Consider the following 71,889-nt stretch of genomic DNA (forward strand, 5'->3'; position numbering starts at 1 on the left):
CTTATCTGTATAAAAGACACCTGGGAGCCAGAAATCTTTCTGATTGAGAGGGGGTCAAATACTTATTTCCCTCATTAAAATGCATATCAATTTATAAAATGTTTCACATGCATTTTTCTGGATTATTTTGTTGTTATTCTGTCTCTCATTGTCCAAATAAACTGACTGATCATTTCTTTGTCAGTGGGCAAACACACAAAATCAGCAGGGGATCAAATACTTTTTTCCCTCACTGTATCTATTCAAATATCTTGCATATCTTAATTTCCATAATGAACAATTAATATGCGTAATAAAGTTGGCAGTTCATGCAACGGATTATTACCTAAAACCCGGATTGCCATTGCATTACATTTTTGTCAAGTGATAAAGAAATGTGTGAGTAAGATATGACTAAAATGTCACACCCTCAGTTAAAGTAATAATGTAGACTAGAGCTTAGAGAGTTAATCATATGTGCTTATATAAGATGCATATTTGCCCAGCAACAGAATATTTGTGTCTTGTAATTAGGCAAGCAGAAGTGCAAACGTTGAAACCAATAACAGGAGACCGGTTTCAAAATGTCACGCCCTGGCTCTGGGGACGCTTGTATGTTGAGCCAGGGTGTGAGTGTTCTTTTGTTGTTCTAGTTTTGTGTTTCTAGGGTGTTCTAGTTATTGTGTTTCTATGTTGGCCAGAGTGGTTCTCAATCAGAGGCAACGAGTGTCAGCTGTTGCTGGTTGTCTCTGATTGGGAACCATATTTAAACAGTCTGTTTTTCCACAGTATTTGTGGGATCTTGTTCCTGTGTAGGTTTGTGTTTTGCACCTTTGGACGGCACGTATCGATTTTGTTATTTTGTTAGTGTAATCATAAATAAAAGCATGTTCGCAAATAACGCTGCGCATTGGTCCTCTGTTCCCGACGATCGTGACAGAAGATCCCACCAAAACTGGACCAAGCAGCGTGTCCAGGAGCCATCGCCAGGGGAATCTCTAGCGGATCTCCGTTGCAACCTCGACTGGGTCAAGCCAAGTGAAGAGCAGAGAGGTTGGACTTTGAAGCAGTGGAGTGAGTGTCTGGCTAGAGACATGGAGGCCTGGTCCAAGAGGAGAGCCGCCCAGAAATTTTTTAGGGGGGGGCTCACGCCGTGGACGACGGGGCAGCAGGAGGCCGCAATAGAGCGGTCCAGCGGGTTGGCAGAGGAGGCCGCCAGGTTACGGGGGCCGCTGGTCACAAAGGGGAAGGAAAGTGTAGAGGCACGGCGAGAGGTATTGGGTGTGTTACCAGTCCGGTCCGGCCCGTTCCTGATCCCCGCGTAGGGCCAGTGGTGTGTGTCCCCAGTACGGTCCGGCCTGTTCCTGTCCCTCGCACCGAGCCTGTGGTGCGCGTCGCCAACCCAGTCCGGCCTGTTCCTGCTCCCCGCACCAAGCCTATGGTGCGCGTCGCCAGCCCGGCCCGTTCTGCTCCCCGCACCAAGCCAATGGTGCGCGTCGCCAGCCCGGCCCGGCCTGTTCCTGCTCCCCGCACCAAGCCAATGGTGCGCGTCGCCAGCCCGGCCTGTTCCTGCTCCCCGCACCAAGCCAATGGTGCGCGTCGCCAGCCAGGCCCGGCCTGTTCCTGCTCCCCGCACCAAGCCAATGGTGCGCGTCGCCAGCCCGGCCCGGTCCATTACTGCTCTCCGCACCAAGCCAATGGTGCGCGTCGCCAGCCCGGCTCGGCCTGTTCCTGCTCCCCACACCAAGCCAGTGGTGTGCGTCGTCAGTCCGGCACAGCTTGTGCCTGTTCCACCGGTGCCTGGTCCGGCACCGGTCAGCTGCTCCACGCCGGAGCTAGAGCAATCTGCTCCACCAGTGTTCAGTCCAGCTCCGGCCAGCAGGGCCAGACCGGACCAGGGGTACGGTGGGGGGTTAGAGAGGGAGTGGGGATCATGCCCGGAGCCGGATCCGCCGCCAAGGCGGAGTGCCCACCCGGTCCCTCCCCTGTGGTGTTCTGGTGGCGCGGTCGGAGTCCGCGCCTTTGGGGGGGGGTTACTGTCACGCCCTGGCTCTGGGGACGCTTGTATGTTGAGCCAGGGTGTGAGTGTTCTTTTGTTGTTCTAGTTCTGTGTTTCTAGGGTGTTCTAGTTATTGTGTTTCTATGTTGGCCAGAGTGGTTCTCAATCAGAGGCAACGAGTGTCAGCTGTTGCTGGTTGTCTCTGATTGGGAACCATATTTAAACAGTCTGTTTTTCCACAGTATTTGTGGGATCTTGTTCCTGTGTAGGTTTGTGTTTTGCACCTTTGGACGTCACGTATCGATTTTGTTATTTTCGTGTAATCATAAATAAAAGCATGTTCGCAAATAATGCTGCGCATTGGTCCTCTGTTCCCGACGATCGTGACACAAAAACAGATGTCCCCACACAGGGAGGGGGATTGAGAGGCTTGCAGAATATTGTGAGAACAGCGATAACTATGTATGGGAATAGAGAAAAAATGCAGCATGCCTGAGCAAGGAGTAGGCTATGATAACAACGTGCGTGTGTGTGTATGTGTGTGTATAAAAAGACTGAATGTTTCTATCTTCACTATGTTGATTGAGTACTTTTGTGTTCTAATTAGTTATATTTGAAGATGTATTATTTCGCTAGTTATCCTTTCTTGTAATGCCATATTATCCCTTTAATAAATACTATAAATAATATAAATGTGTTTTATTATTACAATCCCTAGCATGCCTAGTATTGGGTGTTCCATTATTCGACTCCTCTATTAGAACTTTCAGAATAGCCATGGAGTAGTCTTTGTGTTGCGGAACATTTGGTTGTCAATATACAGTTTATCGACTACAAGAGCAACACACTTTCCTTTTAATCTATTTTCCTTGAAGATTGCGTAGAGAACTTTGCGGCGTTCTGCAATCTCCCTCGGGAACTGATCATTCATGCCTATTTTCGTGCCAGCAAGTCTGTTACCTAGGCTTTTAACCATTACTTTATCCTTAAAGAAAGCAAATTTGGCAACGATTGGAGCTCATATCTCTGTCCTCTTTGTCCGAAACGGTGTACACGTTTGAGCTGGATTTTATCGACAGCATCGAGTGGGATTTGAAGCGCTGTAAGGAAGAAGTCCTTCACAATTTTTTCGGTAACCTCTCCTTCTTTTTCTTGGATACCTGTAAGATCTAGTCAGTATGTCTAGTAAGGCTTCTCAGAAAGTTGTTCTCCTTTTTAAGTTCAATAACGTCCGTTTCTATCTTAGTGATTGTCCCTTTTAGCTTTTTTGTATCTTTCTCCATTATCGCATCTTTTTCGTCACTCATTTCAAGGCTCGCCTTCAACTCCTTACATCCTTACTGACTTATTCTAGTATGCCCTGTTTGTCATTTATCGACTTCAACAGATCGCTTTCCACACTTACCAGTCCGTCGTGAAAAGCATAAATCATCTGTATCTGTCGAGGAGTCGCATTTTTGCTTCGAGGCAAGCAACACTGAACCATGCATGAGAGTACCAGCTGTTCTGGGCGACTGTGTGATCTCGCTCTCCGTAGCCGAGACACTTTAAACCCTACCTCTTTAAGGAATACCTGGAATAGTATAACAGTAATCCTTCTAACCCCCCCCATAAAAATAAATAAAAAAAGGCGGTGGTTGTCCCACTGGCTATCCTAAGTTGAATGCACCAATTTGTAAGTCTCTCTGGATAAGAGCGTCTGCTAAATGACTTAAATGTAAATGAGTAAAACCTTTAAACAGGTTAACATTTGGAAGGCTACGGGGCCAGACGGAATACCAGGACACGTACTCAGAGCATGAGCTGACCAGCTGGCAAGTGTCTTCACTGAAATTTTCAACCTATCCCTGACCCAGTCTGTAATACCAACCTGTTTCAAGCAGACCACCATAGTCTCCATGCCCAAGAACGCCAAGGTAACCTGCCTAAATGACTATTGCCCCGTAGCGCTCACATCTATAGCTATGAAATGCTTTGAGGCTGGTCATGGCTCACATCAACACCATCATCCCAGACACCCTGGACCCTCTCCAATTCTTATACCACCATCATCAAGTTTGCTGATGACACAATGGTGATAGGACTGATCAACAACGACAATGAGGCAGCCTATAGGGAGGAGCTCAGAGACCTGGCAATGTTGTGCCAGGACAACAACCTCTCCCTCAACATCAGCAAGACAAAGGAGCTGATCGTGGACTACAGGAAATGATGGGGCTGTAGTGGAGGCTGTGGTGGAGCAGGTCAAGAGCTTCAAGTTCCTCTGTTTCCACATCACTAAGGAATTAACATGGTCCACACACACCCACACAGTTGTGAAGAGGGCACAACAGTGCCTCTTCCCCCTCAGGAGGCTGAAAAGATTTGCATGGACCCTCAGATCCTCAAAAAATTATACAACTCCACCATTGAGAGAATCACTGCTTGGTACGGCAACTGCAAGGCACCCGACTGCAAGGCCCTACAGAGGGTGGTGAGTGCAGCCAGGGTTGCCATGTCTGTGCTTTTCCCGCAAATTGGGCTACTTTGAAAACGCTGTCGCGGTTGAAAATGTATTGGTCGCTGGTTGCCGGTTTTTGGGCTATTTCTAATTTGCAGCGCGGCTGCCATGGCATTGCTCTTAAAAATATATATATTTCACTGTGACCTGCTGCTGACTGTCAGGCAGTGAGGCAGGCTGTTACTGAGTGAGTGAGTGGTTGGGAGGGCCGGCGGGGTGTGTGAGTATTGAGAGAGCACTACAGCTATTGGCTGAGTCACGTGAGGGAGAGGAGAGAGAGAGCAGCACGTGCACACGTCATGACATTTATTTGCCAGTTATAGGTAGGCTATTTATATTGTCATTATGGAGACACCTATTTCCAACCCTTTTTCCATAAAACATATTAACACGCTAGAACTGATGCACATCAAGTAATAATGGAGACGAAGCACTGGAAAACGACTTTGGGCGCACATTACATACATTCGCTCAGAGGTGGTTTAAAATGCATTATGATGTTGACTTTGCTTACAGAAACGGTATCAATCGAAGTATTTTATGCATGCTCAGTTCTTGGGTCTTGGCAGCTGCCCGAGTGGAAATTTGAAATGGAAGTTCTGGAACTCCCTCGCATGGTTCTTTTTATGAGGGAAAAGTCCTCAATGAAACTGACATTAAATGTGGAGAATAATAGATTTGCCTCTGTTGGCCAACAATGTAGCCTATTAATTTATATGCTGTTGTAGGCGACTGTAGGCTACCATTTGATACAATAAATGTGTTGAAATGACGACATCACTGGAGTCATTGCAAATCAATGTGCCACTTGTGTAGCCTACCTGGAGCTGGCAAACCAATTTAATAAATAGCATATAACTTCAGTTTATTGTTGTTGTAGCCTTGTGTTATTATGCAATTATTAATGGACATGTTTAGTTAATTAAATTGGAAGTTATCAAAGCTCTATCGCAATTGTTGATCAGTTGTTAGAACGCATTAGATTGACGATAACAGTAGTCAGATTAGGCTACAAGATAATAAATAAAAAAAACACTGGTTGTTGACAAGCATATTCAGTTCATATACATATTATTAATATTTAATTCAGTGATTGAAATTATGACCCCATCCTCAGTAACCTATTCCAGCAGGCTATTGGGAAATACAAGCAGTCTTACCTCCAAATCGCCTCGCTATTCATGCTGAATAAATGTGTCTGTTAATTTGAACTAAGCAAGCTGCTAAATCATTCAGTTTACTGTAGACTATCTGAAATTAGATCTAAGCCTATCAGGGGCTATAGGCTACCTGTCTTTATCCAAGCAAACCGTTGCAAAGTTGAATTACAATCATAAATACAGATTTTAGTCTGTAGTCTATGTGAGGCTATTGAAATGACAAGTCAATCTCGCAAATGGGCCATTTATAACGGTTTGTAGTGTTAACATCTGGCACAATTGCCAGAAAATAGCCTAACATTCGTTTTTTAACCTCTACGGGATCGGTGTCCCGTATACGGGACGGTTGAGCTAACGTGCGCTAATGTGATTAGTATGACTGTTGTATGTAACAGCAAACTTTCCAGGACATAGACATGTCTTATATGGGCAGAAAGCTTACATTCTTGTTAATCTAACTGCACTGTCCAATTTACAGTAGCTATTACAGTGAAAAAACACCATGCTATTGTTTGAGGTGAGTGCACAAAAAAAAAACTTAGCACGGCAAATGGTTTGATACATTCCCCTCTGAAGGTAAATAATGTACTTACATTCAGTAATCTTGCTCTGATTTGTCATCCTGAGGGTCCCAGAGATAGAATATAGCATAGTTTTGTTTGATAAAATCAATTTTGTTATTCAAATGTAGGAACTGGATTCTACAATTTGAACCCTTGCTGTCTCTGGCTCCACACCCACCCCGCACGGCCATCTAGATGTGTGGAAGTTAGTGTATAAGCTAATGATTCATCATGTATGACATTCCTGGGAGTGTGTAAACTTACATTTTGTATTACCACATCATTTTTGTATGTTCTTTATAGTTATGTATCAAATGTATCAATTGACCAATTCGGCACATTTGGGCAGACTTGATACAAAATAGTCCAGTATTGCAATGCTTCACTGGATCAATCTGAAACTTTGCACACATACTGCTGCCATCTAGTGGCCAAAATCTAAATTGCGCCTAAACTGCAATATTATATTGTGACCTTTCTCTTGCATTTCAAAGATGGACTCAACTCTCCTGTCGGATTTATCTATAGTTATGCACATGTGCAAAAGGGATTTATTTACAATTATAAAACTGGTTCGATCCCTCAATGCTGATTGGCTGATGGCCGTGGTATATCAGACCATATACTTTATAATAGCAATAAGGCACCCCGGGGGTTTGTGGTATATGGCCAATATACCACGGCTAACGGCTGTATCCAGGCCCTCCGCGTTGCGTCAAGCTTAAGAACAGCCCTTAGCCGTGGTATATTGGCCATATACCATACCCCATTGTGCATTATTGCTTAATCATAGCAGTCAAACGAGTTTAACAACATCCATTGATGGAAAACTTATATTTTCTCTTGCGACATATTCAAATTCCTTTATTATGTCATGTCATAGCTCAAAATAATTATTATTTTGAGGAAAACCGAATTTTGCTTACAAGTTACTACACTATTCCTTCTTAACTGGCTCAATAACATTATGGAAAAAGGGTTTATTGTATAAATATGGCAACTCCTCTTGCTGTGTAAAAACATGTTGGGCTAGTTTTCAGGCCTTTTGGGCAGGTTTTGAGTTGTCATTGGGCAGGAAATCTTAGCTTCATCTGGCAACCCTGAGTACTGCCCAGTACATCACTGGGGCCGAGCTCCCTGCCCTCCAGGACCTCTATACCAGGCGGTGTCAGAGGAAGACCCAAAAAATTGTCAAAGACTCCAGCCACCCAAGCCATAGACCGTTCTCTCTACTACCGCATGGCAATTGGTACCAATCTAGAACCAACAGGACCCTGAACAGCTTTTACCCCAAAGCCATAAGACTGCTAAACACGACTGCTTAATAGCTAATCAGCTTAGTAGCTTCTCCAGCTATATCTCGCTACTCCACTGACTTTGAATCATATGAAAGGGGCTTATGGTAGAGGAGAGGAAGAGAGGAAAAAAGACTGACTGAGTTTTTATAAGCTGGACGGTTCAAGCCCTGAATGCTGATTGGCTGACAGCCGTGGTATATCAGGGGTATGACTAAACATATAATTTTACTACTCTAATTAAGTTGGTAACCAGTTTATAATAGCAATATGGCACCTCGGGGGGTTTGTGGTATATGGCCAATATACCACGGCTAAGGGCTGTATCCAGGCACTCCGTGTTGTGTCGTGCTTTAGAACAGCCATTAGCCGTGGTATATTGGCCATATAACACACCCCCTCGGGCCTTATTGCTTAAATATATTGTATCTATAGTGCCAGGTTCGCTGCTGAAACGTCAGGTTCGAGAGCTATGAATGGAACCAGTTTCTAGTGATAGCAAGACTAGGAGATAGAATAAATAAATGAAAAACCTCTTTCAGCCACTGATGATGCAATAGCATATGGGTCGTTCCACCAATTACAGTGCCTTCAGAAAGTATTCATACCCCTTGATTTATTCCACATTTTGTTGTGTTACAGCCTGAATTTAAAATTGATTAAATTGAGATTTTTGTCACTGGCCTACACACAATACCCCATAATGTCAAAGTGGAATTCTGTTTTTCGCAAAACGACACCGGATTCAAAAATTTGAATCTTTCAATTTAAATTATTATATAAAATTCTTGCTACCAATAGAATGTTATTTATATGGGGGATACAATCTTCCCAGCTCTGCAGATTTTGCTGTGAAGAGACAGAATCATTAGATCATTTGTTTTGGTTCTGTCCATTTGTAGCTTGTTTTTGGACACAGGTCCAGGAATGGCTAAAGGATTGCAATATTTACCTGGAGCTAACCTTGCAGATAGCATTACTGGGTGATCTGAAAAGTCATAGTCAATCAATCAATAATATAATAATACTTTTAGCAAAAATGTTTATTTTTAATTCACAATCTGTAGAAGCAATGAGAATAGAAAGGTTCAGAACTTTTGTAAAACATCACAGTATGGTTGAAATATACAGTGAGGGAAAAAAGTATTTGATCCCCTGCTGATTTTGTACATTTGCCCACTGACAAAGACATGATCAGTCTATCATTTTAATGGTAGGTTTATTTGAACAGTAAGAGACAGAATAACAACAAAATTATCCAGAAAAACGCATGTCAAAAATGTTATAAATTGATTTGCATTTTAATGAGGGAAATAAGTATTTGACCCCTCTGCAAAACATGACTTAGTACTTGGTTGCAAAACCCTTGTTAGCAATCACAGAGGTCAGACGTTTCTTGTAGTTGGCCACCAGGTTTGCACACATCTCAGGAGGGATTTTGTCCCACTCCTCTTTGCAGATCTTCTCCAAGTCATTAAGGTTTCGAGGCTGACGTTTGGCAACTCGAACCTTCAGCTCCCTCCACAGATTTTTTATGGGATTAAGGTCTGGAGACTGGCTAGGCCACTCCAGGACCTTAATGTGCTTCTTCTTGAGCCACTCCTTTGTTGCCTTGGCTGTGTGTTTTGGGTCATTGTCATGCTGGAATACCCATCCACGGCCCATTTTCAATGCCCTGGCTGAGGGAAGGAGGTTCTCACCCAAGATTTGATGGTACATGGCCCCGTCCATCGTCCCTTTGATGCGGTGAAGTTGTCCTGTCCCCTTAGCAGAAAAACACCCCCAAAGCATAATGTTTCCACCTCCATGTTTGATGGTGGGGATGGTGTTCTTGGGGTCATAGGCAGCATTCCTCCTCCTCCAAACACGGCGAGTTGAGTTGATGCCAAAGAGCTCCATTTTGGTCTCATCTGACCACAACACTTTCACCCAGTTCTCCTCTGAATCATTCAGATGTTCATTGGCAAACCTAAGACGGCCCTGTATATGTGCTTTCTTGAGCAGGGGGACCTTGCGGGCGCTGCAGGATTTCAGTCCTTCACGGCGTAGTGTGTTACCAATTGTTTTCTTGGTGACTATGGTCCCAGCTGCCTTGAGATCATTGACAAGATCCTCCCGTGTAGTTCTGGGCTGATTCCTCACCATTCTCATGATCTTTGCAACTCCACGAGGTGAGATCTTACATGGAGCCCCAGGCTGAGGGAGATTGACAGTTCTTTTGTGTTTCTTCCATTTGCGAATAATCGCGCCAACTGTTGTCACCTTCTCACCAAGCTGCTTGGCGATGGTCTTGTAGCCCATTCCAGCCTTGTGTAGGTCTACAATCTTGTCCCTGACATCCTTGGAGAGCTCTTTGGTCTTGGCCATGGTGGAGAGTTTGGAATATGATTGATTGATTGCTTCTGTGGACAGTTGTCTTTTATACAGTTAAAAAGCTAAGATTAGGAGCACTCCCTTTAAGAGTGTGCTCCTAATCTCAGCTCGTTAGCTGTATAAAAGACACCTGGGAGCCAGAAATCTTTCTGATTGAGAGGAGGTCAAATACTTATTTCCCTCATTAAAATGCAAATCAATTTATAACATTTTTGACATGCGTTTTTCTAGATTTTTTTGTTGTTATTCTGTCTCTCACTGTTCAAATAAACCTACCATTAAAATTATAGACTGATCATTTCTTTGTCAGTGGGCAAACGTACAAAATCAGCAGGGGATCAAATACTTTTAAGCCTACAGGATTTTCAGGGGACCTTCCAAATATTATTACAAAAAAGTGCAAGTTAACTCATCAGTTGATAATGAAAGCCTTTGATCTCCCACAGTTAACTCCATCTGATTTGCAACAGGGATGAGATTCCCAAAACAAAAAGGTTTCAAAAACATTCACAGATAGTTAGTTGACTCCAGCTGGCTCTGTACACTGTCACCTAACCAGATGTGCAACATTGTAACCATACTGTAACATAATGTAGCATCAGAAGAAGTGATAGTAGTTTCAAGATCATCCTTAAATCCTTACTCAACCTTAACTCACTCCAAGGTTTCCTTCTTACCAGTGCAAGAAAACTTTTGTTGTTGATAGTTTATTGCATTTTCTTTTGTCTCACTTAGATATTGTGGCACTTTGTTTTTAGGCACAGTACGTCCAGTATAGTTTCACTGGACATTATAATTCTTCCATTAGTTTATCCCCCCTCCCAAATATACTCTTCTCCCTCTCCATAAACATACACTTTTACAATGAAGGATGGAAGGGGAGTGACCTACCCTCTGGAGAAGCAGAGTCAAATCAACTCTCAACTATTTCACAACCTCTCAATAACCTTCTTACGACTTGTTGTTAAACATCACATCCTCAAACTTGACTATCCTCCCTCCTTCAGTCTCCACCTCTGTTTGCTCCCAAGTCTCCACTTCACCATTCCTTTGCTCATAGCGGCGGATTCGCACCTTGCCCGTTGTGGGGAGTGGGCATGGGAGACCCTTCGACGCCTCTTTGTAGAGAAGCTGTTTCATGACATCTTGACTGGGTTGAGCCATGCCTGATGGAACCAGTGCATTACCCTGGTCTACCTTTGGATGGGGAGACGGTGAGTTCTTGACTTCAGGCTTTGGAGAGGCTGCCCGCTGTACAGGTTGTGGTTGCAGTGTCGTCTTGACCTCAGTCTTGACCTCAGTCTTTGGCAAGGTTGCACGCTCCCATCTTGACGGGGAAGGTGAACGCTGTACGGGTTGTGGTTGCAGTGTTGTCTTGACCTCAGTCTTGACTTCAGTCTTTGGCAAGGCTGCACGCTCCCATCTTGACGGGGAAGGTGAACGCTGTACGGGTTGTGGTTGCAGTGTTGTCTTGACCTCAGTCTTGACCTCAGTCTTTGGCAAGGCTGCACGCTCCCATCTTGATGGAGAAGGCGCTCGCACAGGAGCTCGCACTAGCGTCTTGACATCAGGCCTTGGTGAGGCTGTGCACTCAGCTCTTGATAGAGGGGGTGAACGCTGTACAGGAGCTTGAGGACGTGGCGATGTGTCTTTTACCTCAGTGTGAGGAAAGGGTGTCGGAAGATGTCCTCTTTGTTGCTCCCCGGTGTTGCCACCTCCCCCTGCCCTTCGTATCTCTGGCATGATCCCGGCCATGGTGGCTCGCACTGTGGGGTCGCTCTGCACCATCCTACAGACAGCATTACAGTACTGCTGGCCTTGGAGACTGAGGATCTCATGGATCTTAGCCGGACAGACGCTGGGGGTGTGCAGCCTGACTCTGGCACAGAGTTCAGCGATGATTTTACCCATAGCCCACACGTCCGAACGCTGGTCTCGGTGGCCCCTCCTCTGCAGGACCTCAGGTGGAGAGTAGGCCTCGTTGCCCATATCCACGGCAGAATTTAGGCCATTGCGGAAGAATTTGGCCAGTCCCATATCAATGATCACAGCTCGGTGAGTGTCATGCTCTACCTGGAAGAGATAATTTGAGAGGGGTGGAAAAGTATTGTTTTATATCTAATCTAAGCATTTAGCGTGATAATGTCCTTTATTCTCATTAATGAAGAACATTAAAACAACAAAAACTATTTTAATGCCTGTCTCACCATGATGTTCTCAGGCTTGAGGTCCTGATGGACGATATCTTTGCTGTGTAGGTGAAGTAGTCCTTCACACATGCCTGTGATGATGGTGGCCTTTATAGATGGAGTTAACTGTGGGAGATCAAAGGCTTTCATTATCAACTGATGAGTTAACTTGCACTTTTTTGTAATAATGTTTGGAAGGTCCCCTGAAAATCCTGTAGGCTTAAATACTTATTTATCAAATATATTTAGATATATAACAGTTTTTCTATGTGAACTTTCGTCAACACTGTCGCATGCATGTTTGGTGGCAGCAGTGGGATCCATAGACCTACCTGTATTTTAGATTTTTGTGATTTGAAGATGGTTGTCTCCAGTTCCTCTCCAAATATGAACTCCATGGGGATGATCCACTTAGAGTCCTTGAGTGTTGGATTACCCAGAAGCTTCACTATGTTAGGGTGAATTGCCTTACTGGAGTCCCAAGTCACAGAGAGAGTGTGAAAGAAAATGGAGAGAAAGGGTTATGAGGGCATTGGAGTCTACCGACAGCACAACTAAGCACTTCTGTAGTGACCTTCTTCATCAGCACCTTCATCAACACCATATCTCCTATATCAAAGCAAAATCCAAGAAGATACCATATTTTTCCCCTTTGTTTCTCCTAGACACAAATGAGCTCTCTTTAAACACCAAAATGAGACTAAGAGCATTTTCTCATATTTCTACATTTCTACTTAAGAGAAACAACCACATACACTATATATACAAAAGTATATTGGCAGTAGAATGGTTTTACTGACGAGCTCAGTGACTTTCAACGTGACACCGTCATAGGATGCCACCTTTCCAACAAGTCAGTTGGTCAGATTTCTGCCCTGCTAGAGCTGCCCTGGTCAACTGTAAGTGCTGTTATTGTGAAGTGGAAATAACAACGGCTCAAATCAAATCAAATCAAATTGTATTTGCCACATGCGCCGAATACAACAGGTGTAGACATTACAGTGAAATGCTTACTTACAAGCCCATAACCAACAATGCAGTTTAAGAAAAAAAATAGCAAATAATTAAAGAGCAGCAAAAATAAAATAACAGTAGGGAGGTACCGGTACAGAGTCAATGTGCGGGGGAACCGGTTAGTCGAGGTAATCGAGGTAATATGTACATGTGGGTAGAGTTAAAGTGACTATGCATACAGTGGGGAAAAAAAGTATTTAGTCAGCCACCAATTGTGCAAGTTCTCCCACTTAAAAAGATGAGAGAGGCCTGTCAACTATGACAGACAAAATGAGGAAAAAAAATCCTGAAAATCACATTGTAGGATTTTTAATGAATTTATTTGCAAATTATGGTGGAAAATAAGTATTTGGTCACCTACAAACAAGCAAGATTTCTGGCTCTCACAGACCTGTAACTTCTTCTTTAAGAGGCTCTTCTGTCCTCCACTCGTTACCTGTATTAATGGCACCTGTTTGAACTTGTTATCAGTATAAAAGACACCTGTCCACAACCTCAAACAGTCACACTCCAAACTCCACTATGGCCAAGACCAAAGAGCTGTCAAAGGACACCAGAAACAAAATTGTAGACCTGCACCAGGCTGGGAAGACTGAATCTGCAATAGGTAAGCAGCTTGGTTTGAAGAAATCAACTGTGGGAGCAATTATTAGGAAATGGAAGACATACAAGACCACTGATAATCTCCCTCGATCTGGGGCTCCACGCAAGATCTCACCCCGCGGGGTCAAAATGATCACAAGAACGGTGAGCAAAAATCCCAGAACCACACGGGGGGACCTAGTGAATGACCTGCAGAGAGCTGGGACCAATGTAATAAAGCCTACCATCAGTAATACACTACGCTGCCAGGGACTAAAATCCTGCAGTGCCAGACGTGTCCCCCTGCTTAAGCCAGTACATGTCCAGGCCCGTCTGAAGTTTGCTAGAGTGCATTTGGATGATCCAGAAGAGGATTGGGAGAATGTCATATCGTCAGATGAAACCAAAATATAACTTTTTGGTAAAAACTCAACTCGTCGTGTTTGGAGGACAAAGAATGCTGAGTTGCATCCAAAGAACACCATACCTACTGTGAAGCATGGGGGTGGAAACATCATACTTTGGGGCTGTTTTTCTGCAAAGGGACCAGGACGACTGATCCGTGTAAAGGAAAGAATGAATGGGGCCATGTATCGTGAGATTTTGAGTGAAAACCTCCTTCCATCAGCAAGGGCATTGAAGATGAAACGTGGCTGGGTCTTTCAGCATGACAATGATCCCAAACACACCGCCCGGGCAACGAAGGAGTGGCTTCGTAAAAAGCATTTCAAGGTCCTGGAGTGGCCTAGCCAGTCTCCAGATCTCAACCCCATAGAAAATCTTTGGAGGGAGTTGTAAGTCCGTATTGCCCAGCGACAGCCCCAAAACATCACTGCTCTAGAGGAGATCTGCATGGAGGAATGGGCCAAAATACCAGCAACAGTGTGTGAAAACCTTGTGAAGACTTACAGAAAACATTTGACCTGTGTCATTGCCAACAAAGGGTATATAACAAAGTATTGAGAAACGTTTGTTATTGACCAAATACTTATTTTCCACCATAATTTGCAAATAAATTCATTAAAAATCCTACAATGTGATTTTCAGGATTTTTTTTTCTCATTTTGTCTGTCATAGTTGACGTGTACCTATGATGAAAATTACAGGCCTCTCTCATATTTTTAAGGCTACAGGGAGGAGGTGAGTGCTCTGGGAGTGTGGTGCCAGGAAAATAACCTCTCAGTAATAAACAGAGTAGCAGCAGCGTGCTGAAGCGTTTAGTGCGTAAAAATCGTCTGTCCTCGGTTGCAACACTCACTACCGAGTTCCAAACTGCCTCTGGAAGCAATGGAAGCAACGTCAGCACAGGAACTGTTAGTCGGGAGCTTAATGAAATGGGTTTCCATGGTCGAGCAGCCGCACAAAAGCCTAAGATCACCATGCGCATTGCCAAGCATTGGCTGGAGTGGTTGGACTCGCCGCCATTGGACTCTGGAGCATTGGAAACGTGTTCTCTGGAGTGATGAATCACACTTCACCATCTGGCAGTCTGATGGACGAATCTGGGTTTGGCGGATGCCAAAAGAACACTACTTGCCTCAATGCATAGTGCCAACTGTAAAATTTGGTTGAAGAGGAATAATGGTCTGGGGCTGTTTTTCATGGTTCGGGCTAGGCCCTTTAGTTCCAGTGAAGGGAAATCTTAATGCTACAGCATACAATGACATTCTAAACGATTCTGTTCTTCCAACTTTGTGGTAACAGTTTGGGGAAGGCCTTTTCCTGTTTCAGCATGACAATGCCCCCGTGCACAAAGAGAGGTCCATACAGAAATGGTTTGTCGAGATCGGTGTGGAAGAACTTGACTGGCCTGAACAGAGCCCTGACCTCAACTCCATCGAACACATTTGAGATGAATTTCAGTGCCAGTTAGCTAGCTAGCCAGAGATTCACTCACTGCGGTCTTTTCAAATGTTAAGCCTCTACGCAATATTAGCTGTGATTTCAACAAGACTTTCAACAAAGTAGACTACAAAATGACTTAGAAAGAACTGAGGAATGGGAACAATTTACACAACATGTCTAATGTTAGTGTTTGAACATAAAATGTTTGCTGTACATTTTTATTTTTTTTAGCTAGCTAGCTAGCAAACATCAGCTGTATTTTGGATAACTTTAGCTAGCTACACATGCTAACATAGTTTTTTAGATATAGCTAGTTAGCTAGTCAAGGTGAGCCGAAGAATCTGCCTAGCTAACTTTACAGTTTGTTAATGTAGCTAGCTAGTTAATTATCTAAATCATAACTAGAGGGTTGAAAATATAGTTATACTAACGTTAGCCAGCTAGCTAAATAAAGCTAACGTTAGCAATTTGCCAATCGTACAGTGTGTTACAAATTTGAAAAACGTATGATATGTTACGAATTTAAATGATATGGATAACATTAGCTTGGTGGCTAATGCTAATGTTAGCTAGGTGACCAGAGTTAGCTAGGCTAGGGGTTAAGGTTAAAGGGTTAAAGTTAGGGGAAGGGTTATCTAGAGTAGCAGCAGCGTGCTGAAGCGTTAGGTTAAAATGCTAAAGTCTTCCGTGATGAGATTGGGTTATTAGATGTTCGCGTTATACTCCTACCCATCCACCCCGACCAACCACTCTAATTTTGTTTTTGCCTGAAGTAACCTTCTGTCTTATGTAACCATACCAAACGTAACATATCATACTAAATTGAGTGGCCCGGATTTACGTTTACTATGTTACGTCTAGTCTATGAAACCAGGCTGATAGACTGTGCATTGTTACCTCCCAAATTGTGAAATGTATAGCTAGCTAGTTAACAAGTGTCTATTTAGTGTTGATAATTTTAACTGCCAGTGCCAATATGCGTTTAGGCTATTTCTTATGATAAACGTGTACAATGCATCAGCAGCCAAACTAGTAAGACTAAGGGGACTGCGGGAAAGTTGGGTAGCTAGAAACTAGAGAGGAGGAGCAGGTCGGCCTTTTTTACACGATTCATATTGAAGCATAGAGTTGTTTTATAGAGACATAAAACATTATTGTACTCAATATCTTTGTACTGGAAGTCATTTTTGATAAATATGACAACCTTTCTTATAGATTGTGTTTGTTTGTGTGTGTGTGTATATATATGTGAGTGTGTGTGTATCTACAGGCCAGCAGAGGCAGAAGTATTATGACCTGATGAATGGTTCCTACATGGACCAGACTGTGCCCACAGGAGGCCCTGACCGAGTGATTTCAAAGCCCAGCTTCCACACAATCCGACACGGTACCCTCACCAAGGGCTCATCACAACCATCCAACTGTCATTTTCATGTAATATTTATGATTTACCTTTATGGTTCCTCATGCTTGAGACTCATTGCCTGCTTTTGTGTAATGTATCTATCTAATCCTCTCTTCTCATTGTTTCTGTGCAGTCTTCAGATATCAGGCGGAAGTTTTCCTCTGAGATAGCTGGCTTGGCTGCAGGGATGCTGGCACTCACCCCCGGGAGCACCAGCTCCTGCTCTGTGGACACGAGCTTCAGAAAGCAGCGTCTAGACACACCCCCCTCCTCCATGGGGGGAACCCTAAACCCCAGGCTCCTCTGCTTCCTCCCTGGGAGGAGGAACGCACTATACCCCTCGCTCCTGGACTCCGTTCTCACAGGACTCGGGCTACTCTGTTCCCTCTCAGGAAATAAAAGTTTTTTGAATTGAAACACCCTGTTGGGGTGACATTTTTGGGGTCTTTGGAAGATAATAATATTACAAATAAAAAAGAACATGCATAACAGTAGTCTTGAAAACCCGACCCTGGGCAAGTGACTAGGGTCTGATTTGAATGACGGACTATTTTGGCAACTTTGATAAGGGAAAGAAAATTGTTCCGGGTGGGTCCTCTTCAGACAGACAACTTTCCCAACAAATCATGGCAACAAATCACGAGGCAAACCAAAGTTTGCAGGCAAAAAGTTTGCAGTGGTTTTACTAAAGATAGTTGATGCAAACTAGCCACTTGCGAAATGCACTGGTTAAAAATAACTTTGCTAGCTACTTTTTTTGTATTTTATTCAAGCGGGTAAGTTAGTGATATAGGCAGTGACGTAGTTCCTCTATGCCAAACTTATGTTCAATTACATACAGACGCTGTTAAGTCAGAGCATTTGAAAATTGTGGTAGGCTACAGAGACTAGCAATACAGCTCAGTTAAAGTTGAGCAATTATCTACATGTTTTGTTATTATAAAAAAGTATATATATTTTTCTATTCATTATGATCACAATATTAAATGTGGCAACTTTTGCTTAATCTAAACCCTCTTTCTGTCATTGTGTTTCTGTCAGACATTCTGGACACAGCGCTGGGTCATTGACTGGCTGTGGCTACCCTGCCCAGGACATGTTGACCTCGTCCTCCTCTGCTGTCTCCTCCTCAGTCTGGGCATACAAAGCTCCCCGTTATCTGGAGGACCCTCATGCACCTTCTCAAGACCCCTATTACAGGGGTCGCCCCACGTACCCCCCTACTGCCCCATTCCGTCCTAACAAGCCCCCGCTCTACCCCACATATCCTAACGCTGGAGGGGCTAGACAGCACATTTCACAAAACCCTGCAATGCCTCCCCCGCCCCTTGCACCTCAGGCCGACAGGGACAGAGAGAGAGACAGATACAGAGAGCGGGACAGGGACAGGTGGGATTGTCTCTAGAAGGTCACCTTACTAGAAGGCCAACTCTTCCTCAAAGTATTCCCACCACTCGCACCACTCAGAGCGAGAGAGAGGGGAGAGGGTCTAAAGACGAGACAGGCTGGGCTCCAGAGACCACGGCAGACACCGTAACCACCACTCATACAATCACAGCAGGTACCACAAGCATATTCAGTTTGTGAATAGCGAAAGATAAAATTCAGTGTTATATTGATACAAGATGTGAGTATCAGTGACAAAAAGGTTTTGCAGTGGTATCATGATACTTTGACATGTCATTGTTTTGTGGGTAATATTTTGGCATCGGGACAACCCTAATAGTGATGGGGCAAAAAATATATACAGTTACATATCGGAATATTATTTTTGACACTATATTGTATCGTTTTGACAATGTCGCAATATTATTTTTGCGCTAGTTGGCTGTACCTGCACCAAAACTCAAGTATTATAGCTTGTTCTCCATTTTCTTTTTAAAAAGGGAGCCAATTTGTTTTCAGCACTTAATTCCATGACTGATCAAAACTTGTTTTTTTCATGGCTCTCTCGTTTCTCTGAAGCAGACATACACTACCGGTCAAAAGTTTTAGAACACCTACTCATTCAAGGGTTTTTCTTTATTTTTACTATTTTCTACATTGTAGAATAATAGTGAAGACATCAAAACTATGAAATAATACATATGGAATCATGTAGTAACCAAAAAGTGTTAAACAAATCAAAATATATTATTCAAATAGCCACCCTTTGCCTTGATGATAGCTTTGCACACTCTGTCTTTGTGAGACGCGATGTGGGTGAACGGATGATCTCCGCATGTGTTTTTCCCACCGTAAAGCATGGAGGAGGCGATGTTGTGGTGTGGGGGTGCTTTGCTGGTGACACTGTCTGTGATTTATTTAGAATTCAAGGCATTGTGGCGCCGGTAGTATGGGCGATGGACACGGATATAGAGCAGGCATTACGCACAGATCCATCTCCACCGCAGCTGCGGTACATACCTGCTCTTATCCGTGATCGTCTGATCTTCTGGGCACACACGTCACCCTCCTCTGGTCACCCAGGTATCGGCCGTACAGTGCGCTGCTTGAGCGGAAAGTACTGGTGGCCTACCTTGGCTAAGGACGTGAGAGGGTACGTCTCCTCCTCCTGTAAGCTACAACCATTACCAGTTCCACAACGACCATGGTCTCATCTTAGTATTGCTTTTCTGACTGATCTTCCCCTCTCCCAAGGTAACACCACCATCATGGTCGTTGTGGACCGCTTCTCCAAGTCCTGCCGCCTCCTTCCTCTGCCCGGTCTCCCCACGGCCCTGCAGACTGCGGAGGCCCTGTTTACTCACGTCTTCCGGCACTACGGGGTGCCAGAGGATATAGTGTCCGACCGAGGTCCCCAGTTCACGTCCAAGGTTTGGAAGAAGTTCATGGAACGTCTGGGGGTCTCGGTCAGCCTGACCTCTGGGTTCCACCCAGAGTCAAATGGGCAGGTGGAACGAGTAAATCAGGATGTGGGTAGGTTCTTGCAGTCCTACTGCCAGGACCGGCCCGGGGGAGTGGTCGGTGTTCTTGCCATGGGCTGAATATGCCCAGAACTCTCTCCGCCACTCCTCTACTAACCTAACACCATTCCAATGTGTTTTAGATTACCAACCGGTTCTGGCACCATGGCACCAGAGCCAGACCGAGGCTCCTGCGGTGGATGACTGGTTTCGGTGCGCGGAGGAGACATGGGACGCTGCCCACATTCACCTCCAGCGCGCCGTGCGTCGTCAGAAGGCCAACGCTGACCGTCACCGCAGTGAGGCCCCGTACTGGGGGATCGGGTCTGGCTCTCGACCCGGAATCTGCCTCTCCACCTGCCCTGCCGGAAGCTGAGCCCGTGGTTTGTGGGGCCGTTCAGTCCTGAGGAGAATCAACGAGGTTACGTATAGGTTGTTACTCCCCCCGATTACCGTATTAACCCCTCGTTTCATGTGTCTCTCCTCAGGCCGGTGGTGGTTGGTCTGCTCCAGGAGTCTGAGGTGCGGGAGGTTCCTCCACCTCCTCTGGACATCGAGGGGGCCCCGGCATACTCTGTCCGTGCCATCCTGGATTCGAGGCGTCGGGTGGGGGGCCTTCAGTACCTGGTGGAGTGGGAGGGGTACGGTCCGGAGGAACGGTGCTGGGTCCCGGTGAGGGATATCCTCGATCCCTCCCTGTTGCGGGATTTCCACAATCGCCATCCGGCTCGACCTGCTCCGCGTCCTCTTGGCTGTCCCCAAGGCCAGGTCGGCGCGCTGCTGGAGCTGCGCGTCGGGGGGGTACTGTCACGACTTCGGCCGAGGCTGCGTCTCCTCCTTGTTCACGCAGGCTTCGGCGTTCTAACCACTGCCGCCCCAATCATCATCACAATTGTCTTGTCAATCACACACATCTGGTTCTAATCCCCTAATTAGTCCATGTATAAGTGTTCCCTCTGGCCCCTTGTCCTTGTGGGTGATTGTTTGTTTGTGGAGGTTAGTGAAGCTCGGTGGAGCTCGTGTATTTTGTATCGATGGGAATTTTCCCGTGTGCCTTGTATTTTCCAGTGAGCCTGTTTTGTGCCCTGGAGTGTGTTTGAAGCATTTATGCGTAAACCTGTATTTTTACGGATTAAAGCCTGTTATTCTGTGATTTACCCTCCTGCGCCTGACTCCTTCAACACCACCTCATCACAGGTAGTGTATGGTGGGTGAGCAATATGTTTGTTACATCGAATTCCAAACAAATCTCGGTATGGCATCGCAATACATATTGAATAGTGAGAATCGCAAAACATATCGTATCGTCACCAAAGTATCACGATAATATCCCTGGCAATTCCCAGCCCTAAACCCTAATAAAGTATGTAATTTCACATGGGTTAAGCCGCATTTCAGGTGAACTCCAGGTCCATTTTGACATGTGTAAGATGTTTGCAATCATCTGTTCGAGTGTTCATGAGTTAGTGACGGCACTTTCAATTTCAGACAAGGTTGTTTGCAATAACTGATTTCAGTGTTCATACAGAGTTTCACTAGGTCACAGTTTGTACCAGTTATGAGCTGGTATGTGCTGACTGACAGCTTTTTAGACAGCTCCTCCAGGCATTTTGCAGGGAGTTTTCCACTTTGGCTCTGTCTAAATGGGGTGGTGCAACGTTGGTGGTTTACCCAATAAATTACTGGGAGGCTGTATATAGAGTGTTCGACTCTCTTTATTAAATTTTAATAGCAAACAGTTTACTCGCCATTAGTCAGCACCTCTACCAACATTTTTTGGGTGGGCGCCAGCTGATGCTGTTTTTTTCAGTGGGGTTAATGACAGCACTTTCAATTTCACACCAATTTTAGAGAAGGCCATATTTGGACTATTTTGTTATTTTACAAGTGATACTATTTTGTATTAAAAGCAATCTAACCTCTTCCCAGTCACTTTTTTAGTATGTGTGACAAAGTTGTATATATAAAAAACATTAAACATTAAAAGTTGTTAACATTTAAATAATCTGTTGTCGTGATACTTGAATATGAATGTGTATATACAGTTGTAGTCGGAAGTTTACATACACTTAGGTTGGAGTCATTAAAACTCGTTTTTCAACCACTCCACACATTTCTTGTTAACAAACTATAGTTTTGACAAGTCAGTTAGGACATCTACTTTGTGCATGACACAAGTAATTTTTCCAACAATTGTTTACAGACAGATTATTTCACTTATAATTCACTGTATCACAATTCCAGTGGGTCAGAAGATTACATACACTAAGTTGACTGTGCCTTTAAACAGCTTGGAAAATTCCAGAAAATGATGTCATGGCTTTAGAAGCTTCTGATAGGCTAATTGACATTATTTGAGTCAATTGGAGGTGTACCTGTGGATGTATTTCAAGGCCTACCTTCAAACTCAGTGCCTCTTTGCTTGACATCATGGGAAAATCTAAAGAAATCAGCCAAGACCTCAGAAATAAATTTGTAGACCTCCACAAGTCTGGTTCATCCTTGGGAGCAATTTCCAAACGCCTGAAGGTACCACGTTCATCTGTACAAACAGTAATACGCAAGTATAAACACCATGGGACCACGCAGCCGTCATACCACTCAGGAAGGAGACGCGTTCTGTCGCTGGAGGAAACAGGTACAAAAGTATCTATATCCACAGTAAAACGAGTCCTTTATCGACATAACCTGAAAGGCCGCTCAACAAGGAAGAAGCCACTGCTCCAAAACCGCCATAAAAAAAGCAGACTATGGTTTGCAACTGCACATGGGGAAAAATATCGTACTTTTTGGAGTAATGTCCTCTGGTCTGATTAAACAAAAAAATAACTCTTTGGCCATAATGACCATTGTTATGTTTGGAGGAAAAAGGGGGTCCCTTGCAAGCCGAAGAACACCATCCCAACCGTGAAGCACAGGGGTGGCAGCATCATGCTGTGGGGGTGCTTTGCTGCAGGATGGACTGGTGCACTTCACAAAATATATGGCATCATGAGGAAGGACATTATGTGGATATATTGAAGCACCATCTCAAGACATCAGTCAGGAAGTTAAAGCTTGGTCGCAAATAGGTCTTCCAAATGGACAATGACCCCAAGCATACATCCAAAGTTGTGGCAAAATGGCTTAAGGACAACAAAGTCAAGGTATTGGAGTGGCCATCACAAAGCCCTGACCTCAATCCTATAGAAAATCTGTGGGCAGAACTGAAAAGGCTTGTGCGAGCAAGGAGGCCTACAAACCTGACTCAGTTACACCAGCTCTGTCAGGAGGAATGGGCCAAAATTCACCCAACTTATTGTGGGAAGCTTGTGGAAGGCTACCCAAAACGTTTGACCCAAGTTAAACAATTTAAAGGCAATGCTACCAAATACTAATTGAGTGTATGTAAACTTCTGACCCACTGGGAATGTGATGAAATAAATAAAAGCTGAAATAAATCATTCTACTATTATTCTGACATTTCACATTATTAAAATAAAGTGGTGATCCTAACTGACCTAAGACAGGGAATTTTTACTAGGATTAAATGTCAGGAATTGTGAAAAACTGAGTTTAAATGTATTTGGCTAAGGTGTATGTAAACTTCCGACTTCAACTGTATCTCCTTGATGCTCAAAAAGGCTTTTCTGGCGCAATAAATGAGACATTAATGAGCTCATGAGGAGACAATGATAAGACCTCATCTATTTCTCATACTTCTCAAATGTAAGTCTCAATCCAAGCTCATTTGTCTCATGAAAGTTTCAAGAATACATTCTCTTAGGAGAAACAGTTCAGATATAAGTGATCACTAAATTATAGAAAATTGAGATCTCCCATATTTCTTCAGAGATTAAAAAAAGACCACTGAGCAAAATACTTTCCCTCTTGGCTGATATCACCATTTAGCAACATACCATCATAGCAAATTGTCTGTCATACTCACTTGTATACTTGACACTCTCTCTCCAGGTCTCTCCGATTGATTAAGTGTTGTGGCACCTTCTTGATTGCAGCCCAGGTGTCATTGTACTTCTCCCTGTATATCTTCCCAAAGCAGCCAGCAGCAAGAGTTTTGGTGGAATACTCCATCTAGGGGGTTTGGTGGGGAGTGGGCAGTGGGGTCAAGATCCGAAAGAAATGTGAAAAATTGTGACCAGAAACGACTAAAGCATTCACCTCTGCATAGCATTTGTTATAGTACTATTGTTAAGATAAGTACCGGTATGTACACCCTACAGAGTCAATTCTCTCAATGTTACAAAGACAAAGAGAGAATTCCAAAGAAGATGATAATGAGGTGGGTGAGAAGGGTGTGTCTGTTGGCAAACAGTGTTTCAACTGTAGAACAGAGAAATTCTACAGGCAGCGGTCATGTCCGAAAAGCCTACCCATATTTACGTCCTAAATAGTAGATTGTTTGGGTATGTGAAAAAAATAAAGTTTAATAGTATGCAACATTATGAAAACCAAGTGTACTTTAAATGCCCTGATCAATTAGATATTGGATATTGGCATGGTATTGGCATGGTGGAAAAAGTACCCAATTGTCATACTTGAGTAAAGGTAAAGATACCTTAATAGAAAATGACTCAAGTAAAAGTGAAAATCACCCAGTAAAATACTACTTGAGTAAAAGTCTAAAGGTATTTGGTTTTAAATTAACTTAAGTATCAAAAGTAAATATAATTGCTAAAATATACTTAAGTATCAAAAGTAAAAGTATAAATCATTTCAAATTCCTTAAATTAAACAAACCAGACAGTACAATTTTCTTGTTTTTTAAATTTTCGTATAGCCAGGGGCACACTCCAACACTCAGACATAATTTACAAACATACAGTGGGGAGAACAAGTATTTGATACACTGCCGATTTTGCAGGTTTTCCTACTAGAGGTCTGTAATTTTTATCATAGGTACACTTCAACTGTGAGAGACGGAATCTAAAACAAAAATCCAGAAAATCACATTGTATGATTTTTAAGTAATTAATTTGCATTTTATTGCATGACATTAGTATTTGATACATCAGAAAAGCAGAACTTAATATTTGGTACAGAAACCTTTGTTTGCAATTACAGAGATCATACGTTTCCTGTAGGTCTTGACCAGGTTTGCACACACTGCAGCAGGGATTTTGGCCCACTCCTCCACACAGACCTTCTCCAGATCCTTCAGATTTCGGGGCTGTCGCTGGGCAATACAGACTTTCAGCTCCCTCCAAAGATTTTCTATTGGGTTCAGGTCTGGAGACTGGCTAGGCCACTCCAGGACCTTGAGATGCTTCTTACGGAGCCACTCCTTAGTTGCCCTGGCTGTGTGTTTCGGGTCGTTGTCATGCTGGAAGACCCAGCCACGACCCATCTTCAATGCTCTTACTGAGGGAATGAGGTTGTTGGCCAAGATCTCGCGATACATGGCCCCATCCATCCTCCCCTCAATACGGTGCAGTCGTCCTGTCCCCTTTGCAGAAAAGCATCCCCAAAGAATGATGTTTCCACCTCCATGCTTCACGGTTGGGATGGTGTTCTTAGGGTTGTATTCATCCTTCTTCTTCCTCCAAACACAGCGAGTGGAGTTTAGACCAAAAAGCTCTATTTTTGTCTCATCAGACCACATGACCTTCTCCCAATCCTCCTCTGGATCATCCAGATGGTCATTGGCAAACTTCAGAGGGCCTGGACATGCGCTAGCTTGAGCAGGGGGACCTTGCGTGCGCTACAGTATTTTAATCCATGACGGCGTAGTGTGTTACTAATGGTTTTCTTTGAGACTGTGGTCCCAGCTCTCTTCAGGTCATTGACCAGGTCCTGCCGTGTAGTTCTGGGCTGATCCCTCACCTTCCTCATGATCATTGATGCCCCACGAGGTGAGATCTTGCATGGAGCCCCAGACCGAGGGTGATTGACCGTCATCTTAAACTTCTTCCATTTTCTAATAATTGCGCTAACAGTTGTTGCCTTCTCACCAAGCTGCTTGCCTATTGTCATGTAGCTCATCCCAGCCTTGTGCAGGTCTACAATTTTATCCCTGATGTCCTTACACAGCTCTCTGGTCTTGGCCATTGTGGAGAGGTTGGAGTCTGTTTGATTGAGTGTGTGGACAGGTGTCTTTTATACAGGTAACGAGTTCAAACAGGTGCAGTTAATACAGGTAATGAGTGGAGAACAGGAGGGCTTCTTAAAGAAAAACTAACAGGTCTGTGAGAGCCGGAATTCTTACTGGTTGGTAGGTAATCAAATACTTATGTCATGCAATAAAATGCAAATTAATTACTTAAAAATCATACAATGTGATTTTCTGGATTTTTGTTTTAGATTCCGTCTCTCACAGTTTAAGTGTACCTATGATAAAAATTACAGACCTCTACATGCTTTGTAAGTAGGAAAACCTGCAAAATCGGCAGTGTATCAAATACTTGTTCTCCCCACTGTAGCATTTGTGTTTAGTGAGTCCGCCAGATCAGAGGCAGTAGAGATGACCAGGATGTTCTGTTCCTTTGGGTGTCAGGGAAAATGCATGGAGTAAAAAGTACATTATGTTCTTCAGGAATGTAGTGAAGTAATAGTTGTCAAAAATATAAACAGTAAAGTAAAGTAAAAATGCTGCATATAACTACTTAAGTAGTACTTTAAAGTATTTTTACTTAAGTAGGCTACTTTACACCACTGTATATGGGGATGCCCTAGTGAAATCAACGAATAGCGGGAAACAACGCAATCGCGCATGACGCATTGTCAGTATGAGAAAATATAATGTTTTAATATGTTAATTTTTGAAAATTGAGTATGGTTTAAATTCGATGCACACTTTTCCACAATACATTGGAAGTGGTGGGCTGCGAGTGATAGGCCCTAGTTCTCTTCAAGTAGCCAAACAACAAAACTAGGCTACTTAATTGTGAAGATGCCGAATAGCAAAGCTTCTGTGGTAGTGTTCAAATGTAGGCTAAGTAGTTTTTGTTCTCCTTAAAATGACCATCTTTCAAAACAGAAGGTTCATTTTTTATTTGATTTAAATCCAAAGTGGATTTCGGTTTTCTCATTGAAAAGGTTTTCTTGTTCTCTTGGCCTTCCTCAGAGCTTTTAAATTAAATAGGCCTACTAAATGGTCTTATGATTTCTGAATGTGTCGGCACCGGGGACTTGGGATGTGGCTGTGTTATTGATGTCATTGTTAATCAAGCCTTTTGATTTGAACATATGGATTGTTTTAGTTTTGTAGGCTACCTATTTATTTACTTCATGGATCAAGCCTTAGCAGTCATTCTGATCTCGTTCCCAATTATCAATGCTTTAGTTTATTATGTTTCTGTCCAGCGGTTCTGAATTTGCAATGATACCCGACTGTCCACGTTTTTCTGTGCAATAGCCTTTCGATTTGAACATTTTAAATGTTTTGCTGTGTGTACTAGGCTATTTGGTTTCACTAATAAATATGTTGAAATGGAACCAAATTATATTTTTCTGTGTACAGTCCTTTTTAAATAGGATATATGCGGTGGTGTAAAGTACTTAAGTAAAAATACTTTAAATTATTACTTTTTTGGTGGTATCTGTACTTTACTTTACTATTTATGTTTTTGACAACTTTTACTTCATGACATTCCTGTCACGCCCTGACCTTAGATATCCCTTTTATTCTCTATTTGGTTAGGTCAGGGTGTGATTTGGGTGGGCATTCTAGTTTTTCTATTTCTTTGTTGGCTGGGTATGGTTCCCAATCAGAGGCAGCTGTCTATCGTTGTCTCTGATTGGGGATCATACTTAGGCAGCCTTTTTCCCACCTTAGTTTGTGGGATCCTGTTCTTGTATGGTTGCTTTGTAGCATAAGTCGCTCTGGATAAGAGCGTCTGCTAAATGACCTAAATGTAAATGTAAATGTAGCATGCAGAACTTTACGTTCGTGTGTAGTTTTGTCTGTGTTTCATTTAATAAATTAATATGTTCACCTACCACGCTGCACCTTGGTCCGAGCGTTCAATCAACGAACGTGACAATTCCTAAAGAAAATATTGTACTTTTTACTCCATACGTTTTCCCTGACAACCCAAAGTACTAGTTACATTTTGAATGCTTAGCAGAACAGGAAAATAGTGAAATTCACGCACTTATCAAGAGAACACGTGGTCATCCCTACTGCCTATGTTCTGGTGGACTCACTAAACACAAAAGCATCTTTTGTAAATAATGTTTGAGTGTGCCCCTGGCTATCTGGAACATTTGCTGCTTTGCTTAATATAAGGAATATGAAATGATTTATACTTTGACTTTTGATACGTAAGTATATTTTAGCAATTACATTTACTTTTGATACTTAATTATATTTAAAACCAAATACTTTTAGACTTTTACTCAAGTAGTATTTAACTGGGTGACTTTCACTTTTACTTGAGTAACTTTCTATAAAGGTATCTATACATACTTTTACTCAAGTATGCAATTGGGTACTTTTACCACCACTGGATAGATGGGCTATGGGGTCGAATGTGATAATCTGCCTATAACCAGCTGAGTAGGCCTATAACTCCATTCCTATTCTATTCAGAGTTTACAGAAAGTAATCGAATTGGAAATTAGCTATTATCAGGCTGGTTAATGCAATGCATGTCTGTTGAATTTTGAAAATTCTACCGGCACTCGGTCCTGCCCCACCTACTCAGCCAGTCAGCTACTGCGTTGCGGCCATGGCATATGTCATACTTTTTACTAAATGGTACGTTCTAAATAGTATGCAATGATGAACACATCATATGCACTTTAAGTATGTAATATGCTAGTATGGGTTTTCGGACACTGCCAGTTTCTCATATAGTAAGGTGGAAATTCTGTTAATTCTAAACTGGTATTCTAATCCATTCAAAACCAACCAACTAAACTCAGCAAAAAAAGAAACGTCCTCACTGTCAACTGCGTTTATTTTCAGCAAACTTAACATGTGTAAATATTTGTATGAACATAACAAGATTCAACAACTGAGACATAAACTGAACAAGTTCCACATACATGTGTCCCTGAACAAAGGGGGGGGTCAAAATCTAAAGTAACAGTCAGTATCTGGTGTGGCCACCAGCTGCATTAAGTACTGCAGTGCATCTCCTCCTCATGGACTACACCAGATTTGCCAGTTCTTGCTGTGAGATGTTACCCCACTCTTCCACCAAGGCACATGCAAGTTCCCAGACATTTCTGGGGGGAATGGCCCTAGCCCTCACCCTCCGATCCAACAGGTCCCAGACGTGCTCAATGGGATTGGGATCCGGGCTCTTCGCTGGCCATGGCAGAACACGCACAGAACGAACAGTATAGCTGGTGGAATTGTCATGCTGGAGGGTCATGTCAGAATGAGCCTGCAGGAAGGGTACCACATGAGGGAGGACAATGTCTTCCCTGTAACGCACAGTGTTGAGATTGCTTGCAATGACAACAAGCTCAGTCCGATGATGCTGTGACACACCGCCCCAGACCATGACGGACCCTCCACCTCCAAATCGATCCCGCTCCAGAGTACAGGCCTCGGTGTAACGCTCATTCCTTCGACGATAAATGCCAATCCGACCATCTCCCCTGGTGAGACAAAACCGCGACTCATCAGTGAAGAGCACTTTTTGCCAGTCCTGTCTGGTCCAGTGACGGTGGGTTTGTGCCCATAGGCGACGTTGTTGCCGGTGATGTTTGGTGAGGACCCGCCTTACAACAGGCCTATAAGCCCTCAGTCCAGCCTCTCTCAGCCTATTGCAGACAGTCTGAGCACTGATGGAGGGATTGTGCGTTCCTGGTGTAACTCGGGCAGTTGTTGTTGCCATACTGTACCTGTCCTGCAGGTGTGATGTTCGGATGTACCGATCCTGTGCAGGTGTTGTTACACTTGGACTGCCACTGCGAGGACGATCAGCTGTCCGTCCTGTCTTCCTGTAGCGCTGTCTTAGGCGTCTCACAGTACGGACATTGCAATGTATTGCCCTGGCCACATCTTCAGTCCTCATGCCTCCTTGCAGCATGCCTAAGGCACGTTCACGCAGATAAGCAGGGACCCTGGGCATCTTTCTTTTGGTGTTTTTCAGAGTCAGTAGAAAGGCCTCTTTAGTGTCCTAAGTTTTCATAACTGTGACCTTAATTGCCTACTGTCTGTAAGCTGTTAGTGTCTTAATGACCGTTCCACAGGAGCATGTTCATTAATTGTTTATGGTTCATTGAACAAGCATGGGAAACAGTGTTTAAACCCTTTACAATGAAGATCTGTGAAGTTTCAGGACAGGGTCCTGAAAAAGGGATGTTTCTTTTTATGCTGAGTTTATAATTGAGGCACACCCAGATTCCTGATAGCGCAGTACCCTATTTATGCCAGCGGGGTAAAATGATGTCAAACAGGTTATTTCATACTCTACACAGGAACAAAAGGTCACATCCTGTGTTGTGTGTCATTCATTGGCATAGTAATAATATACATACAAAACTGCTCTTTCCATGACATAGGTCATCCCTTGAGGTCACCTGTTAAATCCACTTCAATTAGAGTAGATGAAGGGGAGGAAACAGGTTATAGAAGGATTTTTAAGCATCAAGACAAATGAGACATGGATTGTGTATGTGTGCCATTCAGTGGGTGAATGTGCAAGACAAAATATTAAAGTGCCTTTGAAAGGGGTATGTTAGTAGGTGCCAGGCGCACCGGTTTGAGTGTGTCAAGAACTACAACGCTGCTGGGTTTTTCACACTCAACAGTTTCCCGTGTGTATCAAGAATTGTCCACCACCTAAAGGACATCCAGCCAATTTGACACAACTGTGCAAGGTATTGGAGTCAACATGGGCCAGCATCCCTGTGGAACGCATTTGACACATTCTAGAGGCCATGCTCCGACGAATTTATTCTGTTCTGAGGGCAAAAGGGGGTGCAACTCAATAGTAGGAAGGTGTGCCTAATGTTTTGTATATTCAGTGTAGATTACACACAGAGACATAGCAATAGACACAGCAAGACAAAGATTATGTATAGGAGCAAAGCTGTCTGAGGGACAGACATCAAGATAGGTAAATACCTTTCAGTGACCATTTGTGGCCTGCCATCAAATATAATGTGGCCCCTACTTCTGTTCCCAACACTACAATTATTTGAAAAGATTCGATGTTGGGAGTGATAACACAATACAATAATGAATTCATAGCTCATGCTTTTCAAGCAAGGAGGGAATTGCTAAATTATGAGCATGTACAGTGCCTTCAGAAAGTATACATACCCCTTGACTTATTCCACATTTTGTTGTGTTGCAGCCTGAATTCAAAATGAATACAATTGTACACAATTCTCACCCATCTACACATAATAGCCCATAATGACAAAGTGAAAACATGTTTTCTTTTTTAATTTTGCAAATGTATTGAAAATGAAGTCCAGAAATACGTATCTCATTTACATAAGTATTCACAACCCTTAGTCAATCCTTCGTAGAAGCACATTTGGCAGCGATTACAGCTGTGAGTCTTTCTGGGTAAGTCTCTAAGAGCTTTCCACACCTGGATTGTGCAACATTTGCCCATTATTCTTTTCAAAATTCTTCAAGCTCTGTCAAATCAGTTGTTGATCATTGCTAGACAACCATTTTCAGGTCTTGCCATAGATTTGAAAGTAGATTTAAGTCAAAACTGTAACTCAGCCACTCAGGAACCTTCACTGTCTTCTTGGTCAGCAACTCCAGTGTAGATCTGGCCTTGTGTTTTAGGTTATTGTCCTGCTAAAAGGTGAATGTGTCTGGTGGAAAATAGATTGAACCAGGTTTTCCTCTAGGATTTTGCCTGTGTTTAGCTACATTCCGTTTCTTTTTTATCCTGAAAAACTCCCCAGTCCTCAACGGTTACAAGCATACCCGTAACATGTTGCAGCCACCATTATGCTTGAAAACATGGAGATTGGTACAATACTGTGTTGTATTGGATTTGCCCAAAACAAAAAGTGAATTGCTTTGCCACATCTTTCACAGTATTGTGTCTTATAATGTCTTGTTGCAAACAGGATGCATGTTTTGGAATATGTTTTATTCTGTACAGGCTTCCTTCTTTTAACTCTGTCAATTAGGTTAGTATTGTGGAGTAACTACAATGTTGTTGATCCATCCTCAGTTTTCTCCTATCATAGACATTAAACTCTGTAATTGTTTTAATGTCACCATTGGCCTCATGGTGAAATCCCTGAGCAGTTTCCTTCCTCTCCGGCAACTGATTTAGGAAGTATGTCTGTATCTTTGTAGTGACTGGGAATATTGATACAACATCCAAAGTGTAATTAATAACTTTACCATGCTCAAAGGGATATTCACTGTCTGCTTTTAAATTTTTTTACCCATATACCAATAGGTGCCCTTCTTTGCGAGGCATTGGAAAACATTCATGGTCTTTGTGGTTGAATCTGTGTTTGAAATTCACTGCTTCACTGAGGGAAATTACAGATAATTGTATGTGTGGGGTACAGAGATGAGGTAGTCATTAAAAAAACCATGTTTAGTCATTAAAAAATCACTATTATTGCACACAGAGTGAGTCCATGCAACTTATTATGTGACCTGTTAAGCAAATTGTTAAGCAAATACTCCTAAACTTAATTTAGGCTAGCCATAACAAAGGGGTTGAATACTTATTGACTCAAGACATTTCAGCTTTTCATTTTTAATTAAATTGTAAAAATGTCAAAAATTATAAATCCACTTTGACATTATGGGGTATTGTGACTAAATCTCAATTTAATCTATGTTAAATTCAGGCTGTAACACAAAACAATGTAGAAAAAGTCAAGCGGCGTGAATACTTTCTGAAGGCACTGTAAGTGTGCAGAATATGAAAAATAATTTTTTTTTTTCAGCAATGTTCAGCTCTCCTGACATTGCCTTTACATTAATGGCCACATTGGGCAAATTTAGCTGACACCTCTAGAAGCATGGAACCGGATACACATGTTTTTTTAATGCCTCATAATAGGCAATAACATTTGCAATCCTCTCTAGTAGCTACTTACATTTAATTGGATATTGATACAACACACAAAATCACAATTTCCTTTGTTCTACTTTACAAAAGCAAAGTTGATTAACTTAATGCTTGTTATAAATGGGAAGTTAATCAAATAGAGTAAAATTATCCTTACCTCTACCTCAGTCAGTTTAGTTCAAGAATGTCTGCTGTCTTGCTGTGTCAGGTTTAGACATGAGAGAACACAGTTGTCTGTGTTTTTAACCTCTCCTCTGCCCCACCCCTAAAGTAGTCACACCCCTTTCTCTGGTGACAGAGAATGTAGTCTGTCATACTGTGATGAAGCTGTGGGATAGCTTGTAAGGAAAGACATGTCCAAATCTTAAACTATTTGCTCATACCTGCTCCTGCTTGCTAAACTCTGCCCGGGACTCTGAGAAACATATATAAGGCAGAGCCGAGAGCGCAGGCAGGTCTTGGCGGGGGAGCTGGTGCTTTGATGTATATTGGTCTCTGTAACCCTTGCAAGTATCCGCAGTGCAAGTTTCAAGTTTTTTATGTCACGTGCACAAGTACAATGAAATCCCTTTCTTGCAAGCTCCAAACCCAACAATGTAGTAATCAATAGCAATGTAACACAAATAAATTACATACGGTAGAACAAAAACACACAAGAAATAAAAAGAACACGAGAAAGTAAGAAACTATATACATGGTCAGTTTCAATACCATATTTACAATGTGCAGGGATACTGGAGTGATAGAGGTAGATATGTATAGTGGTAAGTTAACTAGGCATCAGGATATATAATAAACAGAGTAGCAGCAGCGTAAATTAGGATTGTATGTGAGTGTGTGTGTGTGTTGGTAGAGGCAGTATAAATGCATGTTATGTGTGTGTTGGAGTGTCAGTGTGCGTGAGTGTGTAGAGTCCTGTAAGTGTGTATAGAGACAGTGTAAAAAATGCAATACAATGGTCAACTCAGATAGTCCATGTAGCCATTCGGTTAACTATTTAGCAGTCTTATGGCATGGGGATGGAAGCTGTTCAGGAGCCTGTTGGTGTCAGACTTCATGCATCGGTACCCCATTTTAAGTCCTTAGTGATTTGGACACCGAGGAACTTGAAGCTCTCAACCCACTCCACTGCAGCCCCGTCGTTGAGATTGCGTCATCTATGGATCTGTTGGGGTGGTATGCAAATTGGAGTGGGTCTAGGGTGTCTGCGATGATACAGTTGGTGTGTGCCATAACCAGCCTTTCAAAGCACTTCATGATTAGATGTGAGGGCTACAGGGCGGTAGTATTTGTGTCAAGAAGCCTTAGAGTTCTTCGGAACAGGAATGATGGTAGTCATTTTAAGATGTTGGGATTACAGACTGGGACAAGGAGAGGTTGAAAATGACCGTGAATATGCCTTCCAGCTGATCTGTGCATGCCCTGAGAACGTGCCCTGGAATACTATCCGGCCCCGCGGCCTTGCCAATGTTGATCTCATTAATGACCTTAATCACGCCAGCCTCAGAGCGTGAGATCAGCCAGACCTCTGGGTCAGTGGGGACCCTCACGCACTGTATGGTGTTATTGTCTAAGCGTGCATAAAATGCATTGAGTTCGTCTGGAAGAGGCATCGTTGGGTAGAACATGGCTGGGTCTTCCTTTGTAATCCGTAATGGACTGTAGTTCCTGCCACATGCGGCGGGCGTCGGAGCCTGTGTAGTATGATTCCACCTTATTCTTATATTGTCCTTTTGCTAGTTTAATGACTCTGCGGAAGTCGTAGCGGGACTTCTTGGACTTGTTCCTATCCTCAGCCATAGCCTAAGGGTTGTCTGCGATAGCCCTGTGTGCGGTAGTCCTGTCCTTTAGTTTAGTGCCAACCTCTGTGTTAATCCAGGGCTTTTGATTGGGGAAGCAGTGAACCTTCACTGTAGGGACAACGTCGCCAAAGCATTTACTTATGAACCCGGTGACAGAGGTGGTTAGCTTGTCGATGTTAGGCGGAGTCTCAGAACATATTCCAATCAGTGCTAGCAAAGCAGTCCTGTACAATACTCTGTTTGTGATTACCATTTCTCAACGGAGCGAGTCACGACTCATGATCTGATTTGCCAAAGGTCAGTGCTATCCAGCATCCTACCCTAAACCCTTACCCTAACCTTAACCATAACCCTTCCCTTAACCTTTTTAAATTTCAACTTCAATGGGGTAGGGATGTCCCAAGGATCCCAGATAGCACGGACCTTTGCCAATTGGCGGACGAGGGAGGGCATTGTATGCTTGCTTGTGGGTAGAGTAACAGTGGTCTAGGACTTTATCGCCCCTAGTGGCGAAGGAGACTTGTTGATGGACGTTGGGCATGTCTTAATGACATGGAATAAAAATTGCAAGCGACAAGAAAGGTAGCCTCCAGATTTAGGTTTTCCTGCTTGTTTAGAGCCTCGTACAGTTCCTTAAGTGCCAGCTTGTTATATTTCTTATTCTGAGGTGGAATGTATACAACAGTCACGATAACAACTGTAAACTCCCTCAGGAGGTAGAAAGGTCGGCATTTGATCATTAGGTATTCCAAGACAGATGAACAATGGTTCGAGACTTCCACTGTGCTCAAGTCAGCAAACCATTTGTTGTTGATGAAGAGGCAAACCTCTCCCCCTCTCGATTTCCCTGACTCTACTGTCCTGTCCGGTCGGTGAATGGAGAATCCATTGAGTTGGAAAGCCATTGGGGGTATCCAGTCCATCCAGTACGGCGCAATCATCTTAACGGGGGAGGTTTTCGTTCGCTGCTGGGTAGGGCAGCCGGCGACAAAGCTAGATAGTGAGGGGGAATTTGGGGAACCAGATAAGATAGTGCAGCCTGGTCTCATAGACTAGATGTAACATACTAAACATCAAATTAGTATTATATGTTATGTTTGGCATAGTTACAGTACATAAGACCAGGGAATCCGTTCAGGGAACAGGATAAAAAATAACGACATTTTTCAAGGAACAGATTCAGAACCGGGAACAAAAGTGATGTTTACTGTTCCGGAACAGAACTGTTATAAAAAAACAACATGGGAACCCGTTAATAATATTATTTTACATTCCATGTATTTTTTTCCAGTCCTACAAAAAACGCAGCAAAGCGCCTATGCAAAGCCCTATCTCTGTCAATCAGAAACTTCTTCCAGTGTCTGCCTGCCACCAGAAAATATTTGCCAGTGTGTGTGCATGTAGGCTACCGGCACCTCCCCCTATGAAGCATAGCTGTAGCCTACTGATGTTACAAGCGTGATTCAGAAGATAGGGAGAGAGATTTTTATTTAGAGAAGAATGGATTAACTTTTTCAATACTAGTTAGGGATACTATAGTTAGCATATTTCACATTGGATTTATTAATTACAAAAAGTTAAGACGTGTTTTTAATTCTGGTGCCGCTCTGCACACACAAGCTTGTTAGCTAGCTAGCTCTGGTCTAACGATAAGCCAACTCTGAAGTTCAAAGACACTAAAAGTTCCTTAGTAGAAGCCGCTCCTCCTTAGGTATAATTCTTTGGGCCTAATTCAGATAATGCATGTCATCACAAGATGCCCAGCGCTTGCCCGCTCCATAGCAAGCTGCTCTATCCGCACTGGTGAAGTAATTTAATGTCGAGCTAAATGTAAAAATCAGATTTCAGAGGTTTAAAAACCGGTTCATAACTTTATTTTGTTGGTTATAATGGTTCTGTTCAGAACGATATGATTGGAATATTATTTTGGTTCCAAAATCTGCATAAGACAGAAGGTTACTGAAAGGGATACTTCAAGATTTTGGCAAGGAAGCCCTTTATCTACTTTCCCAGAGTCAGATGAACTGTGGATAACATTTTTATACAATGCTAGTAGATACGATAGACTTCCAGTCATTGCGCTGATGCTAGTTAGTGTTGGCTCACGAAACTACCTCTAACTTCCTTCATACTGGATGCAGAGACATATAAATTATATCCATGAGTTCATCTGACTCATGGGAAGTAGATAAAGGGCTTCATTACCAAAATCCCATAGTATCCCTTTAAGGCAAGATGGGTGGGCTTATAATGCGAATGTCTAGAAACCTAAAGGTTGCCCTTTCGAATCTCATCACGGACAACTTTAGCATTTTAGCAACTACTTACTACTTTTTAGCTACTTTGCAACTACTTAGCATGTTAGCTAACCCTTCCCCTTTAACCTAACTCCTAAACCTAACCTTAACCCTAACCCCTAGCCTAGCTAATGTTAGCCATCTAGGTGATGTTAGCGTTAGCCACCTAGCTAACGTTAGCCACAACAAATTGAAATTTGTAACATATTGTACGAATTGCAATTCCTACCATATTGTACCAATTACAATTTGTAACATATCATACGAAATGTAATTCATAACATATCATACGAAATGGATGACGGACATCCACAAATTAATACAGTTGAAGTCGTAAGTTTACATACACCTTAGCCAAATACATTTAAAGTTTTTCACAATTACTGACATTTCATCCTAGTACAAATTCCCTGTCTTAGGTCAGTTAGGATCACCACTTTATTTTAAGAATGTGAAATGTCAAAATAATAGTAGAGAGAATTATTTCTTTCAGCTTTTATGTCTTTCATCACATTCCCAGTGGGTCAGAAGTTTACGTACACTCAATTAGTATTTGGTAGCATTGCCTTTAAATTGTTTAACTTGGATCAAACGTTTCGGGTAGCCTTCCACAAGCTTCCCACAATAAGTTGGGTGAATTTTGGCCCATTCCTCCTGACAGAGCTGGTGTAACTGAGTCAGGTTTGTAGGCCTCCTTGCTAGCACACGCTTTTTCAGTTCTGCCCACAAATTGAGGTCAGGGCTTTATGATGGCCACTCCAATACCTTGACTTTGTTGTCCTTAAGTAATTTTGCCACAACTTTGGAAGTATGCTTGGGGTCATTGTCCATTTGGAAGACCCATTTGCGACCAAGCTTTAACTTCCTGACTGATGTCTTGAGATGTTGCTTCAATATATCCACATAATTTTCCTTCCTCATGATGCCATCTATTTTGTGAAGTGCACCAGTCCCTCCTGCAGCAAAGCACCCCCACAGCATGATGCTGCCACCCCTGTGCTTCACGTTGGGATGGTGTTCTTCGGCTTGCAAGCGACCCCCTTTTTCCTCCAAACAGAACGATGGTCATTATGGCCAAAAAGTTCTTTCTGAGGTCTTGGCTGATTTCTTTTGATTTTCCCATGATGTCAAGCAAAGAGGCACTGAGTTTGAAGGTAGGCATAAAAATACATCCACAGGTACACCTTCAATTGACTCAAATGATGTCAATTAGCCTGTCAGAAGCTTCTAAAGCCATGACATCATTTTCGGGAATTTTCCAAGCTGTTTAAAGGCACAGTCAACTGAGTGTATGTAAACTTCTGACACACTGGAATTGTGATACAGTGAATTATAAGTGAAATAATCTGTCTGTAAACAATTGTTGGAAAAATTACTTGTGTCATGCACAAAGTAGATGTCCTAACCGACATGCTAAAACGATAGTTTGTTAAAAAGAAATTTGTGGAGTGGTTGAAAAAACGAGTTTTAATGACTCCAACCTAAGTGTATGTAAACTTCCGACTTCAACTGTACATACCATATGAAATGTAACATATGATACTAATTAGTTTATCCTGGATTTACGTTTAATCAATCAAATTGATATATAAAGCCCTTTTTACTTCAACAGTTGTCACAAAGTGCTTATACAGAAACCCAGCCTAAACCCGAAAAAGAGCAAGCAATGCAAATGTAGAAGCACGGTGGCTAGGAAAAACTCCCTAGAAAGGCAGGAACCTAGGAAGAAACCTAGAGAGGAACCAGGTTGTGAGGGATGGCCAGGTGGAGATTATAAGAGTACATGGCCATTAATGCCAGCTCGTTTTTCAAGATGTTCAAATGTTCATAGATGACCAGCAGGGTCAAATAATAATCACAGTGGTTGTAGAAGGTGCAACAGCACAGTACCTCAGGAGTAAATGTCATCTGGCTTTTCATAGCCGAGCATTCAGAGGTCAAGAAAGAGACACTCGAAACAGCAGGTCCGGTACAAGGTAGCATGTTCGGTGAACAGGTCAGGGTTTCATAGCCGCAGGCTATGGATCAGCAGCACGACCAGGTGGACTGGGGATGGGAACAGCCATGAGTCATCAGGCCCTTCCCGAGGCATGGTCCTAGGGCTCAGGTCCTCTGGGAGAGAGAGAGAGAGAGAGAGAGAGAGAGAGAGAGAGAGAGAGAGAGAGAGAGAGAGAGAGAGAGAGAGAGAGAGAGAGAGAGAGAGAGAGAGAGAGAGAGAGAGAGAGAGAGAGAGAGAGAGAGAGAGAGAGAGAGAGAGAGAGAGAGAGAGAGAGAGAGAGAGAGAGAGGATAGTCCAGGTTGGACAGTGGGGTTTCTAGGAGTGCTAGCCCTCTCCCGTGCTTCTGTAAACGGAACATGCTGCGCCTAACGTGTTCGTTGTATTGCGCTTGACTAAATTAATCAGGCTAAACCCGGTCCTAGGTTGCTGCATTTGTCTTCCCTATCTTGGTTTCCTGGATTAACAGTGATTAACCTGAAACCGAGTATAGCCTAGCTGTTGCTTCTGTCCAGTTTATTGTAGCTTATTCAGTGCACCTTAGATGCGTATCTACTGCAGGGCCCAAAGATGTTGCACACACCCAGACCCCATGGGATGGGGGTGGGTGGGGGCGGGGTTCCGTCAGCTGGAGAAGCAAAATGTTTTGAAATGCAACATTTAAATGTTGAACGTTATATACATGTCCCAGTTTGTCTATAGCCTTTTACATTTTTATTTTTTATTTTTATTTCACCTTTATTTAACCAGGTAAGCCAGTTGAGAACAGGTTCTCATTTACAACTGCGACCTGGCCAAGATAAAGCAAAGCAGTGCAATAAAAACAACACAGAGTTACATATGGGGTAAAAAACATAAAGTCAAAAATACAACAGAAAATATATATACAGTGTGTGCAAATGTAGCAAGTTATGGAGGTAAGGCAATAAATAGGCTATAGTGCAAAATAATTACAATAGTATTAACACTGGAATGCTAGATGTGCAAGAGATTATGTGCAAATAGAGATACTGGGGTGCAAAAGAGCAAAATAAATAACAATATAGGGATGAGGTAGTTGGGTGGGCTAATTTCAGATGGGCTGTGTACAGGTGCAGTGATCGGTAAGGTGCTCTGACAACTGATGCTTAAAGTTATTGAGGGAGATAAGAGTCTCCAGCTTCAGAGATTTTTGCAATTCGTTCCAGTCATTGGCAGCAGAGAACTGGAAGGAATGGCGGCCAAAGGAGGTGTTGGCTTTGGGAATGACCAGTGAGATATACCTGCTGGAGCGCAGACTACGGGTGGGTGCTGCTATGGTGACCAATGAGCTAAGATAAGGCGGGGATTTGCCTAGCAGTGATTTATAGATGGCCTGGAGCCAGTGGGTTTGACGACGAACATGTAGTGAGGACCAGCCAACAAGAGCGTACAGGTCACTGTGGTGGGTAGTGTATGGGGCTTTGGAGACAAAACGGATGGCACTGTGATAGACTACATCCAATTTGCTGAGTAGAGTGTTGGAGTATTTTTGGAAATGACATCGCCGAAGTCAAGGATCGGTAGGATAGTCAGTTTTACGAGGGCATGTTTGGCAGCATGAGTGAAGGAGGCTTTGTTGCGAAATAGGAAGCCGATTCTAGATTTAACTTTGGATTGGAGATTCTTTATGTGAGTCTGGAAGTTGAGTTTACAGTCTAACCAGACACCTAGGTATTTGTAGTTGTCCACATACTCTAGGTCAGACCCGTCGAGAGTGGTGATTCTAGTCGGGTGGGCGGGTGCCAGCAGCGTTCGATTGAAAAGCATGCATTTAGTTTTACTAGTGTTTAAGAGCAGTTGGAGGCTACTGAAGGAGTGTTGTATGGCATTGAAGCTCGTTTGGAGGTTTGTTAACACAGTGTCCAATGAAGGGCCAGATGTATACGAAATGGTGTCGTCTGCGTAGAGGTGGATCTGAGAGTCACCAGCAGCAAGAGCGACATCATTGATATACACGGAGAAAAGTGTCGGCCCAAGAATTGAACCCTGTGGCACCCCCATAGAGACTGCCATAGGTCCAGACAACAGGCCCTCCGATTTGACACACTGAACTCTATCTGAGAAGTAGTTGGTGAACCAGGCGAGGCAGTCATTTGAGAAACCAAGGCTATTTAGTCTGCCAATAAGAATGCGGTGGTTGACAGAGTCGAAAGCCTTGGCCAGGTCGATGAAGACGGCTGCACAGTACTGTCTATTATCAATCGCGGTTATAATATCGTTTAGGACCTTGAGCGTGGCTGAAGTGCACCCATGACCAGCTCGAAACCGGATTGCATAGCGGAGAAGGTACGGTGGTATTCGAAATGGTCGGTGATCTGTTTGTTAACTTGGCTTTCAAATACTTTCGAAAGGCAGGGCAGGATGGATATAGGTCTGTAGCAGTTTGGATCTAGAGTGTCACCCCCTTTGAAGAGGGGGATGACCGCGGCAGCTTTCCAATCTCTGGGGATCTCAGACGTTATGAAAGAGAGGTTGAACAGACTAGTAATAGGGGGTTGCGACAATTTCGGCGGCTAGTTTTAGAAAAAAAGGGTCCAGATTGTCTAGCCCAGCTGATTTGTAGGGGTCCAGATTTTGCAGCGCTTTCAAAACATAGGCTGTCTGAATTTGTGTGAAGGAGAAGCGGGGGGCATGGGCAAGTTGCAGCAGAGGGTGCAGAGTTGGTGGCCGGGGTAGTGGTAGCCAGATGGAAAGCATGGCCAGCTGTAGCAAAATGCTTGTTGAAATTCTCGATTATTGTAGATTTATCGGTGGTGATAGTGTTTCCTAGCCTCAGTGCAGTGGGCAGCTGGGAGGAAGTGCTCTTATTCTCCATGGACTTTACAGTGTCCCAAAACTTTTTGGAGTTAGTGCTACAGGATGCAAATTTCTGTTTGAAAAAGTTAGCCTTTGCTTTCCTGACTGCTTGTGTATATTGGTTCCTAACTTCCCTGAAAAGTTGCATATCGCGGGGGCTATTTGATGCTAATGCTGTACGCCACAGGATGTTTTTGTGCTGGTCAAGGGCAGTCAAGTCTGAGGAGAACCAGGGGCTATATCGGTTCTTAGTTCTGTATTTTGTGAATGGGGCATGTTTATTTAAGATTGAGAGGAAATTACTTTTAAGGAACAACCAGGCATCCTCTACTGACGGAATGAGATCTATATCCATCCAGGATACCTGGGCCAGGTCAATTAGGAAGGCCTGCTCGCTAAAGTGTTTTAGGGAGCGTTTGACAGTGATGAGGGGTGGTCGTTTGACCGCGGACCCGTTACGGACGCAGGCAATAAGGCAGTGATCGCTGAGATCCTGGTTGAAGACAGCTGAGGTGTATTTAGAGGGTATGTTAGTCAGGATGATATCTATGAGGGTACCCATGTTTACGGATTTAGGGTTGTACCTGGTAGGTTCGTTGATAATTTGCGTGAGGTTGAGTGCATCTAGTTTGGATTGTAGGATGGCTGGGGTATTAAGCATATTCCAATTTAGGTCACCAAGCAGTACGAACTCTGAGGATAAATGGGGGGCAATCAATTCACATATGGTGTCCAGGGCACAGCTGGGGGGCTGAGGGGGGTCTGTAGCAAGCGGCAACAGTGAGAGACTTATTTCTGGAAAGGTGGATTTTTAGAAGTAGAAGCTCAAACTGTTTGGGCACAGACCTGGATAGTATGATAGAGCTCTGCAGGCTATCTCTACAGTAGATTGCAACTCCACCCCCTTTGGCAGTTCTATCTAGACGGAAAATGTTATAGTTGGGGGTGGAAATTTCAGAATTTTTGGTGGCCTTCCTGAGCCAGGATTCAGACACTGCTAGAACATCAGGGTTGGCGGAGTGTGCTAATGCAGTGAATAACTCAAACTTAGGAAGTAGACTTCTGATATTTATGTGCAAGAAACCAAGACTTTTGCGATTACAGAAGTCAGCAAATGATAGCGCCTGGGGAGTAGGAGGATACTGAGGGCTGCAGGGCCTGGGTTAGCCTCTACATCACCAGAGGAACAGAGGAGGACTAGAATAAGGATACGGCTAAAGGCTTTAAGAACTGGTCTTCTAGTGCGTTGGGTACATAGAATAAAGGGGGCAGATTTCCGGGTGTTATAGAAAAGATTCAGGGCATTATGTACAGACAAGGATATGGAAGGATATGAGTAAAGTGGAGGTAAACCTAAGCGTTGGGTAACAATGAAAGAGATAGCATCGCTGGAGGCATCAATTGAGTCGGTCTCCGCGTGTATAGGGGGTGGGACAAAGGAGCTATCTAAGGCAGGTTTAGCTGGGCTGGGGGGTCTACAGTGAAATAGTACAATTAGAAATTAACCGAAACAACAATAAGCTAACCATGTTTGGGCTGAGGCTAAACATAAACAGGATGTAGTACCGTAAAAAGGAACAGTCCAGCAGACATCAGCTGTATAGCTGAGTTATCATAAGGTCCGGTGAACAGCAATAGGATAGTTCGGAGGCTGCTAAAGCACTAGCGAGGAAGAGGCCACGGCTAGCGTGTGCTAGCGGGCCGGGGCTAGCAGATGGAATCTTCATGGTTAACGTCGTAACCACATCAGACGATTTCGTCGGCAGACCAGTCGTGTAGGATCGGCGGGGCTCCGTGTCAACACTAGGTGGTCCCGTCCGGTTGACAGAGAGGTAGATAGCCGGGAGATGGGCCTAGCTCAGGATGATTAGCCAGACCACAGCGTCCATTTTGTTGCAGCTAGCTGGTAGCGATGAATCCGGAGTTAAAGGTCCAGTGATTCCGGCGGAAAAACTGATATGTTCTGGGTCGATAACGCGCTGTGCAGACTGGCCGAATATCCGGTGATTAATGTCCAGTGATTAAATTAATAAAATCCAATGTTCTGGGTGAAATACCGCTAGCTGTGGCTAATAGCAAGTAGCTAGTTAGCTGGCTAGCTAGTTTCAACTGGAGATTCTAGATAAAGGTAAGTCAATAATAGAATCCGTTCCACATTGAGTGAGGCGGGTTGCAGGAAAGTATATTTTGTAGAAGGATGAAAAGTCTGATAGGGAAATATATACGAAAAATACAAAAAAACAGGGTATTTACAGGCTATTTATGTCACGAGTTGCTAAGCCAGAACCCAGAAGCAGACCAGGACAAGGTAAGTTGAAACGAAAGTGAGTGTTTATTTACAAATTCAAGAGTGATGCTGAATAATCCAGGGAACAGAGCGGGCGGCGTTGATTAGTTGTTGGGGGTGCAGTGGTTGATCCCATCCTGGGTCGGCAGCCGCCGACCACCAGGCAGAGGTTGGATGAAGGTCCCGGACGGGTGACTGCAGATGGAACAAAACGGGGGTAAGTAAGCAACAAACCAACAAGGTGCAAAAACAACAAAACTAACGCTAGGCTCTAAGACTGATACTCTGGTAAACCTACTGTTCATGGCTAACGATCCGGCAGGGAATGGATGTTAGGCCAGAGCCTAAGAAGGGTGATGATCAGGACCAGGTGTGCAGATTGCTGATGGGATGCAGGTGCGGAAATCAAGAGAGCTCCCCGGAGCGTTCCAGAACCCTCGGGAAACTGGAGATAACGAACATAAAAACTAGTCCACAGACAGGACCCGACTCAGACTGCCGGGATCGTTACAGTACCCCCTCCGAGAACGCCACCGGGCGGACTCCCGGAGCGCCAGGATGGAGGCGGTAGAAGTCACTGATGAGGTCAGCATCTAGGACCTGTCGCCGCGGAATCCAACTCCTCTCTTCAGGACCATACCCCTCCCAGTCCACGAGATACTGGAAACCCCGGCCCCGCCGTCTGGAATCCATGATGCGACGCACCGTGTAGGCAGGACCACCTCCGATCATCCGAGGAGGAGGAGGAGGAGGCGGAGGAGGCAACAGAGGACTGAGAAAAACAGGCTTGAGGCAGGAGACATGAAAGGTGGGATGGACTCTGAGCGTCCTCGGGAGTTTGAGTCGAACTGCCACCGGATTGATCACCTTCTCCACCACAAACGGACCAATGAACTTCGGTAACAACTTCCTAGACTCAGTCCGTAAAGGAAGATCCCGTGTGGCCAACCAGACCCTATCTCCGATGGTGTAGGTGGGAGCGGGGATCCGGCGACGATTCGCCTGGAGCTGATACCGGTCCGAAACTCTAAGGAGTGCTTTTCTGGCCCGATGCCAGGTCCGGTGGCAACAGCGAATATGGACCTGAACAGAAGGCACTGAGAGCTCCTTCTCCTGAGAAGGGAACAAGGGAGGTTGGTAGCCATACAGGCACTGGAAGGGAGACATCCCAGTGGCAGATGTAGGGAGAGTATTGTGGGCATACTCAACCCAAGGCAACTGAGAGACCCAGGAGGTGGGGTTGGAAGAGGCCAGGCAGCGTAGCGTGGATTCCATCTTCTGGTTGGCTCTCTCCGCCTGACCATTAGATTGGGGGTGAAAACCAGATGTGAGACTGACTGTAGCTCCAATGGCCAAACAGAAGGACTTCCAGACAGCAGAGGTAAACTGAGGGCCACGGTCGGAAACGATATCACTGGGCAACCCGTGGACCCTGAAAACCTCCCTAACCAGGATCTCGGACGTCTCCGAGGCAGAGGGAAGCTTGGCAATTGGCACAAAGTGGGCGAACTTGCTGAATCTGTCCACGATAGTCAGAACGACCGTGTTCCCCTCAGAAGCGGGCAACCCAGTGACAAAGTCCAGGGCCAGATGCGACCATGGTCGCCGGGGAATAGGAAGGGGGTGAAGTAGTCCAGAGCTGGGCCGATTGGTACTCTTATTCTGCGCACACACTGGACAGGCAGCAACATAACCCCGAGTATCCTCGGCCATGGCAGGCCACCAAAAAGCGTCTGTGAAGAAACGCCATTGTCCGAGCCACGCCAGGGTGACAAGCCATCTTGCTGGCGTGGGACCATTTGAGGACAGCAGGACGAACCGACTCAGGCACAAACAACCGACCGGGTGGACCGTTACCGGGACCGGGCTGAGTCCGAAGGGCCGCCAGCACCTCCTCCTCAATCCTCCACATAACTGCTCCCACGACGCAGTTCCGGGGGAGAATTGTCTCGGTCTTGGACCCACTCTCCTCCGTCTTGGAGAACATCCGGGACAAGGCGTCCGCCTTGCCGTTCTTAGATCCAGGTCGGAACGTCAGGGAAAACTTGAATCGTCCGAAAAACAACGCCCACCTGGCCTGACGGGAGTTGAGACGTTTAGCCGATTGCACGTAAGCAAGATTCTTGTGGTCAGTCCAGACAATAAACGGTTGCTCCGCCCCCTCCAACCAGTGGCGCCACTCCTCCAAGGCAAGTTTCACCGCGAGAAGCTCCCGGTTACCCACATCGTAATTCCTCTCCGCAGGCGAAAGGCGACGAGAGTAGTAGGCGCAGGGATGGAGTTTACTGTCCGTGGAGCATCGCTGCGACAGGATGGCGCCAACTCCCACATCAGACGCGTCCACTTCAACGACGAACTGACGGGCCGTGTCCGGTTGAGAGAGAATCGGTGCGTTGGTGAATCGCCTCTTCAAATCCAGAAACGCTCGATCCGCCTCCGGATTCCACTTGAAGGTCCTGATACTGGAAGTCAAGGCAGTTAACGGAGCGGCCACACGGCTGTAATCCCGGATGAATCTGCGGTAGAAATTCGCAAACCCCAAAAATCTCTGGAGCTGCAATCTCGTACCGGGCTGGGCCCATTCCAGAACCGCTCTAACCTTCTCCTGGTCCATCCTAATCTCTCCCCTGGAGATGATGTACCCGAGAAAGGATGTCGTGTGGGCGTGAAACTCGCACTTCTCGGCCTTCACGAACAGGCGATTCTCCAACAATCGCTGCAGAACCTGCCGGACATGCTGGACGTGGTCGGAAGGTTCCTTCGAGAAGATCAGAATGTCATCCAGGTAAACAAACACAAAGAGACCGATCATATCTCTCAGGACGTCGTTCACCATACTCTGGAATACCGCTGGAGCATTGGTCAGTCCAAACGGCATCACCTGATACTCGAAGTGACCCATCGGTGTATTGAAACCCGTCAACCACTCGTCCCCCTCTCTGATCCGGACCATGTGATACGCATTGCGTAGGTCTAGCTTGGTGAACACCGTAGCACCCTGTAAGGAGTCGAAGGCAGAACTCATCAAGGGCAGGGGATACTTGTTCTTGACCGTGATGTCATTCAACCCCCGATAATCAATACACGGTCGAAGAGAGCCATCCTTCTTACCCACAAAGAAGAATCCTGCCCCCAGGGGTGATGACGAGGGACGAACGAGACCAGCAGCTAGGGACTCCTTGATGTAGGTCTCCAAAGCCTCACGTTCAGGTCGGGAGATACTGTATAACCTTCCCTTGGGGTAGACAGCTCCAGGGAACAGGTTGATGGCACAATCATATGGTCGGTGGGGAGGAAGTGACAGAGCCTTCTGCTTACTGAAAACTTCCCCCAAATCGTGATATGTCTCGGGAACCAGGGACAAATCTGGGGGTTTAGCCTCAATCACCTGACTGGGAACCGAATGGGGGCAGGCAGTCTTGAGACAGTTAGCATGACAATCAAGGCTCCAACTCGTTACCTTGCCCGTCACCCAATCGAACGTGGGATTGTGTTCCTTCAGCCAGGGGTATCCAAGGACCAGAGGAACATGGGAAGACGGCAGAATGAAGAATGAAATCATCTCAGAATGATTCCCCGACAACCGCATCTTAACCGGTTCAGTCCTCATCGTGATACGTGCCAGACTACTGCCGTCCAGAGTGGTAGCTTCAATGGCTTCCGGCAATTGCTCCTTGGAAAGACCCAGCTGTTCCACCAACTCGGCATCTAGAAAGCTTCCATCGGCACCTGAATCGATAAAAGCGTTAATCGCTAAGCTCTGATTCCTGTTCATAAGGGTAGCCGGGAAACGGGGTCTGACAGAGGTATTGAGAGGTCGAAACTGGCTCGCTAAAAGTCCTCCCAACTTTAGCGAGCCGCGCAGTTTGACGACCCGACTGGAACCTGAGAAGCTGATCGGTTGGACGGAACCCATTGCTTCTCCCTCCTTCGCTCTCGGACTCGATTATCCACCCGAATAGACAAGGCTACCAAGCTGTCCAGGTCACTAGGCTCCGGATAGGAGATCAACTCATCCTTGAGCTGCTCCGACAGACCCTGGTAAAAGGCCGCTTGCAGAGCCTCCTCATTCCACCCACTCTCCACAGCCAACGTCTTGAACTCGATCACGAAGTCGGCCACGCTGCGAGTTCCTTGGCGAAGCGAAAACAGGCGCCTAGCTGCGTCCCTCCCTCGGACGGAATGGTCGAAGAGCTTCCTCATCTCGGCCGTGAACCCCTGGTATGAAGCCATGCAGGGATCCTGTCGTTCCCAAACGGCTGAAGCCCACTCCAGCGCTCGACCACGCAGCAACTCAATCACAAAGGCTATCCTAGCCTTGTCTGTGGCATAAGAGTAGGGCTGTAGATCGAACACTAATCCACACTGCATAAGGAAGGAACGGCATCTTCCCAGCTCCCCTCATATTTATCCGGCGTCGGAACCTTGGGCTCACGGAAGGACACAGCTTCAGAAGCGGCAGGCGAGATGGGTGAAACCGGTAGTGGATCCTCCACCGGACACTTGCGTTGGTTCTGGACCTCCGTCAGACCGGTAGAAAGGTTCCGAACTGACAACGCGATCTCCTGTAGTACCGTGCTATGATGGCCCAACATCTTCTCCTGCTGGGTAATGGCATGGCGAACAGAGTCCAGGTCCGCTGGGTTCATTACTGGCCGGATCGTTCTGTCACGAGTTGCTAAGCCAGAACCCAGAAGCAGACCAGGACAAGGTAAGTTGAAACGAAAGTGAGTGTTTATTTACAAATTCAAGAGTGATGCTGAATAATCCAGGGAACAGAGCGGGCGGCGTTGATTAGTTGTTGGGGGTGCAGTGGTTGATCCCATCCTGGGTCGGCAGCCGCCGACCACCAGGCAGAGGTTGGATGAAGGTCCCGGACGGGTGACTGCAGATGGAACAAAACGGGGGTAAGTAAGCAACAAACCAACAAGGTGCAAAAACAACAAAACTAACGCTAGGCTCTAAGACTGATACTCTGGTAAACCTACTGTTCATGGCTAACGATCCGGCAGGGAATGGATGTTAGGCCAGAGCCTAAGAAGGGTGATGATCAGGACCAGGTGTGCAGATTGCTGATGGGATGCAGGTGCGGAAATCAAGAGAGCTCCCCGGAGCGTTCCAGAACCCTCGGGAAACTGGAGATAACGAACATAAAAACTAGTCCACAGACAGGACCCGACTCAGACTGCCGGGATCGTTACAATTTACAGACACACGACAAAAACAGAACTGCACTACTACGCCATCTTGGAATAAAAAAAAAAGGCATCAGAGGCTTGGACATTCAACACAGTTATAACAAACAATTATACTGGATGATTTTGTTGTTATTCTGTCTCTCACTGTTCAAATAAACCTACCATTAAAATTATAGACTGATCATGTCTTTGTCAGTGGGCAAACATACAAAATCAGCAGGGGATCAAATACTTTTTTCCCCTCACTGTATGTATTCACCCCCTTTGCTATGAAGCCCCTAAATAAGATCTGGTGCAACCAATTGCCTTCAGAAGTCACATAATTAGTTAAATAAAGTCCACCTGTGTGCAATCTAAGTGTCACATGATCTGTCTCATGATCTCAGTATATATATACACACCTGTTCTGAAAGGCCCCAGTCTACAACACCACTAAGCAAGGGGCACCACCAAGCAAGCGGCACCACGAAGACCAAGGAGCTCTCCAAACAGGTCAGGGACAAAGTTGTGGAGACGTACAGATCAGGGTTGGGTTATAACAAAATATCAGAAACTTTGAACATCCCACGGAGCACCATTAAATTATAAAAAAATTGAAAGAATATGGCACCACAACAAACCTGCCAAGAGAGGGCCGCCCACCAAAACTCACGGACCAGGCAAGGAGGGCATTAGCAAGAGAGGCAACAAAGAGACCAAAGATAACCCTGAAGGAGCTGCAAAGCTCCACAGCGGAAATTGGAGTATCTGTCCATAGGACCACTTTAAGCCGTACACTCCACAGAGCTGGGCTTTACGGAAGAGTGGCCAGAAAAAAGCCATTGCTTAAAGAAAAAAATAAGCAAACGTGGGAGACTCTCCAAACATATGGAAGAAGGTACTCTGGTCAGATGAGACTAAAATTGAGCTTTTTGGCCATCAAGGAAAACGCTATGTCTGGCGCAAACCCCCAGCACCTCTCATCACTCTGAGAACACCATCCCCACAGTGAAGCATGGTGGTGGCAGCATCATGCTATGGGGATGTTTTTCCATCGGCAGGGACTGGGAAACTGGTCAGAATTGAAGGAATAATGGATGGCGCTAAATACAGGGAAATTCTTGAGGGAAACCTGTTTCCAGAGATTTGAGACTGGGACGGAGGTTCACCTTCCAGCAGGACAATGACCCTAAGCATACTGCTAAAGCAACACTTGAGTGGTTTAAGGGGAAACATTTAAATGCCTTGGAATGGCCTAGTCAAAGCCCAGACCTCAATCCAATAGAGAATCTGTGGTATGACTTAAAGATTGCTGTACACCAGCGGAACCCATCCAACTTGAAGGAGCTGGAGCAGTTTTGCCTTGAAGAATGGGCAAAAATCCCAGTGGCTAGATGTGCCAAGCTTATAGAGACATACCCCAAGAGGCTTGCAACTGTAATTGCTGCAAAAGGTGGCTCTACAAAGTATTGACTGAATAGTTATGCACACTCTAGATTTCTGTTTTTTTTGTCTTATTTCTTGTTAGTTTCACAAGAAAAAGCATTTTGCATCTTCAAAGTGCATGTTGTGTAAATCAAATGATACAAACCCCCAAAAAATCCATTTTAATTCCAGGTTGTAAGGGAACAAAATAGGAAAAATGCCAAGGAGGGTGAATACTTTCTCAAGCCACTGTATTTTTCTTCCCCTGCCTGCTATTTGGTGGAGAAGGTGTGTGGTCCAAGTCTGGGTTTAAGGATTAAAACATCTGTCTGAAATGATCTCTTTTCCAAGCTTAAAAGGATAAACATTCACTCGCAACACCATGGGTCAGAAAAGGTTGAATACATTGGCCATGCTGTCAATCCAGCATGACTTCTGCCACATTCAAAACAACTGGAAACTCACCTTCCTGTTCAAGTCAGCACAGCAATGGTGAGTGTATTGTATGCTGCTGCATAAATTAGCTTGTGCATTTCTTCATGAGGAGGGGATATTATATAATGTTGTTGGGTCCATGTTTGCCAGTGACAGTCTCTTCCCATTCAAATATTTGCTTTTAACAAAAAGTTCAGTAATAGACCCATGTAATTCCAGTTGATATTGCGAGGGTTGTTTTGTTAGCGCAATGCGCTGTTTGTGCGTAGGTATATTGTCTATAAAAGTGGATCCTTGTGATTGTATTTCCCTTCCTTTTTAGACCACATAGGCCTAATAAAATACTTAAAATGAGTGTCCGAGTTACAGTTTTTATTTATTTATTTACTTCACCTTTATTTAACCAGGTAAGCCAGTTGAGAACAAGTTCTTATTTACAACTGCGACCTGGCCAAAATAAAGCAAAGCAGTGCGATAAAAACAACAACACAGAGTTACATATGGGGTAAACAAAACATAAATTCAAAAATACAAAGAGAAAATATATATACAGTGTGTGCGAATGTAGTAAGTTATGGAGGTAAGGCAATAAATAGGCCATAGTGCAAAATAGTTACAATTTCGTATTAACACTGGAATGATAGATGTGCAAAAGATGATGTGCAAATAGAGATCCTGGGGTGCAAATTAACAAAATAAATAACAATATGGGGATGAGGTAGTTGGGTGGGCTAATTTCAGAATGACTGTGTACAGGTGCAGTGATCGGTAAGCTGCTCTGACAACTGACGCTTAAATTTAGTGAGGGAGATAAGTCTCCAGCTTCAGAGATTTTTGCAGTTCGTTCCAGTCATTGGCAGCAGAGAACTGGAAGGAATGGCGGCCAAAGGAGGTGTTGGCTTTGGGGATGACCAGTGAGATATACCTGCTGGAGCGCAGACTACGGGTGGGTGTTGCTATGGTGACCAGTGAGCTAAGGTAAGAAGGGGATTTGCCGAGCAGTGATTTATAGATGACCTGGAGCCAGTGCGTTTGGCGACGAATATGTAGTGAGGGCCAGCCAACAAGAGCGTACAGGTCACAATGGTGGGTAGTATATGGGGCTTGGTGACAAAACGGATGGCACTGTGATAGACTACATCCAATTTGCTGAGTAGAGTGTTGGAGGCTATTTTGTAAATGACATCGCCGAAGTCAAGGATCGGTAGGATAGTCAGTTTTACGAGGGCATGTTTGGCAGCATGAGTGAAGGAGGCTTTGTTGCGAAATAGGAAGCCGATTCTAGATCTAACTTTTGATTGGAGATGCTTAATGTGAGTCTGGAAGGAGAGTTTACAGTCTAACCAGACACCTAGGTATTTGTAGTTGTCCACATACTCTAGGTCAGACCCGCCGAGAGTAGTGATTCTAGTCGGGTGGGCGGGTGCAAGCAGCGTTCGGTTGAAGAGCATGCATTTAGTTTTACTAGTGTTTAAGAGCAGTTGGAGGCTACGGAAGGAGTGTTGTATGGCGTTGAAGCTCGTTTGGAGGTTTGTTAACACAGTGTCCAATGAAGGGCCAGATGTATACAAAATGGTGTCGTCCGCATAGAGGTGGATCCGAGCTTCACCAGCAGCAAGAGCAACATCATTGATATACAGTGGGGGAAAAAAGTATTTAGTCAGCCACCAATTGTGCAAGTTCTCCCACTTAAAAAGATGAGAGAGGCCTGTAATTTTCATCATAGGTACACGTCAACAATGACAGACAAAATGAGAAAAAAATCACATTGTAGGATTTTTAATGAATTTATTTGCAAATTATGGTGGAAAATAAGTATTTGGTCAATAACAAAAGTTTCTCAATACTTTGTTATATACCCTTTGTTGGCAATGACACAGGTCAAACGTTTTCTGTAAGTCTTCACAAGGTTTTCACACACTGTTGCTGGTATTTTGGCCCATTCCTCCATGCAGATCTCCTCTAGAGCAGTGATGTTTTGGGGCTGTCGCTGTGCAACACAGACTTTCAACTCCCTCCAAAGATTTTCTATGGGGTTGAAATCTGGAGACTGGCTAGGCCACTCCAGGACCTTGAAATGCTTCTCACGAAGCCACTCCTTCGTTGCCCGGGCGGTGTGTTTGGGATCATTGTCATGCTGAAAGACCCAGCCACGTTTCATCTTCAATACCCTTGCTGATGGAAGGAGGTTTTCACTCAAAATCTCACGATACATGGCCCCATTCATTCTTTCCTTTACACGGATCAGTCGTCCTGGTCCCTTTGCAGAAAAACAGCCCCAAAGCATGATGTTTCCAACCCCATGCTTCAGAGTAGGTATGGTGTTCTTTGGATGCAACTCAGCATTCTTTGTCCTCCAAACACGACGAGTTGAGTTTTTACCAAAAAGTTATATTTTGGTTTCATCTGACCATATGACATTCTCCCAATCCTCTTCTGGATCATCCAAATGCACTCTAGCAAACTTCAGACGGGTCTGGACATGTACTGGCTTAAGCAGGGGGACACGTCTGGCACTGCAGGATTTGAGTCCCTGGCGGCGTAATGTGTTACTGATGGTAGGCTTTGTTACTTTGGTCCCAGCTCTCTGCAGGTCATTCACTAGGTCCCCCCGTGTGGTTCTGGGATTTTTGCTCGCTTGTGATCATTTTGACCCCACGGGGTGAGATCCCCAGATCGAGGGAGATTATCAGTGGTCTTGTATGTCTTCCATTTCCTAATAATTGCTCCCACAGTTGATTTCTTCAAACCAAGCTGCTTACCTATTGCAGATTCAGCCTGGTGCAGGTCTACATTTTTGTTTCTGGTGTCCTTTGACAGCTCTTTGGTCTTGGCCATAGTGGAGTTTGGAGTGTGACTGTTTGTGGTTGTTGACAGGTGTCTTTTAAACTGATAACAAGCTCAAACAGGTGCCATTAATACAGGTAACGAGTGGAGGACAGAGGAGCCTCTTAAAGAAGAAGTTACAGGTCTGTGAGAGCCAGAAATATTGCTTGTTTGTAGGTGACCAAATACCACCAATAAGACTGCGGTGGTTGACAGAGTCGAAAGCCTTGGCCAGGTCGATGAAGATGGCTGCGTAGTACTGTCTTTTATCGATCGCGGTTATAATATCGTTTAGGACCTTGAGCGTGGCTGAGGTGCCCATGACCAGCTCGGAAAACGGATTGCATAGCGGAGAAGGTACGGTGGGATTCGAAATGGTCGGTGATCTGTTTGTTAACTTGGCTTTCAAATACTTTCGAAAGGCAGGGCAGGATGGATATAGGTCTGTAACAGTTTGGATCTACAGTGTCACCCCATTTGAAGAGGGGGATGACCGCAGCAGCTTTCCAATCTCTGGGGATCTCAGACGTTACGAAAGAGAGGTTGAACAGGCTAGAAATAGGGGTTGCGACAATTTCTGCGGCTAATTTGAGAAAGAAAGGGTCCAGATTGTCTAGCCCAGCTGATTTGTAGGGTTCCAGATTTTTTAGCTCTTTCAGAACATCAGCTGTCTGAATTTGTGTGAAGGAGAAGCGGGGGTGGGGGGGGGGGGTCATGGGCAAGTTGCAGTGGAGGGTGCAGAGCTGGTGGCCTGGGTAGTGGTAGCCAGGTGGAAAGCATGGCCAGCCGTAGCAAAATGCTTGTTGAAATTCTCGATTATTGTAGATTTTAGAGGATGCAAATTTCTGTTTGAAAAAGCTAGCCTTTGCTTTCCTAACTGATTGTGTATATTGGTTCCTGACTTCCCTGAAAAGTTGCATATCGCAGGGGCTGTTCGATGCTAATGCAGTATGCCACAGGATGTTTTTGTGCTGGTCAAGGGCAGTCAAGTCTGAGGAGAACCAGGGGCTATATCTGTTCTTAGTTCTGAATTTTTTGAATGGGGCATGCTTATTTAAGATTGAGAGGAAAGCACTTTTAAAGAACAACCAGGCATCCTCTACTGACGGAATGAGGTCAATATCCATCCAGGATACCCGGGCCAGGTCAATTAGAAAGGCCTGCTCGCTAATGTGTTTTAGGGAGCGTTTGACAGTGATGAGGGGTGGTCGTTTGACCGCAGACCCATTACGGACGCAGGCATTAAGGCAGTGATCGCTGAGATCCTGGTTGAAGACAGCTGAGGTGTATTTAGAGGGTAAATTTGTCAGGATGATATCTATGAGGGTGCCCATGTTTACAGATTTAGGGTTGTACCTGGTAGGTTTGTTGATAATTTGTGTGAGATTGAGGGCATCTAGTTTAGATTGTAGGTTGGCTGGGGTGTTAAGCATATCCCAGTTTAGGTCACCAAGCAGTACGAACTCTGAGGATAGATGGGGGGCAATCAGTTCACATATGGTGTCCAGGGCACAGCTCGGTGCTGAGGGGGGTCTGTAGCAAGCGGCAACAGTGAGAGACTTATTTCTGGAAAGGTGGATTTTTAGAAGTAGAAGCTCAAACTGTTTGAGCACAGACCTGGATAGGACGATAGAGCTCTGCAGGCTATCTCTACAGTAGATTGCAACCCCACCCCCTTTGGCAGTTCTATCGAGACGGAAAATGTTGTAGTTGGGGATGGAAATGTCTGAATTTTTGGTGGCCTTCCTAAGCCAGGATTCAGACACTGCTAGGACATCAGGGTTGGCGGAGTGTGCTAACGCAGTGAATAACTCAAATTTCGGGAGGAGGCTTCGGATGTTAACGTGCAAGAAACCAATGCTTTTACAGTTACAGAAGTCAACAAATGATCATGCCTGGGGAGTAGGAGTGATACTGGGGGCTACAGGGCCTTGGTTAACCTCTACATCACCAGAGGAACAGAGGAGGAGTAGAATAAGGATACGGCTAAAGGCTTTAAGTACTGGTCTTCTAGTGCGTTGGGTACAGAGAAAAAAAGGGGCAGGTTTCCGGGCGTTGTAGAATAGATTCAGGGCATTATGTACAGAAAAGGATATGGAAGGATATGAGTACAGTGGAGGTAAACCTAAGCGTTGGGTAACAATGAAAGAGATAGCATCAATGGAGGCACCAATTGAGTCGGTCTCTGCGTGTAATGGGGGGGGGTGGGACAAAGGAGCTATCTATGGCAGGTTGAGCTGGGCTGGGGGATCTACAGTGAAATTGTACAATAAGAAATAACCAAAACAGCAATAAGCAAGGCATATTGACATGGGAGAGAGGCATAAAGCAATCACGGGTGTTATTCAAGAGAGCTAAGACAACAGCTGGTAATCGCGACAAAGTTTGGGCTGAGGCTAAACATAAACAGGATGCTGTACCGTATAAAGGAACAGTCCAGCAGGCATCAGCTGTATAGCTGAGTTATCATAAGGTCCGGTGAACAGCAATAGGAGAGTTCGGAGGTAGTTTGGGGGCTGCTATAGCACTAGCGAGCAAGAGGCCACGGCTAGCGTGTGCTAGCGGGCCGGGGCTAGCAGATGGATCTTCGTGGTCGACGTCGTAACGGGAAACCTGTTGTAATCGCATCAGACGATTTCGTCGGCAGACCAGTCGTAAGCAAATTTGACTTAAATCTGCTTGGAAATCTATGACAAGACCTGTAAATAGTTGTCTAGCAATGATCAACAACCAATTTGACAGAGCTTGAAGAATTTTGAAAAGAATAATGGGCAAATGTTGCACAATCCAGATGTGGAAAGCTCTTGGAGACTAACCCAGAAAGACTCACAGCTGTAATCACTGCCAAAGGTGATTCGAACATGTAATGTCTCAGGGGGTTGAATACACCAGGCGGTGTCAGAGGAAGGCCCTCAAAATTGTCAAAGACTCCAGCCACCCTAGTCATAGACTGTTCTCTCTGCTACCGCACGGCAAGCGGTACCGGAGTGCCAAGTCTAGGTCCAAAAGACTTCTCAACAGCTTCTACCCCCAAGCCATAAGACTCCTGAACAGCTAATCATGGCTACCCGGACTATTTGCACTGCCCCCCACCCCATCCTTTTTACGCTGCTGCTACTCTGTTAAGTATTTATGCATAGTCACTTTAACTCTACCCACATGTACATATTACCTCAACTACCTCAACTAGCCGGTGCCCCCGCACATTGACTCTGCAACGGTACCCCCCTGTATATATAGCCTCCCTACTGTCACTTTATTTTACTGTATATATAGCCTCCCTACTGTCACTTTATTTTACTTCTGCTCTTTTTTCTCAACACTTTTTTGTTGTTGTTGTTTTATTCTTACTTTTTTTGTTTAAAATAAATGCACTGTTGGTTAAGGGCTGTAAGTAAGCATTTCACTGCAATGTCTGCACCTGTTGTATTCGGCGCATGTGACCAATAAAATTTGATTTGATTTGATTTGATTTGACTTATCTAATCAAGATATATTGGTCTTCTATTTTTATATATATCATTTTTTTTTACAAATGTTAGAATTTTGTGTTTTGTGTTGATCATTGAAAAAAAAAAAACACACAATTAAATCCATTTTAATCCCACTTTGTAACAACAAAATGTGGAAAAAGTCAAGGGGTGTGAATACTTTCTGAAGGCACTGTATAAACATAGACGTAATAGCTAATCGGCAAATTATGATTTTGTAGTTGCATTGATATTAAACGTTATTTAATCACTTTATGCAAAGTATTCATAAGTAAATTAATGTGCAGTTCATTAAGATTTAATTTTAATCAAACTGCACGATTGTTTGCAAGTGGTTCGTTATTGATTTAATTTTCGATCTCATGAACATAAAGGCAATAGTTTTTCTATAGGTTATATAAACCTGCATATGCCTATGCTCTTAGAAAAAACGGTTCTATCTAGAACCATAAAGGGTCATTCAGCTTGTCCATGTAGAAGAACCCTTTACAGATCCACGTAGAACCTTTTCACCCAATAAAGTTTAGAAGCCTTTATTCCAAAGAGAAGGAACCTTTACGCCTGTAGAAGAGCCCTTTAGAACCGGGTTTCTATGTGAAATACAGCTGTATTATTTTTACTAATATTAATAGGCCTATAATGCTATACATTTGAAACACCAGGAGGAGATGTTTCTCAAATTTCAATCAAGTTCAATACCTCATAACCTCATAGCCTAAGGCTCATACCGGTATTATCCGGTCCCGCATCTGTATTTCCTTAAAAGTATGCTAAAGCGTAGGCTAAACCAGACAACTGACACGTACTGGGCTCACTCAAACTTCGCAACAATGGTTATTAGTAAGTACATTCGAATATGTCTTCTAACTTAATTTGTATGATTTGAATGCTCATTATCGTGCTCGGGAATAGCCTATACGGTGCCGGAATGTACAGGTGCCGGTTGGGCTGAGTAGAAGGCCTGCTAAACTATTTCTGAACCATGTAGCACGCAGAAGCCCGATAATTGTTCTCCGATAATACTGTCACAGAGAAAAGGTGAAAGCTTTATGGGGTTAGTTATCATAATCTTTGACAATGTTCTCTAGAGTAGCCTATTCTTGCCTATTAAAATTGAATCGAAGTTTAGACATTTTCACAGCAGGGGTCTCAGTCGGCATCGAATAGCCGAAATAGGCCCCCCAAAAAATCCGGCTTTGCATGTTAAACCGAGGTCATAAAATAATACGTTTAGGGTGTCTTTCATTAAAACTTGTCTATGAACTTGAGTGACAGTCAGAATTGCAATGAATTATATTATGCTAATTAGGCTGTATCAATAATGGTCTCCCAGAAAGCCTGGAAAAAGTAAATAGCCTGCTAGATTAATCAATTACGTAATCCAATATTGAAGAGAGATCATTCCACGTCGAAACCATTTGGTAGCTAAGCGAAATCTTGAATAAATTATGAATAGTTTGATAAAGCATAGCCTAAACGGAACATTGGAAAAAAATGAAATAATGTAGGCCGTGCAGAAAAGCCTGTATTTCGGAGGGGGTGTATGCTTATATTTTAGCCTGCCTTAAACTCGTAGTTTTAATACATTTACATTTACATTTTAGTCATTTAGCAGACGCTCTTATCCATAGCGACTTACAGTTAGTGAGTGCATACATTATTATTAATTTTTTTTCGATTTTGCCATGTGAATCATCGACATAATTTATGATTCTTTCAAATTTGATAAGATTAATGATTAATTCAGCTAAATCGTTACCCTATTTATTTTGTGTAATTTGTTAAATATAAGCTATTATAGTAGGACATTTGTGTTTATATTAGCCTGTGCTATTCCTGTTGAACTGTACTATATTTTTATTTTTTGATAAGGCACGTAACTCCAATAACGTGAAATGGCCTTTTACAATCCTAATAGTTAGGAGCCTATTATTGAAAAACGCCCTATTCTCAGACATCACAAGGTCCATAACGCAACTCATAGGCTATGAAAACTCGTTTTATTTTTCTTGGCCTTATTTGGCAGTAGGTTATTAATGTGTAAGCATTTAACGGCTGATTAATTTATCTAGGCCTACATCATATTCTCCAGGCGCCTATTTACGCTTTCCCAACGTCAAGATAATGATTCAGAATTACTGTTTTTATTTACCGCCCAGGTGGACCACTGCAGCATGCTCAGGAAAGTGGGTAAGTCTACAAATGACTAATCGTGTGTGTGCGTATGTGCGCGCACACACGTTTGCTTAAATCATGGATTGGCATTAAGCATGGCAGGCTAACCTGGAAGATAAATTGATTAAACGTCTTCATGTTTTGTATAGGTTTGCTGGCTACTCAGCAGATATGCAGCACAGCATTAGGACTGATCATTACCCTGAGAAAACATCACTTCAAGCTGAGAGCAACAGCTTTGTAAGGCCTATCCCTAGCAAAACGCAGAGAATAAGCGAACTCAACAGCTACAGGACACCAGGAGTGCCTGTTACTTGTGCTAATCTACCCGTGCAAGTGCCTGAGGATCATCAAGTTATCTCTGGTCATGTTAAGAAGAAAGGTCAAGTGGATGATTTCTCCACTCCTGGGACTGACCAGAGACCCACCCGCCCAGGTGGTGTCTCTACAGTGGTGAAGAAAATGCAAGAGTCTTCAGGGGATCACCAATCCGAAATGGGGGTGTTAGCAGCACCCCACCTTGATACCCCTCTGATGGAACCTCACATGAGCATATCCATGTCCGCCTTTGAACCAGAGACCAACCCTGGAAAAGATGCTGAGGCAGTGCCTACCCGACCATCATACAATGAGGCTCTGGATCTTGCTCTGGTTCCAAAGAAAAGCCCAGCAATAATGGATGGTGCAACAGGGTACAAGAGAGAGGCTACAAGAGAGAAGATTGCTACCTACAAAAGAGATGAAGAGTCCCCAAATCTTAAATCTAACATGGCTCAAGGTCAGGTGGAAGGCCTCCCTGACCTTGAGGAAGGCCTCCCTCTTCCTGTCACCCAAGGACTTCTTGTCACCAAGTGTGTGAGTGAACAAGCTCCTCGTCAACGAAAGAAAACAACCTTTTACAGAAGAAGAGGGGCTGGGATGGAGCATGTGAAATATACTGGTATATATTTTTCCTTTTACTTGCATTGTTATGTGTTTGCAGTAGCGGTGCATTGGTGAAATCACTGGGGAAGCCAAGGCATGTATTTTGATAATTGCGTTGTTTGTGCTATAACCTGTTAGTTCATATGCCTTGCGACAGTGATATATAGGCCTAAGGCCAAGACAATAAGAAGACACAGTGGCAGAATAAATTCAACCACACCATTGTTTCATCACAAAACCAGAGAGCAACCTCTGTCTGGTGAAGTCCACAAAGCAAGCATATCGCATGTAGCAAACAGTTACATGGCCTACAGCATGGTCAAGCAAGTTCATGTTTCAGACATTTTCTGACCACTAAACAACTATTGATTTAGAACCCCGGAGAGTTGCAAAGAAAACAGGAGCTGCCTCCCACTATTCCAGCACCATTTCAACCTCATCAAATCACCTATGTTTAGTCTAATACAGTGACAACTAAAATATACCAAAAACTATTTAGTCCAATCAACGTAAGCTAAATGTCATGTGGCTGTCAATAGTTCTGTGTATGTGTGTGCGCGCGAGGGTGTGCGTTTGTGCAAGTAGAAAAATACATGTTGACTCACCCTACTTGTAGAGAAAACACCAATGCCATCCTCCTCTCTTTCATGTTGATGAAACAGTCTATCACTCTGTCATACAGTACACTGTGTGTTTGCAGTACTTCTGATACTTTTTCAATTCATTCATTTTCTATTCCAGCCATTTTTGTGGGAATCAATAACTTTGAACAAAATAGGTGCTTTTGGTGCTTGTTACAACAATGAAAACAAAAAATAACTATAATTTCTTGTGTTTCCAGTGTTTCTTCAGTTCTTAATCATCAGTGCACTAATTCAAGACTCTGATGGTGAGCTCTGCCCTTTTTGTCTGTTTGCTCTTTAAATGTTTTGAGATTGTTTTTGCAATGAAAAGCTCTATATGTTCTGCATAGTGTTTAGATTGTTAGAGCAGCCAGTCATGTAATGAGCTCTACTTGGCAGACACACATGCAGGAAGTGGAACACTCTCTCTCAGGAACACTTCTGTAAGTGAGGCTGTGTGTTCAGTTTAAACCAGTAGAGACATTCTCTTTCACACTGTTTCACTCGGCCTCACTCACTCTCTCCCTCTCTTTCACTGTCTCTTTCCTTCTCTCTCTCATTCCCACCCTGTGTGAGATATGTATTGTTTTAAACAACTAAGCAACCACAGATTTTTAGTTGTGTGGCATTTTACTATTATTTTCGGATCCAGCAATAAAAATGTCATAGAGATTTTAAAGTTAAATCCATCTATATGATCAACCTGCTCAGGAAAATGTAATATTACAAATGTGTTCATTTTAATGCTCCTACTTGCTGCCTTTGTGTTCATCCATGCCTCCTTTTCTCAGGAAGCTGTTCAGCCTGCAATCAAGACGGATGTGCAAAAGTGCAGACAATATATGGATCGAATGACACCATATTGTATCAGAGAAGTAACCACATGGAAAAGCTCACAAGTTGTTCCACCACCGCTGCACCACCGCCTCCGAGTCAGAGATGCAATTTATGTCTTGCTGATACCGGAGCTACGATCCTCTTTTGCTCAGACAGCGGGGAAGCAGCTGGGCTGCTCGACTGGGAGGTTGATGGCATCCGATTGAAAAACATCTCTGTGGTTGGTAAGTATAACTTATGGCTGAAGTAAGACTCAATAGTGAATTAAACAATGTGACAAAACAGACTGATATAACATTACTATTCAACAGTCAGGGTGGGAAATGTATCTTCACAGTAGTATATTGTCTTTTGTTGTCAAAATGTGATTTGTTCTTCCATAACTAAGTAATTTAAATACTTAAATACCCTTCCCTCGAAGGATGTTTATAATCATGAACTGTTTTAATGACAGACTGCCCAGCCATGAAGACTGTTCCTGGTGCAACAGGTAAACATCTACTAAAACACTGATGTTAGAAAATAGAAAGTGATATATTCACATATACGATATAAGATTCACCTATAAGATTAATACCATATTTCTAAATCAAATATGATTTTGTATCCCCTAAGACCTGAGCTCTGCTGGGATTTCTGGTACCCTCAGCCCTGGCGGGATTGCTGGTATCTTCAGCCTTGTGTTGGGATTGCTGGTATGTATGTATCTAGGTACCAGTAGTGTTTATTTCTATTTTACATGTTTGGTGTTTTTTTATGAATTGAATAAACACAAATTACTTTCTCTTTTTTTTCTTCTTCAAAGGCTAGTGTTGGGAATGTCAAGTACTTTTAAGTTTGAAAATATGTTTATCCTTCCATAGTGGTCTGCTGTGCTGGGATTGGCCTCCACTGTAATCGCAAGATGAAACGGTATGTACACAATCAATCCTCTTATCCAGATTTGATAACTTCTTTAAAACAGATTAAATTATATCAAGTTATAATTAGGTTGGCTATTCTCTATGTTATATCATAATCTAACCACAACATTCTATACAATAAAATGCAAATGTATTTATAAAAAATAGCTACATTATATAAAATAGCTACAACCAATAAAATTGCTAAACTTTTATGGCTCAATGTTATTTTCTCTCTCCCTGTTTGTGTTTTTTACAGCGATCGTCAGGAGAGGAGGTAGGTTTGGTAAAATGTGTCCCCCAACCCTCCAGTGATGGGTAAGACAGCTATCAACAACATATAAACGTTTATTCTTCTTGGCCTAAGTAAGGGTTTTGATCCATGTCAATTTCTTTCTATAGGCCTGAAGCTCTGGAGATGATGACAGAAGTGTGAGGACCATGCAGTCGAGCATTTGGGAGAGGACCAGTGGAGCATTTGGGAGAGGAAAAGTGAAACATTCTACATTAACCTTAGTCTCATACATAAAACATATCCTTGTTTAGTTATTTACAATATGCCACAGTTACTTATTTGCATGCTTAATCTAACAAACAATTATATTGGATAGTAAACTAATCATGTAATTTGAGCTCAGTGTATTTTAAACCCTGTCAATTGTAGTTCTATACAGCTGCCCACTGGGAGTGATGCAGCATAGAGACATGGTGGATCCTGTTTGTTCAAAGTATGGTTGCTGTTTGATGACAGCACATGGCTTTGAGAGCTGTAATTGTTATCATTCTAAAGACGGACACCTGCCTTCTGTGCTGCAGCACTTCCTGTGTGATTTGTTTTGTTTTTCCAATTTTAACTATGGTTTTGAACCTGTTACTTTCCAGCCTGTGACATGTACAGTGCATTTGGAAAGTGTTCAGACTTTTTCCACATTTTGTTAGGTTACAGCCTTATTCTAAAATTGATTGAATATTTTTTCTCATCAATCTACACACAATACCCCATAAAGTGAAAACAGGTTTTTTGAAATTTTTGCTAATTTATTACAAATACAAAACTGAAATACCTTATTTACATATGTATTCAGACCCTTTGCGATGAGACTCGAAATTGCGGTCAGGTGCATCCTGTTTCCATTGATCATCCCTGAGATGTTTCTACAACTTGATTGGAGTCCACCTGTGGTAAATTTAAATTGATTGGACATGATTTGGAAAGGCACACACCTGTTTATATAAGGTCCCACAGTTGACAGTGCATGTCAGAGCCAGAAGCAAGGTCGAGGTCGAAAGAATTGTCCGTAGAGCTCCAAGCCAGGATTGTGTCGAGGCACAGATCTGGGGAAGGGTAACAAAACATTTCTGCAGCATTGAAGGTTCCCCAAAACACAGAGGCCTCCATCATTCTTAAATGGAAGAAGTTTGGAACCACCAAGCCTCTTCCTAGAGCTGGCCGCCCGGCCAAACACAGAGTTCCTCTGTGGAGATGGGAGAACCTTCCAGAAAGACAACCATCTCTGCAGCACTCCACCAATCAGTCCTTTATGGTAGAGTGGCCAGACAGAAGCCACTCCTCAGTAAAAGGCACATGACGGTCCGCTTGGAGTTTGCCTAAAGGACTCTCGGACCATGAGAAACAATATTCTCTGGTCTGATGAAACCAAGATTGAACTCTTTGACCTGAATGCCAAGGGTCACGTCTGGAGGAAACATGGCACATCCCCATGGTGGTGGCTGCATCATGCTGTGGGGATGTTTTTCAGAGTCAGGGACTGGGAGACTAGTCAGGATTGAGGGAAAGATGAACAGAGCAAAGTAGAGAGAGATCCTTGATGAAAACCTGCTGTAGAGCGCTCAGGACCTCAGACTGGGGCAAAGGTTCACCTTCCAACAGGACAACGACCCTAAGCACACAGCCAAGACAATGCAGGAGTGGCTTTGGGACAAGTCTCTGAATGTCCTTGAGTGGCCCAGCCAGAGCCTGGACTTGAACCCGATCTAACATCTCTGGAGAGACCTGAAAATAGCTCGCCCATCCAACCTGACAGAGCTTGAGAGGATCTGCAGAGACTAATGGGAGAAAGTCCCCAAATACAGGTGTGCCAAGCTTGTAGCGTCATACCCAAGAAGACTAGAGGCTGTAATCGCTGCCAAATATAGCTTCAACAAAAGTAAAAAAATGTTATTGTGCTGCCAATATTTTATCACCATCTACATAGCCAGGCCCACTGAGCAAATCTTCAGTGTGAAACCAGAAAAATTGACTTATGTATCTGGATTACATTATTATGTTCATTGCATTGAAAGGGATCTCTTTATCTTTCATATCTGATAGTGATGTGAAAAACCTGAACCTGCTAAAATAAAGGTACTTTACAGGTAAAGCATCTGTGAAAGGGAATTATTAATAGGAATCGCGAATCAAAACAATGTGAAATAGGATACCATTGCTAAGGGGTATTCAGAGGAAAATGTCCAGTAAACGAACTTTCTTCAAAGAAAATGCAACAGTTGAAGTCCACAAATCAAATAGAAATTGAAACCCACAATTGAAAGCCTGCTTTTACTGGCATTTCACGCATGCGCGCCCACACAGTCGTTACTCCTCATAGGGTACATTGCTTATCAACAAACAATCCCCATAAAACAGTTTTACTAGGCCAGCAGCTTGAGATCGGCACACTGCTGCTGCTGCTTAGTATAGAGGCATAGGCAGCAACACCGTCATTGAAGCTTGAAAAGTAACCAGTTTCGAGCTGGGCCATACCAACTATCGCTCCCTTTCGTTTGATGTGGAATGGGTGTGTCCCAGGTCACGTTCAAAGTTACATTATCAATGTAGAGGGCGATTAACTAAATAAACTGTGTAATAAAACAAAAATACATTTTTACAATCCAAATTATTATTTTTAATTACAAATTTCACATTAGAACCAGCCATGTAATATTCGTTTTCAATGGCCACCCCCAGAATTCACATCAAACGTCCCCCTACTGTGCAAGAGGCGGCAATCTCACCTGTCAGGTCCGCCTCCTACACCGTGAGACAAAATGTCGGAAGTTGGCCTACCTAGTTAAGGAAAAAACAATTAATGGTTGCGTTTCTACAAGGTTTCTAATGGCTTTTCTGCTCCCATTGAATTCATTACGTTACATGGTTTTTAAATTGAGACTTCTATAAAATATACTCACTTCGGATCGGAAAATGTTCCTGACTTTCGTCGTGACCGTCCTTATGGCAACAGGTAGGGAGAGGAAATGCAATGTTTTTCAAAAGGGAGGGTCAGGGCCCAATTTGATCAACAAGTTAGTTACTGATGTGTATTTATTAATAAACTGCATCTTTTAAACAGTTCATATTATCTAATGTAAATTTTAATGTCGTATTCGTTGGGAAAAGTAGCCTTGTGCTGAATAGTTTATTTTTATTTTTTTTATCGGAAGAGGTAGCCTGAATCTCTTGTTCCTTCTTTTGTCAGGTGTTGGCCACCAAATGCCTCAATCTGTATGCATTTGATCGTTTTATATATGCTATTCATCTGTTTGCTTCATGACGTACACGAAATACTATGTTTATGTATTTTTTTTTTTTTTACTTAATTACCGTTTAGGTGTAGATAGCTTTGTAGAAATAACAAAAAAAAAAAATTTAAATAGATATAAAAAAAGGAAGAAGGAATAAAAATATTGAGGTATAGAAAGAAAATGATAAATATGTATTTCAGATAATTAGTGATTTTTATTATAGTTAAAAGATTCTCCAGTGGTGGACAACATTCATGAAGAATGGAATAAATTAAGGGATAGTGGTACATAATTTTTAAGACTGGAATATAGTAAAAATTTATTAGATCAAGTATTCGTATATCATTGTTATTTTCTGTCTCCTGAATTTTTTGAGAAATAGGAATAAGATGAATGGTGTGATTTTGATAATATAATAAATTGAATTGAACCAAATATGAAATTAATTTATAGCAGATGTATGTTAGTAATTCACAGGGATGAACTGATAATTGAAGAGCTGGAAGCAAATGATGGAACCAAGGAAGAACAAACTACTATGTTATGAAATGCTATGTAGGCTCTCTTTTATAAATTTGATACAAAGAAATATAAGAAAATTAAAAAGTTTAATATTTCAGCAAGAAAGTTGGTGATGGAACATGCTTCAGCTGAAGGTTGGAGATCATTGCATCTACTACATATGATACAGGCAGACCTTGTGACTGTCATTTAAGACTGGCTGCCACACCCAGAGAAACACTACAGAGCTGCCATGAATTAAAAATGAGAAAATTGAGTAAAAATGTATCACAAGAAATTTCAGTTAGCAAACACCACTTTCTTGCACAGGGTGGTGAAGATCTCATCTACCTGCATGCATTGAGACAAACTATAACTTAAAATCCCATACCATGGTATTTCTGTCAGTGAACTGACAAGACAGATACGGGGGTATCCTGTTTAAGGGTCAGCACCTGCAACTTCCAGACGCCTGCCACGCAGCCACCTGGTCATCACCTGGAGGTACAAGTCCTATGCAGGGGATCCCATCCAGGCAGCTCCTGGAACCTCAGCAGCGCTGACAACATCCTGTCCAGAACAACCCTAACTGCAACGCTAACACCGAGGGTTTCGACAGCATGCGGACAGAAGATTGTGGAAAAAGGTCACCTGGGCCAGCAGTACCAGGGGCGCAAAGTCAGCATCTTGAGACAGTGAGTTGGTTAGGATTTGGAATGTGGTGTGGTGTGATGGATAGTGGGGGGGTATGTGGTTGTGTCTGTGTGTTATTCATTACAAGGCTCCTATGTTGTGTGCAGTGCCCTCTCAAACAATCCTATTGGCTCCTTAGATGCAGATCTGAACCACAGACAGAGTGGGGAGATTGTGGGAATGAGGGTGGTGGTCTGCTCAGGATCTGACAGGGAATAACGAGGACTACACTGAGCTCATAGTGCTGGGGTGAGGTGGCGTCTATCCTCACAAACCCTTCTTAGGAGCCCCCCTGACCTGCCGTCATCTTTTCCACTTTCAATTTCACACTCTGACCTGTATCAAGACTATACCACTGCCCTCACAGAACTGCTTGTCCTATGAGGGAACAATCACTTGTTTTACTCTGTAGTTGTTATTATTGGCTATTTTATTTTGTTGAGTTAGCTTGAGTATGTGGAGCAACACAAAATCTTATAGGTAATAATCAAATGAAAATTATCTGAAAATTTTTTGTGGCAGTCACAATTCCAAATTGCATATTTGACTCCTGGTTGTGCTTTTAATGAGACTGCATCCCCAATGTCAGTGAAGTTTCTCGGATCATGACTTCCATTTTTGAAGTGATTTATGAACCACTTGAGCAGGGAATTCAAGAAGGACAAGTTGTTGTGAGGGAGACTCTAGAGGGCAAAGGTATAGTTATTTACTAGAAAGATAGGTTGGGGCTTTTTTTAAAATAATTGTGGTTTTTTAGAGAGAAAGAATAGATCTGCATTGAAGGAACATGCCTCTTATATTCAGTAGAGCCCAACCCTAGCCTAAATGATTGTTATAATATGTCATCACGTATAGGTATTTGGAGAATAATATTTGGCTGATCTCTGCAGACAAATACTCACATTGGAATTTATAGGGAAAAGGAGGTTAGAACATGTAGAGTAGAGAAGTAGCCTCCCTTGATAAAGGCAGATAAAACAAAGTTTTGCTGGTGAGTTATCAAGCCGAGTGATGTTTTATCAAGGTAGTTTGTGAAGATCTACTAAATCAACAGAATTTTTTTTTTTAATTAACCACCTTCAAGGTTTAATTTGGAATGAGGAACCACATTGAACCAATCTCAAATAGGTCAGCCTTATTTTGGATTGTTTGCATGTGAAGTCCTCACAACAATTTAAAAAAAGATTATGAGAAAGGTAAAAAAATAGGATGGAATAAAATGTTATTAACTCTAACTAGTTTTTTCTCTTTCTTCATGGTTGAGACAAAACTTGAACAGAAACATACTGTGCTAGCCTCTAGTGACCGACATTGTTGTGAATATGAGGCCACTCAGCAACATAGCTCTGGTCTGTTTTGTGTTGATCAAACTAATGAATCAGGATGCATTAGTGAATTTATAGGAGAGAATGGGGGGGTAAATCTTAAATGTGCAGCTACAATCTGACAGAATGATCACTGAAACTAGTGTTTGAAAAAAGGAAAACTGAAACTGTATCTGGTTTCGATGTCTGAAATGAACAAATGTGTAGATGCTCAATGTTTACTGCTTGCATTGTGAGTTTTCATGACGATACATACTGTAGCTTGGTAAGTACTAGACTGATAATTGGACTAGCCAAGCTACAGGTTCTAAACGCAGAATGTGTTTCTTTTTTCCCTCATATTAGTTGCTCTGTTCTCCAGTGTTCTTCGAAAGACGAAATTGTCAATTTTCTTGTCCACATCTTTGAAGATATTAGCTTTGTCAAGTTGGCTTTTTGAACAGTAGAAGTCCTCCACTTCTCAGAGCCAAGGGCAAACTAGAACTGCATGAACAAGTGCTATGTAAATACAGAAACGCTAATATGCAACCACGCTGATAGTCACCCAGAGAACGCAGAGGAGATGTTTAATTTTGACTGAATGGCATACACATTAGCTTGCCTATACATACATAATTATAATCTCTCTCTCTCTCTACTCTCTCACTCTCTCTCTCTCTCCCTCTACTTTCTCTATTCCCCCTCTACTCTTTCTCTGTCTACAGACTGGTTGTTGGTGGTACTGGTAGTGTTTGGCTTCCTGCTGCTGTTGCTCCTCATAGCGATCTGCTGGTGCCAGTGCTGCCCCCACACCTGCTGCTGCTACATCAGTTGCCCCTGCTGCCCTGAGAAATGCTGCTGCCCCCGGGCACGTAAGTACCACTCTCCACCGCTCTGTGCAAAAACCACACCACCACCACCCTTAATTGTTCCTCTTCCACTGGGCACAGAGCATCCTGAAGCCGTGCCACCTTCACATGAGTGTGCCCATTCCATTCAGCACCAAACTCCTTTTTCTCATTCAGTTTCACTTTGCCAGTTTGTGACACTGGCACTGTTTACCTTTTATTTGCCATTCTCATGTACATATACATTTATACAGCTTGTCTGCTACTCTTATCTTCATAGAAAGACAATATAGGTTTTGCTCGTGCACAACACACTGGTTGTATTGAATTTCATCATGACTTACAACGAAACACACATTTTAACAGGCAAATTAAGTAAAACCTGGTAAATGAAGTAAGCCCTCCACAATATGTATTTCCAGTATGCTACCTAACTGCAACATTAATGCATCGTAACACGGTGAACTGACTCCTCTCAATTCAGTGTACGAAGCAGGCAATGGCGGGAAGTCAGGCGTCCCCAGCCACTACGCCCCCACGCTCTATGCCCCCAGCATGTACGCCCAGCCACCCTACGGAGGGGGCATGCAACAGCCCGGCATGCCCATGCTGCCCCTACCCCAGGGGATGGGTGGCCCCCCACTACACCCCAACGGCTACGGACGGGAGTACGACGGTGCCAGTTCAGGTGACTACAGCCTCTCTCCAGTTTTAACATGACAATTAGCTAGATAAAATAACTTTTATGCGTGAATTTCGCTTCTCAGTTTTGTGTGGATTGATGATCGTCTTGCTCTCAGATCTTAGTACTGCACATTTTCGCAGCCATGTGGTTTTTAACGCTGGCGTGAGGAACCTTTTGTTGATAAATCTCTTTTTTTGTTTTCTGTTTGTAGTTGGACAGGGCTCCCAGGTGCCTTTGCTGCATGACCAGGACAGTGGCGCAGGAGACCAAAGTGAGTAGTTAAAACGGTTACTACAAATCCTCAATCTGTTTTGATTATTTGTGATAATACATAAAAGTCTAACAAGAGCTATAGCTCGCGGGCTGAGAAATATCAGCATATTTCATCTCTTCACCAGGGTTGGGCTCATTTCCATTTCCATTCAGTGAATTCACAAAGTAAACTGAAATTCCCATTCTAATTTTCCTCATTGTTTTTCAAAGGAATTTTTGTTTACTTCCTGAATTGAATGGATTTAAATGGAATTGAGACCAACCCTGCTTGTCACAATGTGTCATGGTTTACTCCCTCCTCCTCAGCTCGGAGCGGCTACCGTATCCAGGTGGACCCAGATGGGAACGCAACGCGGGCCATCTACTACATGGAGAAACAGTTAGCCAACCTGGACCTCACCCGGTCTGGTGACGCCGCTGGGAAGTACAACCGCTGTGAGTCTTACACATAAACACACCCATGTGAACTGTACTGTACTTCAAAGTTCGGGGCCTGTAATCACAAAGAGCCTCAGAGTAGGAGTGCTGATCTAGGATCAGTTTAACCTTTTAGATTACAATAGCCAGGCGGGACCTCTGAGAAGCTATTTGAATATGGTCCCTAGGCTCATCCATCAGTTCAATGTTGTGTTTTATGAGGGTTGTTCAAGTGAAAGGGAAAGTGTTCGTTCATTTCACATGGAGCCTTCAACTGGCTTCAACTTTAATGTGTTGTAATGTTCTTTGATAGTGCTTTTTAACTCTGACTCGCGGTTGATCTCTCTCTCTCTGTCTCTCTTGTGCATTTCCCCATCGTCTTAATTTTTCCTTCTCCTCTCCCCCCATCTCTCTCTCTCTTTCTCAGTGGATGGGGGGATGAGTGAGGTCAGCTCCCTACACGATGACCCCCGGGGCCGTGGCGGGGGCCGCTCCCAGGCCCCGCCCCTCGCCACCGTGTACGACCAGGACGAGGCCATGAGCACCATCAGCAGCGTGTCCACGCACGGCCAGCGGGGGCGTGACGACTACCCGCGGCGAGGAGGTGGACCCTCCCCCCACTTGGGGGACCAGGGACGCGCCCGCTCCATGGACAACCTGGATGACATCGCCCGCCGAGACCGCTACCCCAGAGACCCCCGGGATCCCCGCGACGACTACCCTCCCCACCGCCGTGACGGAGGAGGAGCCAGAGACAGGAGAGGGTGAGGCTCTTATCTGGCACCTCTCACTCTTTCTCCTTTTACCTTACATTACTTCCCTACGTATTTCTAGTGCGTGAACCTTACCTCTCAGCGGTC

General features: G+C 43.7%; 2 protein-coding genes, 1 long non-coding RNA gene and 1 pseudogene across 4 annotated transcripts; 3 read left to right on the forward strand and 1 right to left on the reverse strand.

The window, feature by feature from the left end:
* Positions 1-10,172: 10,172 nt before the first annotated feature.
* Positions 10,173-33,519, reverse strand: LOC121560954 (serine/threonine-protein kinase Nek8-like). 2 transcript variants are annotated; one of them, XM_045214976.1, is made up of 5 exons: positions 32,936-33,519; positions 23,739-23,884; positions 12,391-12,529; positions 12,077-12,184; positions 10,173-11,942 (listed from the first exon to the last, which is right to left on the reverse strand). In XM_045214976.1, exons 2-5 carry the CDS (start codon positions 23,882-23,884, stop codon positions 10,821-10,823), a joined length of 1,515 nt encoding a protein of 504 aa, XP_045070911.1. In that variant the 5' UTR covers positions 32,936-33,519; the 3' UTR covers positions 10,173-10,820. The 2 variants fall into 2 exon arrangements, with proteins under 2 accessions (XP_045070911.1, XP_045070910.1); XM_045214975.1 differs by having other exon boundaries at positions 32,930-33,519.
* Positions 33,520-58,066: 24,547 nt separating this feature from the next.
* Positions 58,067-62,397, forward strand: LOC123484517. Its single transcript, XM_045214974.1, has 6 exons — positions 58,067-58,165; positions 59,485-59,515; positions 59,650-60,440; positions 61,266-61,313; positions 61,839-62,108; positions 62,339-62,397. The coding sequence occupies exons 1-6, from the start codon at positions 58,093-58,095 to the stop codon at positions 62,395-62,397; spliced, it is 1,272 nt and encodes a 423-aa protein (XP_045070909.1). The 5' UTR covers positions 58,067-58,092.
* Positions 62,398-62,513: 116 nt separating this feature from the next.
* LOC123484515 lies at positions 62,514-63,729 on the forward strand. The gene is made up of 4 exons (XR_006658561.1): positions 62,514-62,579; positions 62,748-62,796; positions 63,046-63,063; positions 63,189-63,729. It is a non-coding gene; the product is annotated as an uncharacterized LOC123484515 (long non-coding RNA).
* Positions 63,730-67,429: 3,700 nt separating this feature from the next.
* Positions 67,430-71,889, forward strand: part of LOC121559400 — a 7,128-nt pseudogene continuing 2,668 nt past the window's right edge.

The sequence above is a fragment of the Coregonus clupeaformis genome, unplaced genomic scaffold, assembly GCF_020615455.1.
Source record: "Coregonus clupeaformis isolate EN_2021a unplaced genomic scaffold, ASM2061545v1 scaf0347, whole genome shotgun sequence".
In the NCBI taxonomy this organism is placed as follows: Eukaryota; Metazoa; Chordata; class Actinopteri; order Salmoniformes; family Salmonidae; genus Coregonus; species Coregonus clupeaformis.

Excerpts from the sequence above, each read along its gene's own strand:
- LOC123484517 (XM_045214974.1), top strand. The coding sequence starts at position 58,093 with ATGCTAAAGCGTAGGCTAAACCAGACAACTGACACGTACTGGGCTCAC. Across the intron at positions 58,166-59,484 it reads CTTCGCAACAATGGTTATTA|GTGGACCACTGCAGCATGCT; the intron begins GTAAGTACATTC and ends TTTACCGCCCAG. Across the intron at positions 61,314-61,838 it reads ACTAATTCAAGACTCTGATG|GAAGCTGTTCAGCCTGCAAT; the intron begins GTGAGCTCTGCC and ends TCCTTTTCTCAG.
- LOC121560954 (XM_045214976.1), bottom strand. The coding sequence starts at position 23,884 with ATGGAGTATTCCACCAAAACTCTTGCTGCTGGCTGCTTTGGGAAGATA. Across the intron at positions 12,530-23,738 it reads AGAGAGTGTCAAGTATACAA|TAAGGCAATTCACCCTAACA; the intron begins GTGAGTATGACA and ends TTGGGACTCCAG. Across the intron at positions 11,943-12,076 it reads TCAAGCCTGAGAACATCATG|GTAGAGCATGACACTCACCG; the intron begins GTGAGACAGGCA and ends TATCTCTTCCAG.